We start from the raw sequence: 72,089 nt of genomic DNA, 5'->3' as shown, positions 1-72,089 counted from the left end.
TAGACATTGTTAAAGTTGTAAATGACTATTGTAGCTGGAAACTGCAGAATGTTGATGGAATATCTACATAGGTGTACAGAGGCCCATTATCAGCAACCATCACTCCTGTGTTCCAATGGCACATTGTGTTAGCTAATCCAAATCTATCATTTGAAAAGGCTAATTGATCATTAGAAAACCCTTTTGCAATTATGTTAGCACAGCTGAAAACTGTTGTTATGATTAAAGAAGCAATAAAAATGGCATTCTTTAGACTAGTTGAGTGTCTGGAACATCATCAAAATGGTCAGAAACATAGACCTTTATTCTGAAATTATATTCTTGTTCTGAGAAACGAAGGCTATTCCATGCGAGAAATTGCCAAGAAACTGAAGATCTCGTACAACGCTGTGTACTACTCCCTTCACAGAACAGCGCAAACTGGCTCTAACCAGAATAGAAAGAGTGGGAGGCCCCGGTGCACAACTGAGCAAGAGGACAAGTACATTAGAGTGTCTAGTTTGAGAAACAGACGCCTCACAAGTCTTCAACTGGCAGCTTCATTAAATAGTACCCGCAAAACACCAGTCTCAACGTCAACAGTGAAGAGGCGACTCCGGGATGCTGGCCTTCTAGGCAGAGTTGCAAAGAAAAAGCCATATCTAAGACAATAAAAGATTAAGATGGGCAAAGAACACAGATACTGGACAGAGAAGCCCCACGGTGGAGGTGTCATAATACCCATTAAACTTAGAGGTCAAACAGGGAAATGGTTCCAAACGTTTTTCCACCATTCATTTTTCCCATTGGGGATTTAAGAAACACTTAAAATAAGGGCTGTGTATTGTGTAAACTTCCCCTGGTGTGACGTTTTGATAACCATGTCAATCTCTCTCGGACAAGGTGACATTTATCAATATATTCTTCTCTATTTGCTCTCAGATTCTAAAATGCTATTTAGCATCAAACTAGACATCAAATCAAACTTTATTTGTCACATGCACCGAATACAACAAGTGTAGACTTTACCGTGAAATGCTTTACTTACAAGCTCTTAACCAACAGTGCAGTTCAAGAAAAGTTAAGAAAATATTTACCAAGTAGGCTAAAATAAAAAGCAATAAAACCAAGTAACACAATAAGAATAACAATAACGAGGCTGTATACAGGGGGCACCGGTACCGAGTCACAGAGGCACCGGTACCGGAGTGTGCGGGGGTACAGGTTAGTTGAGGTAATTTGTAGATGTACTGTAGGTGGGGGTGAAGTGACTATGCATAGATAATAAACAGCGAGTAGCAGCAGTGTACAAAAAGGAAGGGGGAGGGGTCAATGTAAATTGTCCGGTGGTGGCGGGTGATTTTATTAATTGTTCAGCAGTCTTATGGCTTGGGGGTGGAAGCTGTTGAGGAGCCTTTTTCTTATTTACATTTTTATTTCACCTTGATTTAACCAGGTTGACTAGTTGAGAACAAGTTCTCATTTGCAACTGCAACCTGGCCAAGATAAAGAAAAGCAGTTCAACACATACAACAACACAGTTACAGATAGAATAATAAACATACAGTCTTAATTAATGGTGGGGAAATTATTGGAACCATTTCCTTGATTGACCGCTAGTTTTTATGGGTATTATGACTCATACTGGGGTATTTTATCTCCACCCTGCAAATTCTATTAAATTCTGTTATATTCTATTTTGTTCTGTTCTATTCTGTTTTGTTCTATTCTGTTATGTTCTATTCTGTTCTATTAATTTCTATTCTGTTCTGTTCTGTTCTATTCTATTGTAAAGCAGTGAGTGCCATTGAGCCAGCAGATGGAGCCAGTGAACACCATATTGAACGACATTCCACGTCTTCATTTATTTTTCACAGAAAAACTCCATATTTTCATCCAACAAAGTTTGTGTGACTGAGTAACAGATTGTAAAGAACAGGGGAGGGAAGAAACATCTTGAGGGACCTGAATGGTTACTGTTATTAACATGATTGTCCTTTATGTACGCTGAACAGTTCATGACTCCAGGTCAAATAAAATACATTTCAAAATAACTTTTGAAGTTTTGTGATTGTATGTTCATAAATGGTAGAATATGGCTCTTTTTTCATTTCCTGAAAAGTTTCAGTTTTAGAGATATTATGTTTTTTCTTTCCGCTGGGACGCTATAAACCTTTATACTCATGATTTGACTGCAGCAAGTCTCCATCACTAGTATTCTACTGCTATCCAATGGTCTCTAGTGGATAATTTGCATACTACCACAGCAGGAACTTAAAGGGCACATCGAGTGATTGAGTCCCAAATGGCACCCTATTCCCTACTGTACACTTCTTTCGACCAGAACCCCATGAGCCCTAGTCAAAAGTGATCTACTGTTGTCTACAGGCTTCAGTATGTGTCATCCAGCTGCCATCTATACCTCAATCTTGGCCACACTGTAGTCTCCTGCCCAGACCAGACCATATTAGTAGGGTCAGACCAGACCATATTAGTGGGGTCAGACCAGACTATATTAGTGGGGTCAGACCAGGCCAGTCCATATGAGTGGGGTCAAGGGTCATCGATGATTTCCTTTTAATCACTTCCTGGGTATTCATGGAGGCAACAACGGCGCTAAAAAGACGTTTTGGAGACTGTGTCTCGACCAACCGTAATCTCTCGCCAACCCAGAAACAAATTCTTGCGTCTGTCCACGAGATTATAACCAGTCAGCCAGCTAGTCAGTCAGTAAGATTCTCTGCTATATTACTGTTAGCTACCACTTTGCTCATATATAAAACAAAGTACATACAGATGTAGGATCTTAATTTGAGTCAGTTTGTTACAACTGGAAAATAATCCTGCAGCAACAGAAAAAGTGAATTATAATTAATGGACATTTTTGTAGGGGTTGATACCTTTTTCTGTAGGGTAAATCAAGTCTGAAATTTCAATGTGGAAATGACACACTTTAGAAGTCTTTTTAAAACTCAAAAACACTACAAGTTTGCATTTCCAGCTGTGTAGGACAATGCTCAGCAACAGAAGAGTGATCAAATTAAGATCCTACATCTTTATGCAACTCCTTCATTCACCAAAAAACGAAGAAATCAAGGCAGTTTTCACGACTCCCGCCGAAATTGGCTCCCCCGCCTGTTCGGGTGGTGCTCGGCGGTCGTCGTCACCGGGCTACTCGCCGCCACCGATCCCTTGTCTTTTCGGTTAGTTGTCTCATTCGTTACACCTGTTCCTATTGTATGTGTGCATGATTGTCTTCCCTATTTAGCGTATGGAACCCGCCCCTTTGTTGTGGGGGATTATTTTGATGTTGACGTTGTATTCGTTGGTGTTGTTAGTGCTCTGGACCTTGTTACCCGTTGGTTTGGGTTGGTCAGTGTTTGCTCCCTGCGTGTTGGGCATTTCATTTTGGTGCCGTATTAAAGTGCACTTTCCCCTGGACGTCGCTGCTCTCTGCGCCTGATTCCTCGCTACACACCTGGCCAGCCGTGACACAGTTGAAACGGATAAATTATTTCTGTTTATTTTAAGTGATGTGGGAAGTGGACAACATACTCTAAACCCCACAACAGTTCATAAGTAAAACACATGAATCCTGAGCATTGATTAAATAAACATGCATCTTCTTACAAACTCAGTTTATTGGTACAAAAACATTACAAAGCTACGTTTTTTCAAAGTTGCTTTCTATATAAAGCATGTTGGACAATCCCATATAGACATAACTAAAGTATTAGCAGATCCAGTTCATGTGTAACTCCATTTATGATACATTGCAGATGTCTTTGTTCTCTTTCAAAGCTGCAGGAGTTTTTACAATATTATATTTGACCTACAAATACCCCAAAATCCTTCTCTTAGTGCACGCTGATAATAAACCAAATGAAATTAGTTGTGGTCATGAAACAATAGTCAGTCCTTTCCTACCTTGGAGGCCATACCTGGGCTCACAACAACATTTAACATAAATTATTCATGATAAAAACATATAGGATAGAACACTATGTTATCTATGTTCCTTTATACAGCAGTACTGACCAAGGGAGGTTGCATTAGCCTACCCAATCCCCCTCATTGCCAGAGGGGAAAAACAGATGACAGCCAGGTACTCCTGCTGGGTTTGTGGAGTGTTTGCGGGAGGCAGGTTGGAGGGCGGGAGGCAGGTTGGAGGGAGGCAGGTTGGAAGGAGGCAGGTTGGAAGGAGGCAGGTTGGAGGGAGGCATGTTGGAGGGAGGCATGTTGGCGGGAGGCAGGTTGGAGGGAGGCAGGTTGGAGGGAGGCAGGTTAGAGGGAGGCAGGTTAGAGGGAGGCAGGTGGGCGGGAGGCAGGTGGGAGGGAGGCAGGTTGGAGGGAGGCAGGTTAGAGGGAGGCAGGTTAGAGGGAGGCAGGTGGGCGGGGATCTAAGTTGTGGCCTTCCGGTCCTGATGATCACCAGAGTTCAGAAGGCCCCGATCTCGGTCCCCCAGGGCCTGTAAGGCTGTTTTCTCAGGGCTGTGGAGGAGCCTGATGAATTGAGGGCTGCCGGAGACACTAGGGGAAAAGTAGTGAAGGAGAAGGCAGACAGGGAGGAGAGGGGTGGTGGTTGGGAGAGCTTGGAGGCTGAGACTGACAGGGCCAGCCCCAGGGGTAGATTGTCATTGGGGGGCACCCTAAGTGCCTCTGAGGGGGCCATCACACTGAGTCTGGAGGTCACTGAGGTATCAGTTGAACAGGGGGATGACATGGAGGAGGAGGAGATGGAGCAGGAGGAGGGTTGGCTGCTGGTACTGTGGGGGGCTAGTGTCCGTCCCTGGGGGAGTGGTAAGAGGGGGTGTGGCAGGTGGGCGGAGGGTGTCCTCAAAGCAGAGCCCCAGGCTGGTTGTCCAGTGTGTCCAGTCAATCCAGTGTGGATGTCTCTCTGAGAGGCGTAGTTGTTGAGGTGAGAGACCAGGCGTACGCGGAGTGGGTCAACACTGTTCCAGCCCTCCATGATGCTTAGGTAGCGGGCCGTCTCTGACAGACACTCCCTGAAGCCCAGGCTGCGGTAGTCCTTGGCCAGGGCGTGGGCTTCAAAATACCCTACCAGGAGAGGGAGGCAGAGGGTCAGGAACAGGAACTACAACACACAGGAGTATACAGAGCGCCACACAACTAGGGGAACAAAAGGACATGGAGACACTTGGTTCTAATTCTGTGGTGGAGCTTGGAGGATATGCTTAGTTCCCGACAAAATATGCAGAAGTTTTTCTATCACAACATATTTTTTACAGGCTGTCATCATAAATCAAATCTTTGTATTGTTTTGTTATTGACTCACCTTGTCCGCTGGCAGCATGTATCATCTTCAAATGATCTACAGTAATCTGCAAAATTTCAGCTTTTTCCAATTTTGACGATCCCTGTGACAAAAGGCAAACATTTCGATTAGATTGTGTTACTTGTAAAATAACATTCCTACCCAAAGATGTAGAAAAGGCAGAAAGGTGACTACTGAGATTAATATACTCTGAATCTAATAGGTCTGTATGGTATATATATATATATATATACACAATTGTACTGTAGCCTACCTGCTTCTCAAACGCACTTGGCACAAGTCTTCTGAGATCTGTCAGGCTGTTGTTGATTCGGTCACGTCGCCGTTTCTCAATAATCTGTGGGTGAGAGCGAGGTAGGATTTTTGAGTCTCCGACAGCATATCAAGGTGATGGTGAACCTTAATAATGGCAATATACGGTGTATAATTATGCAAGAGTAATGTAATACTCACTCCTCTGCGTCGTTTTCTGGCTTGAGTTGGAGTGGTTTTCGGGGGTGACATCAAGTCATGCGAAGAGTCAAGGTTTCTGAAATAATCAAAGTAATTTTCATTCAGTTTCAATAACATATTGGTGACGATAGGTTTCTGTCACGCATAGCCTGTTTTTCAAGAGAGACACACTGTGTAGAGATGCGTGATTTAGATTCGCCTACCACAAAAAATACACATTTGGCTTATATCAGAATGACAAATAAATTGATTTTCTCATTTCAAAAAAGATTTCCTATTCTTCATAAATGAATTTTCAACATACACATTTTCGTCACCACTGTCCTTCTCCACTTCTATATTGTCATCAAGTTCGCTATCAGATGAACAGCTGTAATTGTGATTTCGTCTCATTTTGCTCCAGAACCCAAAGTAGCAATATTCAGTATAGATTGTTCCTTAATGTGAACTCCGCAAATCCTGTGAAAGCGACGTGTTCGCGCAACTGTTTAAAGTCACGCCTTGTTCTCGGGGTATTATTTTCAGACCATGCAGTTTAAAATGAAAGGGGCGGGGAATAGGCGGGCTCTAAAAGTACTAAGCCTATTAAAATCAAGCTGACGTTTGAGTGACATGTTTTGTTGTTTTCGTTCAATGATGGCGGGGCCTCTGAATGCCAGTATGGGAGCTTCAAATATAATCCGTAGACTCCAACTGTAGGTCTACCATTAATTAAAGATGCACTAGGCAGAAATCGCTCAGCGATTTCCTGGTAAAATTCTAATAGTTTGCCTAATTTCATTTCACGCAAAAAAAACAAATGTTGTATTCTAATAGTTTGCCTAATTTCTGTTTACGCAAACAACAAAACTTTTTATTTCATTTCATACATTTTTTGTACCCTTATTTTACAATGTAAATTTACTGAGAACAGGCTGGCATTTACAACAATGACCTGGAGAATAGTTACAGGGAGATGAGGGAGAGATGAGTGAGCCAATTGGAAACTTAAGAACGGGAGGCATAGCAATAGCGCACATAGAACTGATCTAACACTTCTTAGACTTGCTTTCAACAAAAATGACACATCTATAACTCCATTTTCTATGTGAATTTGGTCGAGTAACCCAAAAAGATACATAATTGCAGTTTTAAGATAACCCACAGAATATGTTTTCAATCACCATTTAATAAATAGTTTTAACCTCCTCAAGGATGTGTCCAAAATAGCACGCTGTTCTCCATAAAATGCACTACTTTTGACCAGATCCCTATAGGGTTGCCACTTGAGGCTCAAACCAAGACTCCCAGGCAGCCAGCTTGTCAGTCGGTCCTCAGCCCCCCTGTTGAGCTCCCAGTCAGGGGCCACAGGGACCATTAGCCCAAGAGCTCTCGCCCTCTTCACTGGTGTGTAACAGGACTCTTGGGCCATTTGGCAGAGTGTGTTGTTCATTGTATGCTGTCAGCTGTGTGGGTCAACAGCAGCATTGATCGGACTGGAGGCCCCAGTGGCTCTGGTTGCTTCAGTGGCCAAGCACTTCTAGGAAGTTCCCTGTTCTGAAGAGCAACCAGGTGAATTGACTGGCTCAAGGAGCCTGAATGGCACCCCTCACCTAGGAAACATTCAGCCAGTAATTGGAGAAAGAAAAGCATGACACTGACAGATCTTTTCCATGGGAAAAAATAGATGTTTCTCCAGAGTTGAGTCAACAGTTGTCTGTCTCTGTTATGTTCCCAGCAGCACCTTAGAGCAGGTCTCTGCCCTGTCTGTCTCTGTTCTGTTCCCAGCAGCACCTTAGAGCAGGTCTCTGCCCTGTCTGTCTCTGTTCTGTTCCCAGCAGTACCTTAGAGCATGTCTCTGCCCTGTCTGTCTCTGTTCTGTTCCCAGCAGCACCTTGGAGCAGGTCTCTGCCCTGTCTGTCTCTGTTCTGTTCCCAGCAGCACCTTAGAGCAGGTCTCTGCCCTGTCTGTCTCTGTTCTGTTCCCAGCAGCACCTTAGAGCAGGTCTCTGCCCTGTCTGTCTCTGTTCTGTTCCCAGCAGCACCTTAGAGCAGGTCTCTGCCCTGTCTGTCTCTGTTCTGTTCCCAGCAGCACCTTAGAGCAGGTCTCTGCCCTGTCTGTCTCTGTTCTGTTCCCAGCAGCACCTTAGAGCAGGTCTCTGCCCTGTCTGTCTCTGTTCTGTTCCCAGCAGCACCTTAGAGCAGGTCTCTGCCCTGTCTGTCTCTGTTCTGTTCCCAGCAGCACCTTAGAGCAGGTCTCTGCCCTGTCTGTCTCTGTCTGTCTCTGTTCTGTTCCCAGCAGCACCTTAGAGCAGGTCTCTCCCCTGCCTGTCTCTGTTCTGTACCCAGCAGCACCTTGGAGAAGAGCACCTGTGTCCCTGGCCTGTCCATCAGCTCAGTTGTTAACTTGTTGGCACTTGGAGTTGATTCCAAGGAGCAGCTGCACACACACACACACACGCACACGCACACGCAACACGCACACACACACACACACACACACACACACACACACACACACACACACACACACACACACACACACACACACACACACACACACACACACACACACACACACACACACACACACACACACACACACACTGCTGGACAGTCTCCCTGTTGGACAGTCCCCCTGCTGTACAGTCTCCCTGCTGTACAGTCTCCCTGCTGTACAGTCTCCCTGTTGGACAGTCTCCCTGCTGGACAGTCTCCCTGCTGGACAGTCTCCCTGCTGTACAGTCTCCCTGCTGTACAGTCTCCCTGCTGTACAGTCCCCCTGTTGGACAGTCCCCCTGCTGTACAGTCTCCCTGCTGTACAGTCTCCCTGCTGTACAGTCCCCCTGTTGGACAGTCCCCCTGCTGTACAGTCTCCCTGTTGGACAGTCTCCCTGCTGGACAGTCTCCCTGCTGTACAGCCTCCCTGCTGTACAGTCTCCCTGTTGGACAGTCCCCCTGCTGTACAGTCTCCCTGCTGTACAGTCTCCCTGTTGGACAGTCTCCCTGCTGGACAGTCTCCCAGCTGTACAGTCTCCCTGCTGTACAGTCTCCCTGTTGGACAGTCTCCCTGCTGTACAGTCTCCCTGCTGTACAGTCCCCCTGCTGGACAGTCTCCCTGCTGTACAGTCTCCCTGCTGGACAGTCTCCCTGCTGGACAGTCTCCCTGCTGGACAGTCTCCCTGCTGTACAGTCTCCCTGCTGGACAGTCCCCCTGCTGTACAGTCCCCCTGTTGGACAGTCTCCCTGCTGTACAGTCTCCCTGCTGTACAGCCTCCCTGCTGGACTGTCTCCCTGCTGGACTGTCTCCCATTCTCGAGGTGGAGAATCTCCCTGCTAGACAGTCTCCCTGGACAGCCTCCCTGGACAGCCTCCCTGGACAGCCTACCTGGACAGCCTCCCTGGACAGCCTCCCTGGACAGCCTCCCCTGGACAGCCTCCCTGGACAGCCTCCCCTGGACAGCCTCCCTGGACAGCCTCCCTGGACAGCCTCCCTGGACAGCCTCCCTGGACAGCCTCCCTGGACAGCCTCCCCTGGACAGCCTCCCTGGACAGCCTCCCTGGACAGCCTCCCTGGACAGCCTCCCTGGACAGCCTCCCTGGACAGCCTCCCTGGACAGCCTCCCCTGGACAGCCTCCCTGGACAGCCTCCCCTGGACAGCCTCCCTGGACAGCCTCCCCTGGACAGCCTCCCTGGACAGCCTCCCTGGACAGCCTCCCCTGGACAGCCTACCTGGACAGCCTCCCTGGACAGTATCCATGGACAGCCTCCCCTGGACAGCCTCCCTGGACAGCCTCCCTGGACAGCCTCCCCTGGACAGCCTCCCTGGACAGCCTCCCCTGGACAGCCTCCCTGGACAGCCTCCCCTGGACAGCCTCCCTGGACAGCCTCCCTGGACAGTATCCATGGACAGCCTCCCCTGGACAGCCTCCCTGGACAGCCTCCCTGGACAGCCTCCCCTGGACAGCCTCCCTGGACAGCCTCCCTGGACAGCCTCCCTGGACAGCCTCCCTGGACAGCCTCCCTGGACAGCCTCCCCTGGACAGCCTCCCTGGACAGCCTCCCTGGACAGCCTCCCTGGACAGCCTCCTGGACAGCCTCCCTGGACAGCCTCCCCTGGACAGCCTACCTGGACAGCCTCCCTGGACAGTATCCATGGACAGCCTCCCCTGGACAGCCTCCCTGGACAGCCTCCCCTGGACAGCCTCCCCTGGACAGCCTCCCTGGACAGCCTCCCTGGACAGCCTCCCCTGGACAGCCTCCCTGGACAGCCTCCCCTGGACAGCCACCCTGTGTTATTCTCTCTGTATTCCAGAATGCTTAGGGAGTTATGACAGGCCTTTGGCAGGACAGTCCACTGACCTAACAACTCAGCCAGATCAACGACAACCACTTGCTTTACCTTGACCCCAGACAGAAGCCGAACATGGCCCCTTTGTGACCTTCCCCTGAGCTTCAGTGGATTTAGGAGGCGTCGCTCCCACTCTGTTTATGGAGCGGCTAGCCCTAATCAGGCTCTACGGTGGTGCTGCTACATCTACACCAGGTAAGTGTAACAAATGGCACCCTATTCCATATATAGTGCACTACTTTTGCACTACCCTGGTCAAAAGTAGTGCACTATATACACTTTAGGGTGCCATTTGGGATACTCTAGCCAAGACTGGTGATCAGATGGTTTCCATTAGCCAGACACAAACCGTTCTCCTCACACTGACTACTGTCAAGGCCTTCTGTATTAGTACTGAATTATTTGTGTTCATTACACACAATTATGTTACTTTCCCCAGCAAACCAATTATGTTACTTTCCCCAGCAAACCAATTATGTTACTTTCCCCAGCAAACCACATTTTTTGCTTTCCCCAGCAAACCAATTATGTTACTTTCACCAGCAAACCAATTATGTTTACTTTCCCCAGCAAACCAATAATGTTTACTTTCCCCAGCAAACCAATTATGTTACTTTCCCCAGCAAACCAATTATGTTACTTTCCCCAGCAAACCAATTATGTTACTTTCCCCAGCAAACCAATTATGTTACTTTCCCCAGCAAACCAATTATGTTTACTTTCCCCAGCAAACCAATTATGTTACTTTCCCCAGCAAACCAATTTTGTTACTTTCCCCAGCAAACCAATTATGTTTACTTTCCCCAGCAAACCAATAATGTTTACTTTCCCCAGCAAACCAATTATGTTACTTTCCCCAGCAAACCAATTATGTTACTTTCCCCAGCAAACCAATTATGTTACTTTCCCCAGCAAACCAATTATGTTTACTTTCCCCAGCAAACCAATTATGTTACTTTCCCCAGCAAACCAATTATGTTACTTTCCCCAGCAAACCAATTATGTTACTTTCCCCAGCAAACCAAATTTGTTGCTTTCCCCAGCAAACCAATTTCAACCCTCATATCTCTTCTGGATGTTTGGATGTTTGCCCTCATGGCAATGGAACAATTATGTGTTCTGATTTGCAATAATTTGCCCTTAGTTCGTTTGCTTCGTCTTTATTTTACATGATTGTAATATTATGACCTTACTGTAAAGAAATATAAATATGGCACCAGAACTATTAATAATGAACTAATCCAAGAATCCCATGGACCATGAGCCTCATACTGGTTCTCAAGGCAGAGTCAGGAAGTTAAAATCTATCAGAAAGCATTTGTTGGGTTTCTGTACAGCACTTTGAGATATCAGCTGATGTACGAAGGGCTATATAAATACATTTGATTTGATTTGATTTGTTAGAGACCTGGCGTGTGCCCAGCTGCCTTCTTCAGTCTTCCCTCAGGTTTCCCTTAGTGACTGTTTGTGTGTGTGTGTGTGTTTGTGTGTGTGTGTGTGTGTGTGTTCAGGAGGTGCTGCTTCCCACAGCCCTGAGCTAATTCTGTGGTAATTCAATCTCCGTGTGAGCGGGTCCCGGCGTTATCCCACCCGTCTACAGACCCTCTCTAGCTGGCTGAATGTGACACACACACACGCACGCACACACACACACACACACACACACACACACACACACACACACACACACACACACACACACACACACACACACACACACACACACACAGCAGGTAAGTCTCACAGGAACCTCCCAGGGTTGATTTACTGTGTTGACTGTGAGGTCTGTCGGCAGCAACGGCACTCACAGGCCTCCTGCGTCCTGTGTGCACACCACCAAGACATCTTATATCTGTCATGCAACAACTGCAAGAGAATAAGGGAGGGTGTGTGTGTGTGCGTGTGTGTATGTGTGTGTGTGTGTTTGTGTGTGTGTGTGTGTGTGTGTGTGTGTGTGTGTGTGTGTGTGTGTGTGTGTGTGTGTGTGTGTGTGTGTGTGTGTGTGTGTGTGCGTGCTTGTGTGTGTGAGTGTTGACTGACTGCATGGTAAGGATTAATTTCTTGATCATCATTCTTAACCTACTACTGTGAGAGAACACATTAGTAAATCAATAATTCAAAGTTCTCATTTAATGTAATAATTAGAATCCTAAAAAGACAAAGGCATTTAAAAAGAGAGAGTAAATAAATGCCACACAATATACCACATAGTGACTTCAGAGACTTATTGTGCGTCCCAAATAACACCATATTTCCTATGTAGTGCACTACTTTTGATGGGGTCTCTGGACAAAGTAGTGCACTATATAGGGAATAGAGTGTTATTTGGGAAAGAACTTTAGACATGCATCTCAGCGCTACCCATGGTGCTCCTAACCTGCTTGTGTCCCCCCAGACACCCTCAGTACAACAATGTTATCGTATGGGCCACAGCTTCCTGTCTCCCTCCCACTGGTTCCAGTCTACACCCAGTCAGTCAGTCAGTCAGTCTGTACCCAGTCAGGCAATCAGTCAGTCAGTCAGTCAGTCAGTCAGTCAGTCAGTCTACACCCAGGCAGTCAGTCAGTCATTCAGTCAGTCAGTCAGTACCCAGCCAGTCAAGCAGTCAGTGTCAGGCAGGTACCCTGATCCACCAGGGATCTATAATATCGTGTGTATCAGTCGGTCGACAGGCGGCCGGTCAACCAGTCAGTCAGTTTCTATACCGGGACCAGACCAGACCCTTTCCCACCAGCCATCAGACCAAAATACACCTTCCTTCTCGCTGTTCACCTTCCTACCTTTGTTGTCATCCATTCATTTTAGTGTGCGGTGGTTTCTGGACAGGGGAAACCTTGTAAAGTCATCCATTCATTTTAGTGTGCGGTGGTATTTTGACAGGTAAAGCCTTGTAAAGTCATCCATTCAGTTTAGTGTGCGGTGGTTTCTGGACAGGTGAAACCTTGTAAAGTCATCCATTCATTTTAGTGTGCGGTGGTTTCTGGACAGGTGAAACCTTGTAAAGTCATCCATTCATTTTAGTGTGCGGTGGTTTCTGGACAGGTGAAACCTTGTAAAGTCATCCATTCATTTTAGTGACCGGTGGTTTCTGGACAGGTGAAACCTTGTAAAGTCATCCATTCATTTTAGTGTGCGGTGGTTTCTGGACAGGGGAAACCTTGTAAAGTCATCCATTCATTTTAGTGTGCGGTGGTTTCTGGACAGGTGAAACCTTGTAAAGTCATCCATTCATTTTAGTGACCGGTGGTTTCTGGACAGGTGAAAACCTTGTAAAGTCATCCATTCATTTTAGTGACCGGTGGTTTCTGGACAGGTGAAACCTTGTAAAGTCATCCATTCATTTTAGTGACCGGTGGTTTCTGGACAGGTAAAACCTTGTAAAGTCATCCATTCATTTTAGTGACCGGTGGTTTCTGGACAGGTGAAACCTTGTAAAGTCATCCATTCATTTTAGTGTGCGGTGGTTTCTGGACAGGTGAAACCTTGTAAAGTCATTCATTCATTTTAGTGACCGGTGGTTTCTGGACAAGTGAAACCTTGTAAAGTCATCCATTCATTTTAGTGTGCGGTGGTTTCTGGACAGGTGAAACCTTGTAAAGTCATCCATTCATTTTAGTGTGCGGTGGTTTCTGGACAGGTGAAACCTTGTAAAGTCATTCATTCATTTTAGTGTGCGGTGGTTTCTGGACAGGTGAAACCTTGTAAAGTCATCCATTCATTTTAGTGACCGGTGGTTTCTGGACAGGTGAAACCTTGTAAAGTCATCCATTCATTTTAGTGTGCGGTGGTTTCTGGACAGGTGAAACCTTGTAAAGTCATCCATTCATTTTAGTGTGCGGTGGTTTCTGGACAGGTGAAACCTTGTAAAGTCATCCATTCATTTTAGTGTGCGGTGGTTTCTGGACAGGTGAAACCTTGTAAAGTCATCCATTCATTTTAGTGTGCGGTGGTTTCTGGACAGGTGAACCTTGTAAAGTCATCCATTCATTTTAGTGTTCGGTGGTTTCTGGACAGGTGAAACCTTGTAAAGTCATTCATTCATTTTAGTGACCGGTGGTTTCTGGACAGGTGAAACCTTGTAAAGTCATCCATTCATTTTAGTGTGCGGTGGTTTCTGGACAGGTGAAACCTTGTAAAGTCATTCATTCATTTTAGTGACCGGTGGTTTCTGGACAGGTGAAACCTTGTAAAGTCATCCATTCATTTTAGTGTGCGGTGGTTTCTGGACAGGTGAAACCTTGTAAAGTCATCCATTCATTTTAGTGACCGGTGGTTTCTGGACAGGTGAAACCTTGTAAAGTCATCCATTCATTTTAGTGACCGGTGGTTTCTGGACAGGTGAAACCTTGTAAAGTCATCCATTCATTTTAGTGTGCGGTGGTTTCTGGACAGGTGAAACCTTGTAAAGTCATCCATTCATTTTAGTGTTCGGTGGTTTCTGGACAGGTGAAACCTTGTAAAGTCATCCATTCATTTTAGTGTGCGGTGGTTTCTGGACAGGTGAAACCTTGTAAAGTCATCCATTCATTTTAGTGTGCGGTGGTTTCTGGACAGGTGAAACCTTGTAAAGTCATCCATTCATTTTAGTGTGCGGTGGTTTCTGGACAGGTGAAACCTTGTAAAGTCATTCATTCATTTTAGTGGTTTCTGGACAGGTGAAACCTTGTAAAGGAGGATGTGTTCACTTCCGTGTTTCTCTGTTTAGTCAAAGGTTTGTTTTGAATTGAAGACAGCTCCTCAGGTTACACACCAGTGACATCACATGGACGCGTCCTAAATGGCGTCCTAGTCCCTAAACCCTACATATAGTGCACTACGTTGGACCAGGGCTCACAGGGCATGTAGTGAATAGGGTGCTTTTAACTTAAACACTAACCTTCTCTTGAACTCTAGAATCTTCAAAGATAGTTTTCATAAACTATTCTAACCATTAACCCAAAATAAAATATATATATTTTAAACACTAAGTATTGGCAAACACTCCAATCCCCATCACAATATGTATGTTTGGTAGACTTGGTGCATTCTTCAAAACCTACTGCCATATCTCCCCTGTAACAGAGTTCATATCACACATAAGCAGGCACACTGTAATCTAATACACCTACTACCAGCATCCAGCCTTAAGCAATGACACAATGGTTGGAAGGCAGGCAAGGCAGCCCTAAAGACTGGTTCCCAAACCAGCACAACAGGAGACAGCACGCGAAGTCCTCGCCAGGGAAGTGAGGACCAAAGAGAAAACAGCTTTTGAGACCACACATTGTCCCCCGACCTACATTCCGGAAAAACAATGTTTGCATATCAATGGGAAAGTGGCAAAAACAAAAACTGGAGTGAAACGTAACTCTGGTTGGCTAAGATCATGAAGTAAGAGGCTGGACCTGCTGCTATATAGAGAGAGACTGGACCTGCTGCTATATAGAGAGAGACTGGACCTGCTGCTATATAGAGAGAGACTGGACCTGCTGCTATATAGAGAGAGACTGGACCTGCTGCTGTAGAGAGAGAGACTGGACCTGCTGCTATATAGAGAGAGACTGGACCAGCTGCTATATAGAGAGAGACTGGACCAGCTAATATACGTATATAGAGAGAGACTGGACCTGCTGCTATATAGAGAGAGAGACTGGACCTGCTGCTCTAGAGAGAGAGACTGGACCTGCTGCTATATATATAGAGAGACTGGACCTGCTGCTGTAGAGAGAGAGACTGGACCTGCTGCTATATAGAGAGAGAGACTGGACCTGCTGCTATATAGAGAGAGACTGGACCTGCTGCTGTAGAGTTGTCCAAATTGGACCTGCTAATATACGTATATAGAGAGAGGCTGGACCTAATGCTATATAGAGAGAGAGACTGGACCTGCTGCTATATATAGAGAGAGACTGGACCTGCTGCTATATAGAGAGAGAGACTGGACCTGCTAATATACATATATAGAGAGAGGCTGGAACTAATGCTATATAGAGAGAGAGACTGGACCTGCTGCTATATATAGAGAGAGACTGGACCTGCTGCTATATATAGAGAGAGACTGGACCTGCTGCTGTAGAGAGAGAGACTGGACCTGCTGCTATATATAGAGAGAGGCTGGACCTGCTGCTATATAGAGAGAGAGATTGGACCTGCTGCTATATAGAGAGAGAGAGACTGGACCTGCTGCTATATATATATAGAGAGACTGGACCTGCTAATATACATATATAGAGAGAGACTGGACCTGCTGCTATATAGAGAGAGAGACTGGACCTGCTGCTGTAGAGAGAGAGACTGGACCTGCTGCTATATAGAGAGAGAGACTGAACCTGCTGCTGTAGAGAGAGAGACTGGACCTGCTAATAGACGTATATAGAGAGAGACTGGACCTGCTGCTATATAGAGAGAGAGACTGGACCTGCTGCTATATATAGAGAGAGACTGGACCTGCTGCTATATGGAGAGAGAGAGACTGGACCTGCTGCTATATAGAGAGAGAGACTGGACCTGCTGCTATATAGAGAGAGAGACTGGACCTGCTGCTATATAGAGACAGAGAGACTGGATCTGCTGCTATATATAGAGAGAGACTGGACCTGCTGCTGTAGAGAGAGAGACTGGACCTGCTGCTATATATAGAGAGAGACTGGACCTGCTAATATACGTATATAGAGAGAGGCTGGACCTGCTGCTATATATAGAGAGAGAGACTGGACCTGCTGCTGTAGAGAGAGAGACTGGACCTGCTGCTATATAGAGAGAGAGACTGGACCTGCTGCTATATATATAGAGAGACTGGACCTGCTGCTATATAGAGAGAGAGACTGGACCTGCTGCTATATAGAGAGAGACTGGACCTGCTGCTGTAGAGTTGTCCAAATTGGACCTGCTAATATACGTATATAGAGAGAGGCTGGACCTAATGCTATATAGAGAGAGAGACTGGACCTGCTGATATATATAGAGAGAGACTGGACCTGCTGCTATATAGAGAGAGAGACTGGACCTGCTAATATACATATATAGAGAGAGGCTGGACCTAATGCTATATAGAGAGAGAGACTGGACCTGCTGCTATATATAGAGAGAGACTGGACCTGCTGCTATATATAGAGAGAGACTGGACCTGCTGCTGTAGAGAGAGACTGGACCTGCTGCTATATATAGAGAGAGGCTGGACCTGCTGCTATATAGAGAGAGAGATTGGACCTGCTGCTATAGAGAGAGAGAGAGACTGGACCTGCTGCTATATATATAGAGAGAGACTGGACCTGCTAATATACGTATATAGAGAGAGACTGGACCTGCTGCTATATAGAGAGAGACTGGACCTGCTGCTGTAGAGAGAGAGACTGGACCTGCTGCTATATAGAGAGAGAGACTGAACCTGCTGCTGTAGAGAGAGAGACTGGACCTGCTAATATACGTATATAGAGAGAGACTGGACCTGCTGCTATATAGAGAGAGAGACTGGACCTGCTGCTATATATAGAGAGAGACTGGACCTGCTGCTATATGGAGAGAGAGAGACTGGACCTGCTGCTATATAGAGAGAGAGACTGGACCTGCTGCTATATAGAGAGAGAGACTGGACCTGCTGCTATATAGAGACAGAGAGACTGGATCTGCTGCTATATATAGAGAGAGACTGGACCTGCTGCTGTAGAGAGAGACTGGACCTGCTGCTATATATAGAGAGAGACTGGACCTGCTAATATACGTATATAGAGAGAGGCTGGACCTGCTGCTATATATAGAGAGAGAGACTGGACCTGCTGCTGTAGAGAGAGAGACTGGACCTGCTGCTATATAGAAAGAGAGACTGGACCTGCTGCTATATATAGAGAGAGACTGGACCTGCTGCTATATAGAGAGAGAGACTGGACCTGCTGCTATATAGAGAGAGACTGGACCTGCTGCTGTAGAGTTGTCCAAATTGGACCTGCTAATATACGTATATAGAGAGAGGCTGGACCTAATGCTATATAGAGAGAGAGACTGGACCTGCTGCTATATATAGAGAGAGACTGGACCTGCTGCTATATAGAGAGAGAGACTGGACCTGCTAATATACATATATAGAGAGAGGCTGGACCTAATGCTATATAGAGAGAGAGACTGGACCTGCTGCTATATATAGAGAGAGACTGGACCTGCTGCTATATATAGAGAGAGACTGGACCTGCTGCTGTAGAGAGAGAGACTGGACCTGCTGCTATATATAGAGAGAGGCTGGACCTGCTGCTATATAGAGAGAGAGATTGGACCTGCTGCTATATAGAGAGAGAGAGACTGGACCTGCTGCTATATATATATAGAGAGACTGGACCTGCTAATATACATATATAGAGAGAGACTGGACCTGCTGCTATATAGAGAGAGAGACTGGACCTGCTGCTGTAGAGAGAGACTGGACCTGCTGCTATATAGAGAGAGAGACTGAACCTGCTGCTGTAGAGAGAGAGACTGGACCTGCTAATAGACGTATATAGAGAGAGACTGGACCTGCTGCTATATAGAGAGAGAGACTGGACCTGCTGCTATATATAGAGAGAGACTGGACCTGCTGCTATATGGAGAGAGAGAGACTGGACCTGCTGCTATATAGAGAGAGAGACTGGACCTGCTGCTATATAGAGAGAGAGACTGGACCTGCTGCTATATAGAGACAGAGAGACTGGATCTGCTGCTATATATAGAGAGAGACTGGACCTGCTGCTGTAGAGAGAGAGACTGGACCTGCTGCTATATATAGAGAGAGACTGGACCTGCTAATATACGTATATAGAGAGAGGCTGGACCTGCTGCTATATATAGAGAGAGAGACTGGACCTGCTGCTATATATATAGAGAGAGACTGGACCTGCTAATATACGTATATATAGAGAGACTGGACCTGCTGCTATATAGAGAGAGAGACTGGACCTGCTGCTATATATAGAGAGAGACTGGACCTGCTGCTATATGGAGAGAGAGAGACTGGACCTGCTGCTATATAGAGAGAGAGACTGGACCTGCTGCTATATAGAGAGAGAGACTGGACCTGCTGCTATATAGAGAGAGAGACTGGACCTGCTGCTATATAGAGACAGAGAGACTGGACCTGCTGCTATATATAGAGAGAGACTGGACCTGCTGCTGTAGAGAGAGAGACTGGACCTGCTGCTATATATAGAGAGAGACTGGACCTGCTACTATATATAGCGAGAGACTGGATCTGCTACTATATATAGAGAGAGACTGGACCTGCTACTATATATATAGAGACTGGACCTGCTACTATATAGAAAGAGAGACTGGACCTGCTACTATATATAGAGAGAGACTGGCCCTGCTGCTGTAGAGAGAGATTGGACCTGCTGCTATATATAGAGAGAGGCTGGACCTGCTGCTATATATAGAGAGAGATTGGACCTGCTGCTATATAGAGAGAGAGAGACTGGACCTGCTGCTATATATATAGAGAGAGACTGGACCTGCTAATATACGTATATAGAGAGAGACTGGACCTGCTGCTATATAGAGAGAGAGACTGGACCTGCTGCTGTAGAGAGAGAGACTGGACCTGCTGCTATATAGAGAGAGAGACTGAACCTGCTGCTGTAGAGAGAGAGACTGGACCTGCTAATATACGTATATAGAGAGAGACTGGACCTGCTGCTATATAGAGAGAGACTGGACCTGCTGCTATATATAGAGAGAGACTGGACCTGCTGCTATATGGAGAGAGAGACTGGACCTGCTGCTATATAGAGAGAGAGACTGGACCTGCTGCTATATAGAGAGAGAGACTGGACCTGCTGCTATATAGAGACAGAGAGACTGGACCTGCTGCTATATAGAGAGAGAGACTGGACCTGCTGCTGTAGAGAGAGAGACTGGACCTGCTGCTATATATAGAGAGAGACTGGACCTGCTAATATACGTATATAGAGAGAGGCTGGACCTGCTGCTATATATAGAGAGAGAGACTGGACCTGCTGCTATATATATAGAGAGAGACTGGACCTGCTAATATACGTATATATAGAGAGACTGGACCTGCTGCTATATAGAGAGAGAGACTGGACCTGCTGCTATATATAGAGAGAGACTGAACCTGCTGCTATATGGAGAGAGAGAGACTGGACCTGCTGCTATATAGAGAGAGAGACTGGACCTGCTGCTATATAGAGAGAGAGACTGGACCTGCTGCTATATAGAGACAGAGAGACTGGACCTGCTGCTATATATAGAGAGAGACTGGACCTGCTGCTGTAGAGAGAGAGACTGGACCTGCTGCTATATATAGAGAGAGACTGGACCTGCTACTATATATAGCGAGAGACTGGATCTGCTACTATATATAGAGAGAGACTGGACCTGCTACTATATATATAGAGACTGGACCTGCTACTATATAGAAAGAGAGACTGGACCTGCTACTATATATAGAGAGAGACTGGCCCTGCTGCTGTAGAGAGAGAGACTGGACCTGCTGCTATATGGAGAGAGAGAGACTGGACCTGCTGCTATATAGAGAGACTGGACCTGCTGCTATATAGAGAGAGAGACTGGACCTGCTGCTATATAGAGAGAGAGACTGGACCTGCTGCTATATATAGAGAGAGAGACTGGACCTGCTGCTATATATATAGAGAGAGACTGGACCTGCTAATATACGTATATAGAGAGAGACTGGACCTGCTGCTGTAGAGAGAGAGACTGGACCTGCTGCTATATAGAGAGAGAGACTGGACCTGCTACTTTATAGAGAGAGACTGGACCTGCTACTATATATAGAGAGACTGGAACTGCTACTATATATAGAGAGACTGGACCTGCTACTATATATAGAGAGACTGGACCTGCTACTATATATAGAGAGAGACTGGACCTGCTACTATATATATAGAGACTGGACCTGCTACTATATAGAAAGAGAGACTGTAAATACTACTATATATAGAGAGACTGGACCTGCTACTATATATAGAGAGACTGGACCTGCTACTATATATAGAGAGACTGGAACTACTACTATATATAGAGAGACTAGACCTGCTACTATATATAGAGAGACTGGACCTGCTACTATATATAGAGAGACTGGACCTGCTACTATATATATAGAGACTGGACCTGCTACTATATAGAAAGAGAGACTGGAACTACTACTATATATAGAGACACTGGACCTGCTACTATATAGAGAGAAACTCGGCCTGCTACTATATATAGAGAGTCTGGACCTGCTACTATATATATATAGAGACTGGACCTCTACTATATAGAGAGAGACTGCACCTGCTACCATATAGAGAGAGAGACTGGATCTGCTACTATATAGACAGAGAGACTGGACCTGCTACTATATATAGAGAGACTGGATCTGCTACTGTATAGAGAGACTGGACCTGTTACTATATAGAGAGACTGGACCTGCTACTATATATAGAGAGACTGGACCTGCTACTATATATAGAGAGAGACTGGACCTGCTACTATATAGAAAGAGAGACTGTAAATACTACTATATATAGAGAGACTGGACCTGCTACTATATATAGAGAGACTGGACCTGCTACTATATATAGAGAGACTGGAACTACTACTATATATAGAGAGACTAGACCTGCTACTATATATAGAGAGACTGGACCTGCTTCTATATATAGAGAGACTGGACCTGCTACTATATATATAGAGACTGGACCTGCTACTATATAGAAAGAGAGACTGGAACTACTACTATATATAGAGAGACTGGACCTGCTACTATATAGAGAGAAACTCGGCCTGCTACTATATATAGAGAGTCTGGACCTGCTACTATATATATAGAGACTGGACCTCTACTATATAGAGAGAGACTGCACCTGCTACCATATAGAGAGAGAGACTGGATCTGCTACTATATAGACAGAGAGACTGGACCTGCTACTATATATAGAGAGACTGGATCTGCTACTGTATAGAGAGACTGGACCTGTTACTATATAGAGAGACTGGACCTGCTACTATATATAGAGAGACTGGATCTGCTACTATATAGAGAGACTGGACCTGTTACTATAGAGAGAGAAAGAGAGAGAGAGAGAGAGAGAGAGAGAGAGAGAGAGAGAGAGAGAGAGAGAGAGAGAGAGAGAGACTGGACCTGTTACTATAGAGAGAGAGAGAGAGAGAGAGAGAGAGAGAGAGAGAGAGAGAGAGACTGGACCTGTTACTATAGAGAGAGAGAGAGAGAGAGAGAGAGAGAGAGAGAGAGACTGGACATGTTACTATATAGAGAGACTGGACCTGTTACTATAGAGAAAGAGAGAGAGAGAGAGAGAGAGAGAGAGAGAGAGAGAGAGAGAGAGAGAGAGAGAGAGACTGGACCTGCTACTATATATAGAGAGACTGGATCTGCTACTATATAGAGAGACTGGACCTGTTACTATATAGAGAGACTGTTACTATAGAGAGAGAGAGAGAGAGAGAGAGAGAGAGAGAGAGACTGAACCTGTTACTAGAGAGAGAGAGAGAGAGAGAGACTGGACCTGTTACTATAGAGAGAGAGAGAGAGAGAGAGAGAGAGAGAGAGAGAGAGAGAGAGAGAGAGAGAGACTGGACCTGTTACTATAGAGAGAGAGAGAGAGAGAGAGAGAGAGAGAGAGAGAGAGAGAGAGAGAGAGAGACTGGACCTGTTACTATAGAGAGAGAGAGAGAGAGAGAGAGAGAGAGACTGGACCTGTTACTATATAGAGAGACTGGACCTGTTACTATAGAGAAAGAGAGAGAGAGAGAGAGAGAGAGAGAGAGAGAGAGAGAGAGAGAGAGACTGGACCTGTTACTATAGAGAGAGAGAGAGAGAGAGAGAGACTGGACCTGTTACTATATAGAGAGACTGGACCTGTTACTATAGAGAAAAGAGAGAGAGAGAGAGAGAGAGAGAGAGAGAGAGAGAGAGAGAGAGAGAGAGAGAGACTGGACCTGCTACTATATATAGAGAGACTGGATCTGCTACTATATAGAGAGACTGGACCTGTTACTATATAGAGAGACTGTTACTATAGAGAGAGAGAGAGAGAGAGAGAGAGAGAGAGAGAGAGAGAGAGAGAGAGAGAGAGAGAGAGAGAGAGAGACTGAACCTGTTACTATAGAGAGAGAGAGAGAGAGAGACTGGACCTGTTACTATAGAGAGAGAGAGAGAGAGAGAGAGAGAGATCCAGAAAAGAGCAGTTAAATTCTATAACCACCTAAAAGGAAGCGATTCCCAAACCTTCCACAACAAAGCCATCACCTACAGAGAGATGAACCTGGAGAAGAGTCCCCTAAGCAAGCTGGTCCTGGGGCTCTGTTCACAAACACACCCTACAGAGCCCCATGACAGCAGCACAATTAGACCCAACCAAATCATGAGAAAACAAAAAGATAATTACTTGACACATTGGAAAGAATTAACAAAAAAACAGAGCAAACTAGAATGCTATTTGGCCCTACACAGAGAGTACACAGCGGCAGAATACCTGACCACTGTGACTGACCCAAAATTAAGGAAAGCTTTGACTATGTACAGACTCAGCGAGCATAGCCTTGCTATTGAGAAAGGCCGCCGTAGGCAGACATGGCTCTCAAGAGAAGACAGGCTATGTGCTCACTGCCCACAAAATGAGGTGGAAACTGAGCTGCACTTCCTAACCTCCTGCCCAATGTATGACCATATTAGAGAGACATATTTCCCTCAGATTACACAGATCCACAAAGAATTTGAAAACAAATCCAATTTTGAAACACTCCCATATCTACTGGGTGAAATTCCACAGTGTGCCATCAGAGCAGCAAGATTTGTGACCTGTTGCCACGAGAAAAGGGCAACCAGTGAAGAACACGCACCATTGTAAATACAACACATATCTATGCTTATTTATTTTATCTTGTGTCCTTTACCATTTGCACATTGTAAAAACACTGTATATATATATATATATATAATATGACATTTGTAATGTCTTTATTGTTTTGAAACTTCTGTATGTGTGATGTCTACTGTTAATTTTTATTGTTTATTTCACTTTATATATTATATACCTTACGTGCTTTGGCAATGTTAACACGTTTCCCATGCCAATAAAGCCCATTGAATTGAATTGAGAGACTGGACCTGTTACTATATATATATAGAGAGAGAGAGAGAGAGAGAGAGAGAGAGAGAGAGAGAGAGAGAGAGAGAGAGAGAGAGAGAGAGAGAGAGAGAGAGAGAGAGAGAGAGAGAGAGAGAGAGAGAGAGAGAGAGAGAGAGAGAGAGAGAGAGAGAGAGAGAGAGAGAGAGAGAGAGAGAGAGAGACTGGACCTGTTACATGTCAACTGTCTTTGCTGCAGTAAAGTCTCCCTTCCCCAGTGGAAGCACAGTACCAGCTGGCAGCCTCAGACCTGTGGGAAATTCTGTTGTGGTTAATAATTGATTCCGCCCTGCCAGCCCCATTACTTTCTACTGCATTCAAACTTTCAGCGGCCTGCAGAAAGTCTTTTAGTGTTAGTACAGCCCCCTTTCTCTCTCTCTCTCTCTCTCTCTCTCTGGCCCCAGGACCAGCTTGCTTAGGGGACTCTTCTCCATGTTCATTTTTCTGTAGGTGATGGCTTTGTTATGGAAGGCTTGGGAATCACTTCCTTTTAAGTGGTTGTAGAATTTAACGTCTCTTTTCTGGATTTTGCTAATTAGCGGGTATCAGCCTATTTATGTTCTGCATGCATTATTGGTTTTACGTTGTACACTGAGGATATTTTTGCAGAATTTTGCATGCGGAGTCTCAATTTGGTGTTTGTCCCATTTTGTGAATTCTTGGTTGGTAAGCGGACCCCAGACCTCACAAACATAAAGGTCAATGGGTTCCGCCTTTGTGCAAGGAGGAGCAGGAGGAGCACTGCCAGAGCCCTGCAAAATGACCTCCAGCATACCACAAATGTGCATGTGTCTGCTCAAACGGTCAGAAACAGACTCCATGAGGGTGGTATGAAGGCCCGACGTCCACAGGTGGGGGTTGTGCTTACAGCCCAACACCGTGCAGGAAGTTTGGCATTTGCCAGAGAACACCAAGATTGGCAAATTCGCCACTGGCGCCCTGTGTTCTTCACAGATGAAAGCAGGTTCACACTGAGCACATGTGACAGAGTCTGGAGACGACGTGGAGAACGTTCCGCTGCCTGCAACATCCTCCAGCATGACCGGTTTGGCGGTGGGTCAGTCATGGTGTGGGTTGGCATTTCTTTGGGGGGCCGCACAGCCCTCCATGTGCTCGCCAGAGGTAGCCTGACTGCCATTAGGTACCGAGATGAGATCCTCAGACCCCTTGTGAGACCATATGCTGGTGCGGTTGGCCCTGGGTTCCTCCTAATGCAAGACAATGATAGACCTCATGTGGCTGGAGTGTGTCAGCAGTTCCTGCAAGAGGAAGGCATTGATGCTATGGACTGGCCCGCCCGTTCCCCAGACCCGAATCCAATTGAGCACATCTGGGACATCATGTCTCGCTCCATCCACCAACGTCACGTTGTGCAGGAGGTGGCGGATGCTTTAGTCCAGGTCTGGGAAGAGATCCCTCAGGAGACCATCCGCCACCTCATCAGGAGCATGCCCAGGCTTTGTAGGGAGGTCATACAGGCACGTGGAGGCCACACACACTACTGAGCCTCATTTTGACCTGTTGGATCAGCCTGTAGTGTGGTTTTCCACTTTAATTTTGAGTGTGACTCCAAATCCAGACCTCCATGGGTTGATAAATTTGATTTCCATTGATAATTTTTGTGTGATTTTGTTGTCAGCACATCCAACTATGCAAAGAAAAAAGTATTTAATAACAATATTTCATTCATTCAGATCTATTATGTGTTATTTTAGTTTTTAGTGTGTTATTTTTTTTAGCAGTGTATTTTGAAGAGGGTAGGGCTTGAGCTGCATCCCTGTCTCCCCCCCCAGCCCTGTGGAAAGAAATATGTGTTTTTTGCCAATTTAACCACACACCTGTTGTTTGTGTACATGGATTTTATAATGTTGTATGTTTTTCCCCCAAACCCCTTTCCATCAATTATCAAGTATATCAGACCCTCTTTCCAAATCAAGTCAAAGGCTTTTTTGAAATCAACAAAGCATGAGTAGACTTTGCCTTTGTTTTTTGTTTGTTTGTCAATTAGAGTGTACAGGGTGAATACGTGGTCTGTCGTACGGTAATTTGGTAAAAAGCCAATTTGACATTTGCTCAGTGCATTGTTTTCACTGAGGAAATGTACGAGTCTGCTGTTAATGACAATGCAGAGGATTTTCCCAAGGTTGCTGTTGATGTATACCCCACCGTAGTTATTGGGGTCAAATTTGTCTCCACTTTTGTGTATTGGGGTGATCAGTCCTTGGTTCCGAATAGTGGGGAAGATGCCAGAGCTAAGGATGATGTTTAAAAGTTTAAGTATCGCCAATTGGAATTTGTTGTCTGTATATTTGATAATTTCATTGAGGAGACCATCAACACCACAGACCTTTTTGGATTGGAGGGTTTGTATTTTGACCTATGTGTAGTTCATTCAATGTAATTGGAGAATCCATTGGGTTCTGGTCGTCTTTAATAGTTGATTCTAAGATTTGTATTTGATCATGTTTATGTTTTTGCTGTTTGTTCCATACATCTCAATTTTGGATAGATAATTCTTTGTGTTGTTGTTTCTTTAGTGTTTTCCAAATTTCCCAGAAGTGGTGTGAGTCTCTGGATTATTCAATTACATTGAGCGGATTTCTGACATGCTGTTCCTTCTTCTTCCGTTGTGTATTTCTGTATTGTTTTAGTGATTCACCATAGTGAAGGCGTAGAGGTTTTCTCCAGAGAGAGATAGAGAGAGAGAAGGAGGGAGAGAGAGAGAGAGAGAGAGAGATGTAGTAGTTAATGTAGTTACATACAGTACATCAGACAGCCAATGCAACAGGCAAGACACACACACCCACGCACACACACACACACACACACACACACACACACACATGCACTTCCCCTCTATGAAAGCGTGGCATCACAACATGTTGTACCAATTAATAATAAATTAATACTAAACACCTTACTACTATGTCTAGTGCCAATCTTTCCAATCCAACACTGCCATTCAATGTAGAGGAGATTGGCTCTGAAATGCAGGGTTAAGGTGAGGTGGCTTGTTGTCATGGCAATTCACCAATCTGTCGTTGTTACCTCCAATGGGATAATCATCACACTGTTATTAGAACACAGACACCCCCCATATCATCACACTGTTATTAGAACACAGACACCCCCCATATCATCACACTGTTATTAGAACACAGACACCCCCCATATCATCACACTGTTATTAGAACACAGACACCCCCATATCATCACACTGTTATTAGAACACAGACACCCCCATATCATCACACTGTTATTAGAACACAGACACCCCCCATATCATCACACTGTTATTAGAACACAGACACAACCCATATCATCACACTGTTATTAGAACACAGACACCCCCCATATCATCACACTATGTTATTAGAACACAGACACCCCCCATATCATCACACTGTTATTAGAACACAGACACCCCCCATATCATCACACTGTTATTAGAACACAGACACAACCCATATCATCACACTGTTATTAGAACAGAGACACCCCCCATATCATCACACTGTTATTAGAACACAGACACCCCCCATATCATCACACTGTTATTAGAACAGAGACACCCCCCATATCATCACACTGTTATTAGAACACAGACACCCCCCATATCATCACACTGTTATTAGAACAGAGACACCCCCCATATCATCACACTGTGTTATTAGAACACAGACACCCCCATATCATCACACTGTGTTATTAGAACACAGACACCCCCATATGATCACACTATGTTATTAGAACACAGACACCCCCATATCATCACACTGTTATTAGAACACAGACACCCCCACATCATCACACTGTTATTAGAACAGAGACACCCCCATATCATCACACTGTTATTAGAACACAGACACCCCCATATCATCACACTGTTATTAGAACACAGACACCCCCATATCATCACACTGTTATTAGAACACAGACACCCCCATATCATCACACTATGTTATTAGAACACAGACACCCCCATATCATCACACTGTGTTATTAGAACACAGACACCCCCATATCATCACACTGTTATTAGAACAGAGACACCCCCACATCATCACACTGTTATTAGAACACAGACACACCCCATATCATCACACTGTTATTAAAACAGAGACACCCCCCACATCATCACACTGTTATTAGAACACAGACACCCCCCATATCATCACACTGTTATTAAAACAGAGACACCCCCCACATCATCACACTGTTATTAGAACACAGACACCCCCCATATCATCACACTGTTATTAGAACAGAGACACCCCCCACATCATCACACTGTTATTAGAACACAGACACCCCCCATATCATCACACTGTTATTAGAACAGAGACACCCCCCATATCATCACACTGTTATTAGAACACAGACACCCCCCACATCATCACACTGTTATTAGAACACAGACACCCCCCATATCATCACACTGTTATTAGAACAGAGACACCCCCCACATCATCACACTGTTATTAGAACACAGACACCCCCCACATCATCACACTATGTTATTAGAACACAGACACCCCCCACATCATCACACTGTTATTAGAACACAGACACCCCCCATATCATCACACTGTTATTAGAACACAGACACCCCCCACATCATCACACTGTTATTAGAACAGAGACACCCCCCATATCATCACACTGTTATTAGAACACAGACACCCCCCATATCATCACACTGTTATTAGAACAGAGACACCCCCCACATCATCACACTGTTATTAGAACACAGACACTGTAACGGCTTTCGTCTGGTGGAAGAGAGTCGGACCAAAATGCAGCGTGGTATTTTTGAGACATGTTTAATGATGATTGAAAACAAACAATACAAAAACAACAAAACGGAACGTGAAAACCTATACAGCCTATCTGGTGACAATAAACACAGAGACAGGAACAATCACCCACGAAATACTCAAAGAATATGGCTGCCTAAATATGGTTCCCAATCAGAGACAACGATAAACACCTGCCTCTGATTGAGAACCGCCTCAGGCAGCCATAGACTAATGCTAGACACCCCCAAGACAAAACACACCACAATAAACTCATGTCACACCCTGGCCTGACCAAATAAATGAAGACAAACACAATATAATACGACCAGGGCGTGACAGACACCCCCCATATCATCACACTATTATTAGAACAGAGACAGCCCCCATATCATCACACTATGTTATTAGAACACAGACACCCCCCATATCATCACACTGTTATTAGAACACAGACACCCCCCACATCATCACACTGTTATTAGAACACAGACATTCCCCCTGGGTCCCTCCTCCTCCCTCCCTCCCCCCTCCCTCCTCCTCCTCCCTCCTCCTCCCTCCCGCCGACCCAAATGTGTTGGTCATGCATTATTAAGTGCAGTCATGTGTTGAGATGGTGTTGTTGGTTGGTTGTTGGTTGTCAGGGTCTAACACAAGCCATATGTCTAATGAAAGGTAAGTGTTCTACCCATCCAATTAGTCCACAATTAGGGTCACCACTCTGTGCTTTCGCATCTGTGCTCCTCACTCAGCCCATGGCTGACTGCTGACTACCCAGCAGGGAGTGAAAGCGGAGGATGAGGGTGATTGGGGGAAGGGGTAGGGGGGGGGTTGGAGACTGTCACATTAAATTAGTTGGCTGTCACATTATGTCTTGTGTTGCAATATCCTGATTTTCGTGAACACATTTTGTTTTGGAGTGGATTTCCACTGTTTTGTGTGTGTAATGTGTGTGTAATGTGTGTAATGTGTGTGTAATGTGTGTGTAATGTGTGTGTAATGTGTGTGTAATGTGTGTGTAATTGTTTGAGGATCATAGTAATGACACCCTGTACATAGAAAAGTGCCATTTAGGACACAGCTTGTGATTGCAGTGTCCCATGTGCAGATTGTGATTGCAGTGTCCCATGTGCAGCTTGTGATTGCAGTGTCCCATGTGCAGCTTGTGATTGCAGTGTCCCATGTGCAGCTTGTGTTTGCAGTGTCCCCTGTGCAGATTGTGATTGCAGTGTCCCCTGTGCAGATTGTGATTGCAGTGTCCCCTGTGCAGCTTGTGATTGCAGTGTCCCATGTGCAGCTTGTGATTGCAGTGTCCCATGTGCCAACAAGGGGTAGGGGGGGTTGGAGACTGTCACATTAAATTAGTTGGCTGTCGCATTATGTCTTGTGTTGCAATATCCTGATTTTCGAGAACACATTTTGTTTTGGAGTGGATTTCCACTGTTTTGTGTGTGTAATGTGTGTTTAATGTGTGTGTAACGTGTGTGTAATGTGTGTGTAATGTGTGTGTAATTGTTTGAGGATCATAGTAATGACACCCTGTACATAGAAAAGTGCCATTTCGGACACAGCTTGTGATTGCAGTGTCCCATGTGCAGCTTGTGATTGCAGTGTCCCCTGTGCAGCTTGTGATTGCAGTGTCCCCTGTGCAGATTGTGATTGCAGTGTCCCATGTGCAGCTTGTGATTGTAGTGTCCCATGTGCAGCTTGTGATTGCAGGACCATAACACAAGCCCCCTGCTGGAGCTCAGAGCTGGCAACAACATCTCAAGGACATTCTCCATGCCTGTGAGAGAAAGTGGGCTTGTCCGACTTCACTGCTGACATGATGCGTTATGGGTAACTTGTGACTGACTGTGATCTTCATATAATAATGAGTAGTTATTTAGGATGCAAAGTGATCAGTAGATCAGACCAAGGCCATGTGATAATTCCACAATTGGCAGCACTCCATGCCCAAATATGGGCACCATGGCTCTTCCTATAAATAGTATAAAATAGTTGTGGTTAAATCACACTGCAGTCTGTGCTTTCATACAGACTCAAATAAATCACAACGTTCCCATTTATTTAAAAAATGTTCTCAGAGTTCTCAGAGTTCTCAGAGTTATCTATTTAGACAAGTGGCTTTCCCTGGACAAAGATTTTTTCCATCACGTTGTGGGTTGAGAAGGGAACATTGTTGACACAGGCCTGTCATAACTAAATAAAAGGCAGTACTAAAGCATCTAGAGTAATCCTGTAGGATTAGGTGGAAGGTCCTGGTCTACAGGGGAAGGATCACTCCTCTATACACAGAGCAGGGACAGGTGGATTACTCCTCTATACACAGAGCAGAGACAGGTATATTACTACTCTATACACAGAGCAGGGACAGGTGGATTTCTCCTCTATACACAGAGTAGGGACAGGTGGATTACTCCTCTATACACAGAGCAGGGACAGGTGGATTACTCCTCTATACACAGAGCAGGGACAGGTGGATTACTCCTCTATACACAGAGCAGGGACAGGTGGATTACTCCTCTATACACAGAGCAGGGACAGGTGGATTACTCCTCTATACACAGAGCAGGGACAGGTGGATTACTCCTCTATACACAGAGCAGGGACAGGTGGATTACTCCTCTATACACAGAGCAGGGACAGGTGGATTACTCCTCTATACACAGAGCAGGGACAGGTGGATTACTCCTCTATACACAGAGCAGAGACAGGTATATTACTCCTCTATACACAGAGCATGGACAGTTGGATTACTCCTCTATACACAGAGCAGGGACAGGTGAAGGGCATAGGCGAAGAGGAGAATAACATTCACAGAAGTGAATGGGAAAAGGACAAACCCTCAGTCCACACAGATCAGGAAGTGGTTGCTGTGTTCCCGCTCAGCCCAGTCAAAATTGTTCGCTGCGCTGGCCCCCCAATGGTGGAACAAACTCCCTCACGACGCCAGGACAGCGGAGTCAATCACCACCTTCCGGAGACACCTGAAACCCCACCTCTTCAAGGAATACCTAGGATAGGATAAAGTAATCCTTCTCACCCCCCCTTAAATGATTTAGATGCACTATTGTAAAGTGGCTGTTCCACTGATGTCAGAAGGTGAATTCACCAATTTGTAAGTCGCTCTGGATAAGAGCGTCTGCTAAATGACTTAAATGTAAATGTAAATGTAAGTGAAAGGCTATATAAACTTGCCCGAGGTCTCAGAAAGGAAAAATAGCTTTCTCAACTGTCAAATCTTCGGGATGTCTTAGCTCTTTGAATATACAAGGACCTGCACACCTGATTCTTACTGAGTCAACATAATACATCAACATCCAGATGTATAGTATGTTACACACACACACACACACACACACACACGCACATGCATAAATACAGTGCCTTGCGAAAGTATTCGGCCCCCTTGAACTTTGAAACCTTTTGCCACATTTCAGGCTTCAAACATAAAGATATAAAATTGTATTTTTTTGTGAAGAATCAACAACAAGTGGGACACAATCATGAAGTGGAACGACATTTATTGGATATTTCAAACTGTATTAACAAATCAAAAACTGAAAAATTGGGCGTGCAAAATTATTCAGCCCCCTTAAGTTAATACTTTGTAGCGCCACCTTTTGCTGCGATTACAGCTGTAAGTCGCTTGGGGTATGTCTCTATCAGTTTTGCACATCGAGAGACTGAAATTTCTTCCCATTCCTCCTTGCAAAACAGCTCGAGCTCAGTAAGGTTGGATGGAGAGCATTTGTGAACAGCAGTTTTCAGTTCTTTCCACAGATTCTCGATTGGATTCAGGTCTGGACTTTGACTTGGCCATTCTAACACCTGGATATGTTTATTTTTGAACCATTCCATTGTAGATTTTGCTTTATGTTTTGGATCATTGTCTTGTTGGAAGACAACTCTCCGTCCCAGTCTCAGGTCTTTTGCAGACTCCATCAGGTTTTCTTCCAGAATGGTCCTGTATTTGGCTCCATCCATCTTCCCATCAATTTTAACCATCTTCCCTGTCCCTGCTGAAGAAAAGCAGGCCCAAACCATGATGCTACCACCACCATGTTTGACAGTGGGTATGGTGTGTTCAGGATGATGAGCTGTGTTGCTTTTACGCCAAACATAACGTTTTGCATTGTTGCCAAAAAGTTCAATTTTGGTTTCATCTGACCAGAGCACCTTCTTCCACATGTTTGGTGTGTCTCCCAGGTGGCTTGTGGCAAACTTTAAACAACACTTTTTATGGATATCTTTAAGAAATGGCTTTCTTCTTGCCACTCTTCCATAAAGGCCAGATTTGTGCAATATACGACTGATTGTTGTCCTATGGACAGAGTCTCCCACCTCAGCTGTAGATCTCTGCAGTTCATCCAGAGTGATCATGCGCCTCTTGGCTGCATCTCTGATCAGTCTTCTCCTTGTATGAGCTGAAAGTTTAGAGGGACGGCCAGGTCTTGGTAGATTTGCAGTGGTCTGATACTCCTTCCATTTCAATATTATCGCTTGCACAGTGCTCCTTGGGACGTTTAAAGCTTGGGAAATCTTTTTGTATCCAAATCCGGCTTTAAACTTCTTCACAACAGTATCTCGGACCTGCCTGGTGTGTTCCTTGTTCTTCATGATGCTCTCTGCACTTTTAACGGACCTCTGAGACTATCACAGTGCAGGTGCATTTATACGGAGACTTGATTACACACAGGTGGATTGTATTTATCATCATTAGTCATGTAGGTCAACATTGGATCATTCAGAGATCCTCACTGAACTTCTGGAGAGAGTTTGCTGCACTGAAAGTAAAGGGGCTGAATAATTTTGCACGCCCAATTTTTCAGTTTTTGATTTGTTAAAAAAGTTTGAAATATCCAATAAATGTCGTTCCACTTCATGATTGTGTCCCACTTGTTGTTGATTCTTCACAAAAAAATACAGTTTTATATCTTTATGTTTGAAGCCTGAAATGTGGCAAAACGTTGCAAAGTTCAAGGGGGCCGAATACTTTGCAAGGCACAGTACATTGCCCACACACAGAGCACTCCAGCTATCTGACTCCAGGTTACAGCAGACACACTGGTAGTGAATGGGACCCCACCATTACTCATTGGCTTAACAGGTTAAAACAAGCAGCTTCAGATTTGAAATAACCCCACTTCGTCAAATGTTGTGTCCCAAATGGCACCCTATTCACTATGGGCCCTGGTCAAAAGTAGTGCACTAAATAGTGAATAGTGTGCCAAACTTCCTCTCAACCTCCCTCTGCACCCGAGGATCCTGTCTCCATTATTCATGAGCCCTCAGGTTGGGCCCTGGGAACAAACCTGGCGAGGCCCTGAGTCAATAAAAGGCACTGGCCGCCACAATGGCCTCAGCCTCCAACTACACAACTACACTGTTGACAGACACCGTCACAAAGGAGCAGACAGGGGCTCCCCCTACGTTCTCACACAAAGAAGAATGAGTCAGTGTGCTGCGGCTCCTAGCTGCTGTTTGTACAGTATATAAAGCCAGTGTTGGCCCCATCAATAGGGGACTGGAGTGTTGATGAAACGCTGGGAGAAAGGCCTCCTCTGTGACTGCCAGGGAGAGTTCATGTTCATTACAGGGTATCTCGGGGTTCTACAGCCTGCTAGATGGCACCTGGCTCCACCCTGGGTGAGAAGACAACACGTATCCTCTTATTAGGGTGGTAAACAGCATGCTATAGAATACTGGGATGTTAGACTTTAGAATACTGGGATGTTAGACTTTAGAATACTGGGATGTTAGACTTTAGAATACTGGGATGTTAGACTTTAGAATACTGGGATGTTAGACTTTAGAATGCTGGGATGTTAGACTTTAGAATACTGGGATGTTAGACTTTAGAATGCTGGGATGTTAGACTTTAGAATACTGGGATGTTAGACTTCAGAATACTGGGATGTTAGACTTTAGAATACTGGGATGTTAGACTTTAGAATACTGGGATGTTAGACTTTAGAATGCTGGGATGTTATAGACTTTAGAATGCTGGGATGTTAGACTTTAGAATGCTGGGATGTTAGACTTTAGAATACTGGGATGTTAGACTTTAGAATACTGGGATGTTAGACTTTAGAATGCTGGGATGTTAGACTTTAGAATACTGGGATGTTAGACTTTAGAATACTGGGATGTTAGACTTTAGAATGCTGGGATGTTAGACTTTAGAATGCTGGGATGTTAGACTTTAGAATGCTGGGATGTTAGACTTTAGAATGCTGGGATGTTAGACTTTAGAATGCTGGGATGTTAGACTTTAGAATGCTGGGATGTTAGACTTTAGAATACTGGGATGTTAGACTTTAGAATGCTGGGATGTTAGACTTTAGAATGCTGGGATGTTAGACTTTAGAATACTGGGATGTTAGACTTTAGAATGCTGGGATGTTAGACTTTAGAATGCTGGGATGTTAGACTTTAGAATGCTGGGATGTTAGACTTGGAATTACAAGTGCTGCACCAGATCAAGATGCTCACATACAAGACTTAAGACTTCAATAAAGGCACTGTAGGGAATCTAAAAAGCCCCTTTCATTCAATGCAATACAGCATTAAGTTCAGTATTAGTAGTCAAACAGCTTTACTGCCCCCTGCTGGAAACAGCAGCACTCTGTGTTAGGAATGGGTTCATCTTGGAAAACTCAGAACAAAAATTGTGTCAGATACTCGATTTATGTAACATAGTCTGTCCACAAAAGATCAGGAATGGGCAAATGGGACTTTGAGTTGATTAGATTTAGCAACCGTTCTAGAACTGGAAACCTTGACGGAACAAACAGCAAATGTTCCTGGGACCTGACTTGTTGTGTTATAAAAGGCTCAGGAGAGTAAACATTATAGCTATCAGTTTGTCCGCATGTCTGTCTGTCTGTCCGTCTGTCCATCCTCCTGTCCGTCTGTCCGTCTGTCCACCCATCCACCCGTCTGTCCACCCATCCACCCGTCTGTCTGTCCATCTGTCCATCTGTCCACCCATCCACCCGTCTGTCCACCCATGGTTAGGGAGACAGGGTTGTTTGTGTCAGCTGACCCAGTTATTGTCTATCTGCCTTTCCATCTAGCAGACTCTGGGGAAGTGGATGTCTATTGTTGAGAGTTCAGGCCGTCCTTCCTGGTAGCTAATACTGAATACATTGTTACACAGTGCCTGGATAAAGGTCTCTGTGCCGGTCAATGTTGTAGACTTCTATGTCTTCAGTATTCCGGATCAGAGGACTCTGATGCTTCAGGATCAACTTGACTCTGCATGACAATAACACATGGACCTCAGTGACCCCCAGTCCCTGTTACTGAAGTTCTGCGTTACTGCGTGCGTGCACTGCATGATGGAACAAAAACATCCCTGCCGGCCAAACCCTCCCTTAACCCGGATTACGCTGGGCTAACTGTTCGCCACCGGCTACGACAGAGCCTGGACTCGAACCAGGATATCTAGTGACACAGCAAGCACTGTGGTGCAGTGCCTTAGATCACTGCACCCCTCGGGAGGCGCCTGGTTTCATACCCTCTGGTTAACAAAACCCACTGGGTGTTGGTCTACAGACTGACCTTATAATATAGCCACATATCCAGCAAATAGACTTGTAACAGTCCCCATTATTGTCTCTTTTACAGTCATGATGTTATGTTGACCCCTGAGTTTAGGTTGTTTTTACAGTCAGTATGTTACGTTGACCCCTGAGTTCAGGTTGTTTTTATAGTCAATATGTTATGTTGATCCCTGAGTTCAGGTTGTTTTTACAGTCAGTATGTTACGTTGATCCCTGAGTTCAGGTTGTTTTTACAGTCAGTATGTTGTGTTGACACTTCAGTTCAAGTTTTGTTTGAGAATAGGTTAATTTCAGAAACTCAGAACTAAAATGTTACTTATTTGCTCCAGATACTCATTTTAAATGATGTAGTCTGTCCACTCGAGATTAGGAGTCTTTTTCGATTAAGCAATAGTGGTGGAACTGTGAACCCAGACAGCAGAGCAGGACAGTGGGAGGAGCTATAGGAGGACGGCCTCATTGTACTGGCTGATCTGTTGTACCATGAAAGGCAGAGGAGAGCAAACATTAGATCATGTAAAGACTGGAACTATCCTTAGCATTACTGAAACATCAACAGGCAGAGTGAGACAGATATGATGCTGGCTGTGTGTGTCACTGTTGTCCTGGGCCTTCTCTCAGTGAGTGGCTCCCAGGCGGCCCCTTTAACCTGTGAGGATCTCCTGAGACCACTGGAGCTGAGCAGTGTCACTCAGGTACTATCTACTGAACTGTACTGTCTGTCTGTCTGTCCATCTACCTGTCTGTCTGTCCGTCTACCTGTCTGTCCGTCTGTCTGTCCATCTACTTTTATGTCTGTCCGTCTACCTGTCCGTCTGTCTGTCTGTCCGTCTGTCTGTCTGTCTGTCTGTCTGTCTGTCTGTCTGTCTGTCTGTCTGTCTGTCTGTCTGTCTGTCTGTCTGTCTGTCTGTCTGTCATCTGTCTGTCTGTCTGTCTGTCATCTGTCTGTCTGTCTGTCTGTCTGTCTGTCTGTCTGTCCGTATGTCTGTCTGTCCATCGTCTGTCTGTCCAACAATGATTAGAGAGACAGGGTTGTTTGTGTCAGCTAACCCAGTTATTGTCTATCTGCCTTTCCATCTTGCAGACTCTGGGGAAGTGGATGTATATTGCTGAGAGTTCAGACCGTCCTTTCTGGGAACAAATACTGTATACCTTATTACACAGTGCCTGGATAGAGATCTCTGTGCCGGTCGGTACCCAGAACAACATTCTTGACATCGCCCAGTTCATTGGCTTCGGTATTCCACATCAAAATACTTTTGGATTCGGATGCTCCAGGATCAACTCTAACTTTACTCTGCATGACAATAACACATGGACCTCAGTGACCCCCATCCCTGTTACTGAGGTTCTCCTGCCAACGTGCTCAGACTGCCTCCTGACCCTGGAGAGATGGGATGAGGATGGGAAGACCTTCACCTCTCTAACACTCTACAGTAGGAGACGGGAGCTCACTGCTACTGAACTGGACTTCTATAAGAAACAGGTGGATTGTCTCAGTCTGCCACCAGCGACATTCATGGATCCACAGAAAGATCTCTGTCGCGACACAACTCCACTCTTAGAAGATCAAATTGCGAAGGAAGTTGAGAATGCAGTTGAACTTATTTCAGAGATTCCAAGAATGCTCAGAAATGCATTTGAAGAATTAAAGAATTCTGTTTATCAGCCATTTTCTGACATTTTCGGTTAATGAGTAGTTGCCTCCTCATCCCTGATTGGTTTGCTAATCAATATGTGGGCAACAGTAACCCAGGGTTACAGTACCTAACCCAGCAAGCCTGTAAACAGTCCCTGATGCCTTGATGTGGGACCAAACTCCACTCTGCTAATGTTGCTCTACATTCAACACAATAAATCCAGATTAAGACAAATGTGATTTACATTGTTTTGTTTGTCCCAATAACCAGCTACAATCAGGAGCATTTAAAACGAAAAGGAAATAAAACAATGTGTGATAGTCTACTTAAGGGTTTCTCAAACTGGGTCCCGGGGCCCCCAAGGGAACGTTCAGTCCCCAGGACCGAGTTAGGGACCCCTGTTCTACTGACATCACTTACAGTCATTGTAGTGTGCTGAATGTGGAGCATCCATTCTCTATGTATGGAACTACCAGAGAGAGGACGCTGATGATATGACACCTCACTTGAAACACACACACACACACACACACACACACACACACACACACACACACACACACACACACACATAGACTTAGAGTGAACATGTCTGTCAAGATAAAGGAAAGGGGGCTTTAGAACATTCTACTGGCCAGGATGTCATGTATTGTGGCTCTATGATGTCATCATAACATTCAAGTCTCCAGATTCAGTGGACATATCAGACTAGAGTAAGCTAAAGTTAATCACCTGGCCTGCATCCCAAATGGAACACTATACCCTTTTTTTCTGCACTAGTCTGGTCAACAGCAGTGCACTTTATAGGGAACAGGCTGCCATATATAGTCAGGGGTCAGTCTGGAGGAAGTGATAAACAGCTGCTCCCTCTGGAGACACATTGTTAAAGAGGACCAATCACCTCCTCTTGTTCCAGCTACCTCAAGATCATTTGAGGACATGTGGACATTTTAAGCCGAGAGTTTGGCAGATTTTTAATGTGAGTTCACAGCATGTGTGTAATTGTGTGTGTGTGTGTGTGTGTTTATGTATGTGTGTGTGTGTGTGGGGCCGACTCTTTTCTCTGTATATATCAATGATGTTGCTCTTGCTGCGGGCGATTCCCTGATCCACCTCTACGCAGACGACACCATTCTATATACTTTCGGCCCGTCATTGGACATTGTGCTATCTAACCTCCAAACGAGCTTCAATGCCATACAACACTCCTTCCGTGGCCTCCAACTGCTCTTAAACGCTAGTAAAACCAAATGCATGCTTTTCAACCGATCGCTGCCTGCACCCGCTTGCCCGACTAGCATCACCACACTGGACGGTTCCGACCTTGAATATGTGGACACCTATAAGTACCTAGGTGTCTGGCTAGACTGCAAACTCTCCTTCCAGACCCATATCAAACATCTCCAATCGAAAATCAAATCAAGAGTCGGCTTTCTATTCCGTAACAAAGCCTCCTTCACTCACGCTGCCAAGCTTACCCTAGTAAAACTGACTATCCTACCGATCCTCGACTTCGGCGATGTCATCTACAAAATTGCTTCCAACACTCTTCTCAGCAAACTGGATGCAGTTTATCACAGTGCCATCCGTTTTGTCACTAAAGCACCTTATACTACCCACCACTGCGACTTGTATGCTCTAGTCGACTGGCCCTCGCTACATATTCGTCACAAGACCCACTGGCTCCAGGTCGTCTACAAGGCCATGCTAGGTAAAGCTCCGCCTTATCTCAGTTCACTGGTCACGATGGCAACACCCATCCGTAGCACGTGCTCCAGCAGGTGTATCTCACTGATCATCCCTAAAGCCAACACCTCATTCGGCCGCCTTTCGTTCCAGTACTCTGCTGCCTGTGACTGGAACGAATTGCAAAAATCGCTGAAGTTGGAGACCTTTATCTCCCTCACCAACTTCAAACATCAGCTATCTGAGCAGCTAACCGATCGCTGCAGCTGTACATAATCTATTGGTAAATAGCCCACCCATTTTCACCTACCTCATCCCCACAGTTTTTATTTATTTACTTTTCTGCTCTTTTGCACACCAATATCTCTACCTGTACATGATCATTTATCAATCCAGTGTTCATCTGCAATATTGTAATTATTCGCCTACCTCCTCATGCCTTTTGCACACAATGTATATAGACTCCCCTTTTTTTTCTACTGTGTTATTGACTTGTTAATTGTTTACTCTACGTGTAACTCTGTGTTGTCTGTTCACACTGCTATGCTTTATCTTGGCCAGGTCGCAGTTGTAAATGAGAACTTGTTCTCAACTAGCCTACCTGGTTAAATAAAGGTGAAAAAAATAAAAAAATAAAAATAAAAAAAGTGTGTGTGTGTGTGTGTGTGTGTGTGTGTGTGTGTGTGTGTGTGTGTGTGTGTGTGTGTGTGTGTGTGTGTGTGTGTGTGTGTGTGTGTGTGTGTGTGTGTGTGTGTGTGTGTGTGTGCGTGTGCGTGTGTGCGTGCGTGCGTGCGTGCGTGTGTGTGTGTGTGTGTGTGTGTGTGTGTGTGTGTGTGTGTGTGTGTGTGTGTGTGTGTGTGTGTGTGTGTGTGTGTGTGTGTGTGTGTGTGTGTGTGTGTGTGTGTGTGTGTGTGTGTGTGTGTGTGTGTGTGTGTGTGTGTGTGTGTGAGGTGATAAAATGGGATGCGCTGTCAGGAGTCTGAGTTCACGACCTGTTAACATTCTTCACAAAGACACAGAAACTGACATCATTAGAAAACAATGCAAACGTCAGCTAACAACCAACTCACAACACCAAAAAAGACTTTCACAAAAAAATTATTGTAGATTCAAATTTCAAGAACCAATAAATAATTAGATAACAAAAGAAACATTTGAAATTGTACAACACAGTGCATTTGATACACTTGTTTGCGCTCAATCAGCCTAGCCTACCCATCAAGATAGATACAAAAATGAAGTATTTACAAAATAATACCCATGTTTTCATGTTGTTGATTTTTTTCCCCTTCGGAAAAAATAAATCATTAATTATCTAATGGAAAATACTGTTAATACTGATTGTGTGTGTGTGTGTGTGTGTGTGTGTGTGTGTGTGTGTGTGTGTGTGTGTGTGTGTGTGTGTGTGTGTGTGTGTGTGTGTGTGTGTGTGTGTGTGTGTGTGTGTGTGTGTGTGTGTGTGTGTGTGTGTATGGATGGGTCAGGGTGGGTGGTGTAGTGTGTTGGTAGTGAAGTCCTCCACCCTCCAGGACTCCAGGGCTTGGTGTCTGCTGTGGAGTTTCCAGGGGTGAGGCTGGGTGGAGGGACGTGATTGGTGGATGTTGGGGAGAGGTGGGGCTCACGCTGTCAGCTCTTCCCTCAGCTCTTTGTTCTTGCGCACCATGGCTGCGTGTCTCTCCTGAAACACAGGACACAGACACCACAGATAGAGAGGAGGAAGTTAACATCCACACTGGACAGGAAGTCAGAGCTATAGCCTACACAGGCAGGATGTACCCCTAGTGGTCTCTTAGAATGAAGTCTATTTTAATTCCAGTTCTATCATTCTAACTCTAGATCACACCTTCTCCTGCAGGCGTTCCATCATTTTTAATGTTTTTTTTATTTTTAATTTTTTTCACCTTTATTTAACCAGGTAGTCAAGTTGAGAACAAGTTCTCATTTACAATTGCGACCTGGCCAAGATAAAGCAAAGCAGTTCGACACATACAACGACACAGAGTTACACATGGAGTAAAGCAAACATACAGCCAATAATACAGTATAAACAAGTCTATATACGATGTGAGCAAATGAGGTGAGATAAGGGAGGTAAAGGCAAAAAAAGGCCATGGTGGCAAAGTAAATACAATATAGCAAGTAAAACAGTGGAATGGTAGATTTGCAGTGGAAGAATGTGCAAAGTAGAGATAGAAACAATGGGGTGCAAAGGAGCAAAATAAATAAATACAGTAGGGGAAGAGGTAGCTGTTTGGGCTAAATTATAGATGGTCTATGTACAGGTGCAGTAATCTGTGAGCTGCTCTGATAGCTGGTGCTTAAAGCTTGTGAGGGAGATAAGTGTTTCCAGTTTCAGAGACTTTTGGCAGCAGAGAACTGGAAGGAGAGGCCGCCAAAGGTAGAATTGGTTTTGGGGGTGACCAGAGAGATATACCTGCTGAGTGAGTGCTACAGGTCAGTGCCGCTATGGTGACCAGCGATCTGAGATAAGGAGGGACTTTATCTAGCAGGGTGTTGTAGATGACCTGGAGCCAGTGGGTTTGGCGACGAGTATGGAGCGAGGGCCAGGCAACGAGAGCGTACAGGTCGCAGTGGTGGGTAGTATATGGGGCTTTGGTGACAAAACGGAGGGCACTGTGATAGACTGTATCCAATTTATTGAGTAGGGTATTGAGATCGCCGAAGTTGAGGATCGGTAGGATGGTCAATTGGGCCTGGCAGTTCTCCTTGATCTTCATGGTGTCTCAGTCTGCCACCAGCATGGATCCACAGAAGGATCCCGACACAACGTCCTGTTTCTCTTAACAGAAGTCATGTTTACCACTATGGTCTCTGGGTGTTTTTTTATTTTATTTTTTTAAACTTTATTTAACCAGTCAGTTAAGAACAATTTCTTATTTTCAATGACGTCCTAGGAACTTATCAGTTAAGTTCAGAGGCAGAACGACAGATTTGTACCTTGTCAGCTCAGGGGTTTGAACTTGCAACCTTCCGGTTACTAGTCCAACACTCTAACCACTAGTCTACCCTGCCGCTCCTGTATTCAGACTGATAATCTAGCCACATACCCAGCAAGTACACTTGTTACAGGCCCTATTATTGTCTCTTTTACAGTCAGTATATTATGTTGACCCCTGAGTTCAGGTTGTTTTAATGGTCAGTATGTTACATGGACCTTGGAGTTCAGGTTGTTTTTACAGTCAGTATGTTACGTTGACCCCTGAGTTCAGGTTGTTTTTACAGTCAGTATGTTACGTTGACCCCTGAGTTCAGGTTGTTTTTATGGTCAGTATGTTACATGGATCTTGGAGTTCAGGTTGTTTTACAGTCAGTATGTTACGTTGACCCCTGAGTTCAGGTTGTTTTTATGGTCAGTATGTTACATGGACCTTGGAGTTCAGGTTGTTTTTACAGTCAGTATGTTACATGGACCCCTGAGTTCAGGTTGTTTTTATGGTCAGTATGTTACATGGACCTTGGAGTTCAGGTTGTTTTTACAGTCAGTATGTTACGTTGACCCCTGAGTTCAGGTTGTTTTTATGGTCAGTATGTTACATGGACCTTGGAGTTCAGGTTGTTTTTACAGTCAGTATGTTACGTTGACCCCTGAGTTCAGGTTGTTTTTATGGTCAGTATGTTACATGGACCTTGGAGTTCAGGTTGTTTTTACAGTCAGTATGTTATGCTGACCCCTGAGTTCAGGTTTTGTTTAGGAATGGGTTCGTTCGGGGCAGTGGTAGAGCAGGTTGAGAGCTTCAAGTTCCTTGGTGTCCATCTCACCAACAAACTATCATGGTCCAAACACACAGCCGTGAAGAGGGAACGACAAAGTCTATTTCCTCTCAGGAGGCTGAAAAGACTTGGCATGAGACCTCAGATACTCAAAACGTTTTACAGCTGCACCATCGAGAGCATCCTGACTGGTTGCATCACTGCCTGGTATGGCAACTGCTCGGCCTCCGACCGTAAGCCACTACAGAGGGTAGTGCGTATGGCCCAGTACATCACTGGGGCCAAGCTTCCTGCCATCCAGGACCTCTATACCAGGCGGTGTCAGAGGAATGCCCTAAAAATTGTCATAGACTCCAGACACCCTAGTCATAGACTGTTCTCTCTGCTACCGCACGGCAAGCGGTACTGGAGCGCCAAGTCTAGGTCCAAGAGGCTTCTAAACAGCTTCTACCCACAAGCCACAAGACTCCTGAACAGCTAATCCAGGGCTGCCCAACCCTCTTCTTGGAGATCTACTGTCCTGTAGGTTTTCAGTCCAACCCTTATGTAGCATATCTGATTTAGCTTGTTAAGGTCTTCTTGAGTAGCTAATTAGTAGAGTATGGTGTGTTAAATTAGGGTTGGATGTAAAACCCACAGGATGGTAGATCTCCGGGAAGAGGTTTGGGCAGCCCTGAGCTAATCAAATGACTACCCAGACTACTTGCATTGCCCCCCCTTCTTTAACTCTCTGTTTATTATCTATGCATAGTCACTTTAATTGACTCTGTACCGGTACCCCCTGTATATAGCCTCGCTATTGTTATTTTATTGCTGCTCTTTAATTACTTGTTACTTTTATTTTTTAGTAATCTATATTTTACTTAACACTTATTTTTCTTAAAGCTGCATTGCTGATTAAGGGCTTGTAAGTAAGCATTTTCATATAAGGTCAGGGTAGCCTAGTGTTTAGAGCGTTGGACTAGTAACCGAAAGGTTTCAAGTTCGAATCCCTGAGCTGACAAGGTACAAATCTGTCGTTCTGCCCCTGAACAGGCAGTTAACCCACTGTTCCTAGGCCGTCATTGAAACTAAGAATTTGTTCTTAACTGACTTGACAAGTGAAATAAAGGTTAAAAAAATCACCTGTTGTATTCTGCGCATGTGATGAAATTTCAGAACTAAAATATTGCATCAGATACTCATTTTATGTTATGTAGTCTGTCCACACGAGATTAGGAGTGGGACTTTGTCTTGTTTAGATTTAGCAACAGTGGTGGAACTGTGAACCCAGACAGCAGAGCAGGGAGGAGCTATAGGAGGACGGCCTCATTGTATTGGCTGGAATGTAGTAAAATGGAACGGAGTCAAACACAGTTTCCATATGCTTGATGTGTTTGATACCGTTCCAATTATCCCATTCCAGCCATTACAATGAGCCCGTCCTCCTATAGATCCTCATACCAGCCTCCTCTGCCAGACAGAACAAACAGTAAATGTCCCTGACATCTGATCTGTACTACCATGAAAGGCAGAGGAGAGAAAACAGATTATATAAAGATGGGAAGTATCCTGAGCATCACTGAAACATCAACAGGCAGAGTGAGACAGACTTACTGTACAGAGACACAGGGAGAGTCATTATAGTGAGTGAGACAGACTTACTGTACAGAGACACAGGGAGAGTCATTATAGTGAGTGAGACAGACTTACTGTACAGAGACACAGGGAGAGTCATTATAGTGAGTGAGACAGACTTACTGTACAGAGACACAGGGAGAGTCATTAGAGTGAGTGAGACAGACTTACTGTACAGAGACACAGGGAGAGTCATTATAGTGAGTGAGACAGACTTACTGTACAGAGACACAGGGAGAGTCATTATAGTGAGTGAGACAGACTTACTGTACAGAGACACAGGGAGAGTCATTATAGTGAGTGAGACAGACTTACTGTACAGAGACACAGGGAGAGTCATTATAGTGAGTGAGACAGACTTACTGTACAGAGACACAGGGAGAGTCATTAGAGTGAGTGAGACAGACTTACTGTACAGAGACACAGGGAGAGTCATTATAGTGAGTGAGACAGACTTACTGTACAGAGACACAGGGAGAGTCATTATAGTGAGTGAGACAGACTTACTGTACAGAGACACAGGGAGAGTCATTATAGTGAGTGAGACAGACTTACTGTACAGAGACACAGGGAGAGTCATTATAGTGAGTGAGACAGACTTACTGTACAGAGACACAGGGAGAGTCATTATAGTGAGTGAGACAGACTTACTGTACAGAGACACAGGGAGAGTCATTATAGTGAGTGAGACAGACTTACTGTACAGAGACACAGGGAGAGTCATTATAGTGAGTGAGACAGACTTACTGTACAGAGACACAGGGAGAGTCATTATAGTGAGTGAGACAGACTTACTGTACAGAGACACAGGGAGAGTCATTAGAGTGAGTGAGACAGACTTACTGTACAGAGACACAGGGAGAGTCATTATAGTGAGTGAGACAGACTTACTGTACAGAGACACAGGGAGAGTCATTATAGTGAGTGAGACAGACTTACTGTACAGAGACACAGGGAGAGTCATTATAGTGAGTGAGACAGACTTACTGTACAGAGACACAGGGAGAGTCATTAGAGTGAGTGAGACAGACTTACTGTACAGAGACACAGGGAGAGTCATTATAGTGAGTGAGACAGACTTACTGTACAGAGACACAGGGAGAGTCATTATAGTGAGTGAGACAGACTTACTGTACAGAGACACAGGGAGAGTCATTATAGTGAGTGAGACAGACTTACTGTACAGAGACACAGGGAGAGTCATTATAGTGAGTGAGACAGACTTACTGTACAGAGACACAGGGAGAGTCATTATAGTGAGTGAGACAGACTTACTGTACAGAGACACAGGGAGAGTCATTATAGTGAGTGAGACAGACTTACTGTACAGAGACACAGGGAGAGTCATTATAGTGAGTGAGACAGACTTACTGTACAGAGACACAGGGAGAGTCATTATAGTGAGTGAGACAGACTTACTGTACAGAGACACAGGGAGAGTCATTAGAGTGAGTGAGACAGACTTACTGTACAGAGACACAGGGAGAGTCATTATAGTGAGTGAGACAGACTTACTGTACAGAGACACAGGGAGAGTCATTATAGTGAGTGAGACAGACTTACTGTACAGAGACACAGGGAGAGTCATTATAGTGAGTGAGACAGACTTACTGTACAGAGACACAGGGAGAGTCATTATAGTGAGTGAGACAGACTTACTGTACAGAGACACAGGGAGAGTCATTATAGTGAGTGAGACAGACTTACTGTACAGAGACACAGGGAGAGTCATTATAGTGAGTGAGACAGACTTACTGTACAGAGACACAGGGAGAGTCATTATAGTGAGTGAGACAGACTTACTGTACAGAGACACAGGGAGAGTCATTATAGTGAGTGAGACAGACTTACTGTACAGAGACACAGGGAGAGTCATTATAGTGAGTGAGACAGACTTACTGTACAGAGACACAGGGAGAGTCATTATAGTGAGTGAGACAGACTTACTGTACAGAGACACAGGGAGAGTCATTATAGTGAGTGAGACAGACTTACTGTACAGAGACACAGGGAGAGTCATTATAGTGAGTGAGACAGACTTACTGTACAGAGACACAGGGAGAGTCATTATAGTGAGTGAGACAGACTTACTGTACAGAGACACAGGGAGAGTCATTATAGTGAGTGAGACAGACTTACTGTACAGAGACACAGGGAGAGTCATTATAGTGAGTGAGACAGACTTACTGTACAGAGACACAGGGAGAGTCATTATAGTGAGTGAGACAGACTTACTGTACAGAGACACAGGGAGAGTCATTAGAGTGAGTGAGACAGACTTACTGTACAGAGACACAGGGAGAGTCATTATAGTGAGTGAGACAGACTTACTGTACAGAGACACAGGGAGAGTCATTATAGTGAGTGAGACAGACTTACTGTACAGAGACACAGGGAGAGTCATTATAGTGAGTGAGACAGACTTACTGTACAGAGACACAGGGAGAGTCATTATAGTGAATGAGACATATTGAGATATGATGCTGGCTGTGTGTGTCACTGTTGTCCTGGGCCTTCTCTCAGTGAGTGGCTCCCAGGCGGCCCCTTTAACCTGTGATGATCTCCTGAGACCACTGGAGCTGAGCAGTGTCAATCAGGTACTATGTACTGAACTGTACTGTCTGTCTGTCCATCCACCTGTCTGTCTGTCTGTCTGTCCGTCATCTGTCTGTCCGTCATCTGTCTGTCCGTGTATCTGTCTGTCCGTGTATCTGTCTGTCCGTCATCTGTCTGTCCGTCATCTGTCTGTCCGTGTATCTGTCTGTCCGTCATCTGTCCATCTGTCTGTCTGTCATCTGTCTGTCCGTACGTCTGTCTGTCCGTCTTCTGTCTGTCCGTCATCTGTCTGTCCGTCATCTGTCTGTCCGTGTATCTGTCTGTCCGTGTATCTGTCTGTCCGTCATCTGTCTGTCCGTACGTCTGTCTGTCTGTCATCTGTCTGTCCGTCATCTGTCTGTCCACCCATGGTTAGGGAGACAGGGTTGTTTGTGTCAGCTGACCCAGATTGTCTATCTGCCTTTCCATCTTGCAGACTCTGGGGAAGTGGATGTATATTGCTGAGAGTTCGGATGGTCCTTTCTGGGAACAAATACTGTATACCTTATTACACAGTGCCTGGATAGAGATCTCTGTGCCGGTCGGTACCCAGAACAACATTCTTGACATCGCCCATTTCTTTGGCATCGGTATTCCACATCTAAATGCTTTTCGATTCAGATGCTACAGGATCAACTCTAACTTTACTCTGCATGACAATAAAACATGGACCTCAGTGACCCCCAGCCCTGTTACTGAGGTTCTCCTGCCAACGTGCTCAGACTGCCTCCTGGCCCTGGAGAGATGGGATGAGGATGGGAAGACCTTCACCTCTCTAACACTCTACAGTAGGAGACGGGAGCTCACTGCTACTGAACTGGACTTCTATAAGAAACAGGTGGATTGTCTCAGTCTGCCACCAGCGACATTCATGGATCCACAGAAAGATCTCTGTCGCGACACAACTCCACTCTTAGAAGATACAATTGAGAAGGAAGTTGAGAATGCAGTTGAACTTATTTCAGAGATTCCAAGAATACTCACATATACATTTACACGTTTAATGTATTATGTTTTTTAGCCATTTTCAATGTTTGAAATGAGTAGTTGATTAGTTGCCTCCTCCTCTCTGATTGGTTTGCTGCCCACCATGTATTCTACAGTAACCCAGGGTTACAGTACCTAACCCAGCAAGCCTGTAAACAGTCCCTGATGCCTTGATGTGGGACCAAACTCCACTCTGCTAATGTTGCTCTACATTCAACACAATAAATCCAGATTAAGACAAATGTGATTTACATTGTTTTGTTTGTCCCAATAACCAGCTACAATCAGGAGCATTTAAAAAGAAAAGGAAATAAAAGAATTGGTGATAGTCTACTTCCGGGTTTCTCAAACTGGGTCCCGGGGCCCCCAAGGGAACGTTCAGTCCCCAGGACCGAGTTAGGGACCCTGTTCTACTGACATCACTTACAGTAGCCTACTCAACGTCTCTTATCGACAGCAGGACAGTCCTTCCTAAAACATCAACCACTCAACATGTTTAGGTCATTGGTTCTTTTATTTGGCAGTTGAAATGTTACACACACACACACACACACACACACACACACACACACATATTTTCAATGACGTCCTACGAACAGTTAACTGCCTGTTCAGAGGCAGAACGACAGATTTGTACAGGGGTTTGACATTGCAACCTTCCGGTTACTAGTCCAACACTCTAACCACTAGGCTACCCTGCCGCTCCTGTATTCAGACTGATAATCTAGCCACATACCCAGCAAGTACACTTGTTACAGGCCCTATTATTGTCTCTTTTACAGTCAGTATATTATGTTGACCCCTGAGTTCAGGTTGTTTTAATGGTCAGTATGTTACATGGACCTTGGAGTTCAGGTTGTTTTTACAGTCAGTATGTTACGTTGACCCCTGAGTTCAGGTTGTTTTTACAGTCAGTATGTTACGTTGACCCCTGAGTTCAGGTTGTTTTTATGGTCAGTATGTTACATGGATCTTGGAGTTCAGGTTGTTTTTACAGTCAGTATGTTACGTTGACCCCTGAGTTCAGGTTGTTTTTACAGTCAGTATGTTACGTTGACCCCTGAGTTCAGGTTGTTTTAATGGTCAGTATGTTACATGGACCTTGGAGTTCAGGTTGTTTTTACAGTCAGTATGTTACGTTGACCCCTGAGTTCAGGTTGTTTTAATGGTCAGTATGTTACATGGACCTTGGAGTTCAGGTTGTTTTTACAGTCAGTATGTTACGTTGACCCCTGAGTTCAGGTTGTTTTTACAGTCAGTATGTACGTTGACCCCTGAGTTCAGGTTGTTTTTATGGTCAGTATGTTACATGGACCTTGGAGTTCAGGTTGTTTTTACAGTCAGTATGTTACGTTGACCCCTGAGTTCAGGTTGTTTTAATGGTCAGTATGTTACATGGACCTTGGAGTTCAGGTTGTTTTTACAGTCAGTATGTTAAGTTGACCCCTGAGTTCAGGTTGTTTTAATGGTCAGTATGTTACATGGACCTTGGAGTTCAGGTTGTTTTTACAGTCAGTATGTTACGTTGACCCCTGAGTTCAGATTGTCTTTACAGTCAGTATGTTACGTTGACCCCTGAGTTCAGGTTGTTTTTACAGTCAGTATGTTACGTTGACCCCTGAGTTCAGGTTGTTTTTATGGTCAGTATGTTACATGGACCTTGGAGTTCAGGTTGTTTTTACAGTCAGTATGTTATGTTGACCCCTGAGTTCAGGTTGTTTTTACAGTCAGTATGTTACATGGACCTTGGAGTTCAGGTTGTTTTTACAGTCAGTATGTTACGTTGACCCCTGAGTTCAGGTTGTTTTTACAGTCAGTATGTTACGTTGACCCCTGAGTTCAGGTTGTTTTTATGGTCAGTATGTTACATGGACCTTGGAGTTCAGGTTGTTTTTACAGTCAGTATGTTTCGTTGACCCCTGAGTTCAGGTTGTTTTTACAGTCAGTATGTTACGTTGACCCCTGAGTTCAGGTTGTTTTTACAGTCAGTATGTTACGTTGACCCCTGAGTTCAGGTTGTTTTTACAGTCAGTATGTTACGTTGACCCCTGAGTTCAGGTTGTTTTTACAGTCAGTATGTTACGTTGACCCCTGAGTTCAGGTTGTTTTTACAGTCAGTATGTTACGTTGACCCCTGAGTTCAGGTTGTTTTTACAGTCAGTATGTTACGTTGACCCCTGAGTTCAGGTTGTTTTTACAGTCAGTATGTTACGTTGACCCCTGAGTTCAGGTTGTTTTTATGGTCAGTATGTTACATGGACCTTGGAGTTCAGGTTGTTTTTACAGTCAGTATGTTATGCTGACCCCTGAGTTCAGGTTTTGTTTAGGAATGGGTTCGTTCGGGGCAGTGGTAGAGCAGGTTGAGAGCTTCAAGTTCCTTGGTGTCCATTTCACCAACAAACTATCATGGTCCAAACACACAGCCGTGAAGAGGGAACGACAAAGTCTATTTCCCCTCAGGAGACTGAAAAGACTTGGCATGAGACCTCAGATACTCAAAACGTTTTACAGCTGCACCATCGAGAGCATCCTGACTGGTTGCATCACTGCCTGGTATGGCAACTGCTCGGCCTCCGACCGTAAGCCACTACAGAGGGTAGTGCGTATGGCCCAGTACATCACTGGGGCCAAGCTTCCTGCCATCCAGGACCTCTATACCAGGCGGTGTCAGAGGAATGCCCTAAAAATTGTCATAGACTCCAGACACCCTAGTCATAGACTGTTCTCTCTGCTACCGCACGGCAAGCGGTACTGGAGCGCCAAGTCTAGGTCCAAGAGGCTTCTAAACAGCTTCTACCCACAAGCCACAAGACTCCTGAACAGCTAATCCAGGGCTGCCCAACCCTCTTCTTGGAGATCTACTGTCCTGTAGGTTTTCAGTCCAACCCTTATGTAGCATATCTGATTTAGCTTGTTAAGGTCTTCTTGAGTAGCTAATTAGTAGAGTATGGTGTGTTAAATTAGGGTTGGATGTAAAACCCACAGGATGGTAGATCTCCGGGAAGAGGGTTGGGCAGCCCTGAGCTAATCAAATGACTACCCAGACTACTTGCATTGCCCCCCCTTCTTTAACTCTCTGTTTATTATCTATGCATAGTCACTTTAATTGACTCTGTACCGGTACCCCCTGTATATAGCCTCGCTATTGTTATTTTATTGCTGCTCTTTAATTACTTGTTGCTTTTATTTTTTATTAATCTATATTTTACTTAACACTTATTTTTCTTAAAGCTGCATTGCTGATTAAGGGCTTGTAAGTAAGCATTTTCATATAAGGTCAGGGTAGCCTAGTGTTTAGAGCGTTGGACTAGTAACCGAAAGGTTTCAAGTTCGAATCCCTGAGCTGACAAGGTACAAATCTGTCGTTCTGCCCCTGAACAGGCAGTTAACCCACTGTTCCTAGGCAGTCATTGAAACTAAGAATTTGTTCTTAACTGACTTGACAAGTGAAATAAAGGTTAAAAAACATCACCTGTTGTATTCTGCGCATGTGATGAAATTTCAGAACTAAAATATTGCATCAGATACTCATTTTATGTTATGTAGTCTGTCCACACGAGATTAGGAGTGGGACTTTGTCTTGTTTAGATTTAGCAACAGTGGTGGAACTGTGAACCCAGACAGCAGAGCAGGGAGGAGCTATGGGAGGACGGCCTCATTGTATTGGCTGGAATGTAGTAAAATGGAACGGAGTCAAACACAGTTTCCATATGCTTGATGTGTTTGATACCGTTCCAATTATCCCATTCCAGCCATTACAATGAGCCCGTCCTCCTATAGATCCTCATACCAGCCTCCTCTGCCAGACAGAACAAACAGTAAATGTCCCTGACATCTGATCTGTACTACCATGAAAGGCAGAGGAGAGAAAACAGATTATATAAAGATGGGAAGTATCCTGAGCATCACTGAAACATCAACAGGCAGAGAGAGACAGACTTACTGTACAGAGACACAGGGAGAGTCATTATAGTGAGTGAGACAGACTTACTGTACAGAGACACAGGGAGAGTCATTATAGTGAGTGAGACAGACTTACTGTACAGAGACACAGGGAGAGTCATTATAGTGAGTGAGACAGACTTACTGTACAGAGACACAGGGAGAGTCATTATAGTGAGTGAGACAGACTTACTGTACAGAGACACAGGGAGAGTCATTATAGTGAGTGAGACAGACTTACTGTACAGAGACACAGGGAGAGTCATTATAGTGAGTGAGACAGACTTACTGTACAGAGACACAGGGAGAGTCATTATAGTGAGTGAGACAGACTTACTGTACAGAGACACAGGGAGAGTCATTATAGTGAGTGAGACAGACTTACTGTACAGAGACACAGGGAGAGTCATTATAGTGAGTGAGACAGACTTACTGTACAGAGACACAGGGAGAGTCATTATAGTGAGTGAGACAGACTTACTGTACAGAGACACAGGGAGAGTCATTATAGTGAGTGAGACAGACTTACTGTACAGAGACACAGGGAGAGTCATTATAGTGAGTGAGACAGACTTACTGTACAGAGACACAGGGAGAGTCATTATAGTGAGTGAGACAGACTTACTGTACAGAGACACAGGGAGAGTCATTATAGTGAGTGAGACAGACTTACTGTACAGAGACACAGGGAGAGTCATTATAGTGAGTGAGACAGACTTACTGTACAGAGACACAGGGAGAGTCATTATAGTGAGTGAGACAGACTTACTGTACAGAGACACAGGGAGAGTCATTATAGTGAGTGAGACAGACTTACTGTACAGAGACACAGGGAGAGTCATTATAGTGAGTGAGACAGACTTACTGTACAGAGACACAGGGAGAGTCATTATAGTGAGTGAGACAGACTTACTGTACAGAGACACAGGGAGAGTCATTATAGTGAGTGAGACAGACTTACTGTACAGAGACACAGGGAGAGTCATTATAGTGAGTGAGACAGACTTACTGTACAGAGACACAGGGAGAGTCATTATAGTGAGTGAGACAGACTTACTGTACAGAGACACAGGGAGAGTCATTATAGTGAGTGAGACAGACTTACTGTACAGAGACACAGGGAGAGTCATTATAGTGAGTGAGACAGACTTACTGTACAGAGACACAGGGAGAGTCATTATAGTGAGTGAGACAGACTTACTGTACAGAGACACAGGGAGAGTCATTATAGTGAGTGAGACAGACTTACTGTACAGAGACACAGGGAGAGTCATTATAGTGAGTGAGACAGACTTACTGTACAGAGACACAGGGAGAGTCATTATAGTGAGTGAGACAGACTTACTGTACAGAGACACAGGGAGAGTCATTAGAGTGAGTGAGACAGACTTACTGTACAGAGACACAGGGAGAGTCATTATAGTGAGTGAGACATATTGAGATATGATGCTGGCTGTGTGTGTCACTGTTGTCCTGGGCCTTCTCTCAGTGAGTGGCTCCCAGGCGGCCCCTTTAACCTGTGATGATCTCCTGAGACCACTGGAGCTGAGCAGTGTCAATCAGGTACTATGTACTGAACTGTACTGTCTGTCTGTCCATGCACCTGTCATCTGTCTGTCCGTCATCTGTCTGTCCGTGTATCTGTCTGTCCGTGTATCTGTCTGTCCGTCATCTGTCTGTCCGTCATCTGTCTGTCCGTCATCTGTCTGTCCGTGTATCTGTCTGTCCGTGTATCTGTCTGTCCGTCATCTGTCCGTCCGTCTGTCTGTCATCTGTCTGTCCGTCATCTGTCTGTCCGTGTATCTGTCTGTCCGTCATCTGTCTGTCCGTACGTCTGTCTGTCTGTCATCTGTCTGTCCGTCATCTGTCTGTCCGTGTATCTGTCTGTCCGTCATCTGCCTGTCTGTGTATCTGTCATCTGTCTGTCCGTCTATCTGTCTGTCTGTCATCTGTCCGTCCGTCTGTCTGTCATCTGTCTGTCCGTACGTCTGTCTGTCTGTCATCTGTCTGTCCGTCATCTGTCTGTCCGTGTATCTGTCTGTCCGTCATCTGCCTGTCTGTGTATCTGTCATCTGTCTGTCCGTGTATCTGTCTGTCTGTCATCTGTCCGTCCGTCTGTCTGTCATCTGTCTGTCCATACGTCCGTCTGTCTGTCCGTCTTCTGTCTGTCCACCCATGGTTAGGGAGACAGGGTTGTTTGTGTCAGCTGACCCAGATTGTCTATCTGCCTTTCCATCTTGCAGACTCTGGGGAAGTGGATGTATATTGCTGAGAGTTCGGATGGTCCTTTCTGGGAACAAATACTGTATACCTTATTACACAGTGCCTGGATAGAGATCTCTGTGCCGGTCGGTACCCAGAACAACATTCTTGACATCTCCCATTTCTTTGGCATCGGTATTCCACATCTAAATGCTTTTCGATTCAAATGCTACAGGATCAACTCTAACTTTACTCTGCATGACAATAAAACATGGACCTCAGTGACCCCCAGCCCTGTTACTGAGGTTCTCCTGCCAACGTGCTCAGACTGCCTCCTGGCCCTGGAGAGATGGGATGAGGATGGGAAGACCTTCACCTCTCTAACACTCTACAGTAGGAGACGGGAGCTCACTGCTACTGAACTGGACTTCTATAAGAAACAGGTGGATTGTCTCAGTCTGCCACCAGCGACATTCATGGATCCACAGAAAGATCTCTGTCGCGACACAACTCCACTCTTAGAAGATACAATTGAGAAGGAAGTTGAGAATGCAGTTGAACTTATTTCAGAGATTCCAAGAATACTCACATATACATTTACACGTTTAATGTATTATGTTTTTTAGCCATTTTCAATGTTTGAAATGAGTAGTTGAGTAGTTGCCTCCTCCTCTCTGATTGGTTTGCTGCCCACCATGTATTCTACAGTAACCCAGGGTTACAGTACCTAACCCAGCAAGCCTGTAAACAGTCCCTGATGCCTTGATGTGGGACCAAACTCCACTCTGCTAATGTTGCTCTACATTCAACACAATAAATCCAGATTAAGACAAATGTGATTTACATTGTTTTGTTTGTCCCAATAACCAGCTACAATCGGGAGCATTTAAAAAGAAAAGGAAATAAAAGATTGGGTGATAGTCTACTTCAGGGTTTCTCAAACTGGGTCCCGAGGCCCCCAAGGGAACGTTCAGTCCCCAGGACCAAGTTAGGGACCCTGTTCTACTGACATCACTTACAGTAGCCTACTCAACGTCTCTTATCGACAGCAGGACAGTCAGTCGTAAAACATCAACCACTCAACGTGTTTAGGTCATTGGTTCTTTTATTTGGCAGTTTAAATGTTCCCTTGTCTTTAGCACAGAAAATAGTGAGATGGTACATGTCATGTTGACAGAACCCCAAAGCTTTCTTCAGCGAAGCTTGAGACACATGGAGGGAGAACACTTGTACTGCAGTAGTCAGCATGTGGAGGATGCAGGCAGATCGTTGTGACATATTTAAACAGGGTCATTGTAGTGTGCTGAATGTGGAGCATCCATTCTCTATGTATGGAACTACCAGAGAGAGGACGCTGATGATATGACACCTCACTTGAAACACACACACACACACACACACACACACACACACACACACACACACACACACACACACACACACACACACACATAGACTTAGAGTGAACATGTCTGTCAAGATAAAGGAAAGGGGGCTTTAGAACATTCTACTGGCCAGGATGTCATGTATGGTGGCTCTATGATGTCATCATAACATTCAAGTCTCCAGATTCAGTGGACATATCAGACTAGAGTAAGCTAAAGTTAATCACCTGGCCTGCATCCCAAATGGAACACTATACCCTTTTTTTCTGCACTAGTCTGGTCAACAGCAGTGCACTTTATAGGGAACAGGCTGCCATATATAGTCAGGGGTCAGTCTGGAGGAAGTGATAAACAGCTGCTCCCTCTGGAGACACATTGTTAAAGAGGACCAATCACCTCTCTTGTTCCAGCTTCCTCAAGATCATTTGAGGACATGTGGACATTTTAAGCCGAGAGATTGGCAGATTTTTTTATGTGAGTTCACAGCGTGTGTGTGTAATTGTGTTTGTGTGTGTGTGTGTGTGCGTGCGCGCGCGTGCGTGCGTGTGTGTGTGTGTGTGTGTGCGTGCGTGCGTGCGTGCGTGTGCGTGTGTGTGTGTGTGTGTGTGTGTGTGTGTGTGTGTGTGTGTGTGTGTGTGTGTGTGTGTGTGTGTGTGTGTGTGTGTGTGTGTGTGTGTGTGTGTGAGGTGATAAAATGGGATGCGCTGTCAGGATTCTGAGTTCACGACCTGTTAACATTCTTCACAAAGACACAGAAACTGACATCATTAGAAAACAATGCAAACGTCAGCTAACAACCAACTCACAACACCAAAAAAGACTTTCACAAAAAAATTATTGTAGATTCAAATTTCAAGAACCAATAAATAATTAGATAACAAAAGAAGCATTTGAAATTGTACAACACAGTGCATTTGATACACTTGTTTGCGCTCAATCAGCCTAGCCTACCCATCAAGATAGATACAAAAATGAAGTATTTACAAAATAATACCCATGTTTTCATGTTGTTGATTTTTTTCCCCTTCGGAAAAAATAAATCATTAATTATCTAATGGAAAATACTGTTAATACTGATTGTGTGTGTGTGTGTGTGTGTGTGTGTGTGTGTGTGTGTGTGTGTGTGTGTGTGTGTGTGTGTGTGTGTGTGTGTGTGTGTGTGTGTGTGTGTGTGTGTGTGTGTGTGTGTGTGTGTATGGATGGGTCAGGGTGGGTGGTGTAGTATGTTGGTAGTGAAGTCCTCCACCCTCCAGGACTCCAGGGCTTGGTGTCTGCTGTGGAGTTTCCAGGGGTGAGGCTGGGTGGAGGGACGTGATTGGTGGACGTTGGGGAGAGGTGGGGCTCACGCTGTCAGCTCTTCCCTCAGCTCTTTGTTCCTGCGCACCATGGCTGCGTGTCTCTCCTGAAACACAGGACACAGACACCACAGATAGAGAGGAGGAAGTTAACATCCACACTGGACAGGAAGTCAGAGCTATAGCCTACACAGGCAGGATGTACCCCTAGTGGTCTCTTAGAATGAAGTCTATTTTAATTCCAGTTCTATCATTCTAACTCTAGATCACACCTTCTCCTGCAGGCGTTCCATCATTTTTAATGTTTTTTTTATTTTTTATTTTTTCACCTTTATTTAACCAGGTAGTCAAGTTGAGAACAAGTTCTCATTTACAATTGCGACCTGGCCAAGATAAAGCAAAGCAGTTCGACACATACAACGACACAGAGTTACACATGGAGTAAAGCAAACATACAGTCAATAATACAGTATAAACAAGTCTATATACGATGTGAGCAAATGAGGTGAGATAAGGGAGGTAAAGGCAAAAAAAGGCCATGGTGGCAAAGTAAATACAATATAGCAAGTAAAACACTGGAATGGTAGATTTGCAGTGGAAGAATGTGCAAAGTAGAGATAGAAACAATGGGGTGCAAAGGAGCAAAATAAATAAATACAGTAGGGGAAGAGGTAGCTGTTTGGGCTAAATTATAGATGGGCTATGTACAGGTGCAGTAATCTGTGAGCTGCTCTGATAGCTGGTGCTTAAAGCTTGTGAGGGAGATAAGTGTTTCCAGTTTCAGAGACTTTTGGCAGCAGAGAACTGGAAGGAGAGGCCGCCAAAGATAGAATTGGTTTTGGGGGTGACCAGAGAGATATACCTGCTGAGTGAGTGCTACAGGTCAGTGCTGCTATGGTGACCAGCGAGCTGAGATAAGGAGGGACTTTATCTAGCAGGGTCTTGTAGATGACCTGGAGCCAGTGGGTTTGGCGACGAGTATGGAGCGAGGGCCAGCCAACGAGAGCGTACAGGTCGCAGTGGTGGGTAGTATATGGGGCTTTGGTGACAAAACGGAGGGCACTGTATCCAATTTATTGAGTAGGGTATTGGAGGCTATTTTGTTATTGACATCGCCTGAAGTCGAGGATCTGTATGATGGTCAATTGGGCCTGGCGGTTCTCCTTGATCTGCTCCATCTTACATTAATCTGCTCCATCTTACATTACTATTACATAACTACCCTGCTACACCATTACTACTACCACAGAAATACTACTACTACTGCAGTACTATTACTGCAGGACTACTGGCCTGGCCAGTCTTCTCTCACCTTTCCTGCAGTCATTCCATCATGGCTGCCAGGTGGGCCTCCCAGTTCTCCTTGATCTTCATGGTGTCTCAGTCTGCCACCAGCGACATTCATGGATCCATCTTAACAGAAGTAAGTAGTGTTTACCACTATGGTCTCATGCCCTCTGGGTGTTTTTTTATTTTATGTTTTTACCTTTATATAACCAGGCAAGTCAGCTAAGAACAATTTCTTATTTTCAATGACGTCCTAGGAACAGTTAACTGCCTGTTCAGAGGCAGAACGACAGATTTGTACCTTGTCAGGTCAGGGGTTTGAACTTGCAACCTTCTGGTTACTAGTCCAACACTCTAACCACTAGTCTACCCTGCCGCCCCTGTGTTCAGACTGATAATCTAGCCACATACCCAGCAAGTACACTTGTTACAGGCCCTATTATTGTCTCTTTTACAGTCAGTATATTATGTTGACCCCTGAGTTCAGGTTGTTTTAATGGTCAGTATGTTACATGGACCTTGGAGTTCAGGTTGTTTTTACAGTCAGTATGTTACATGGACCTTGGAGTTCAGGTTGTTTTTACAGTCAGTATGTTACGTTGACCCCTGAGTTCAGGTTGTTTTTATGGTCAGTATGTTACATGGACCTTGGAGTTCAGGTTGTTTTTACAGTCAGTATGTTACGTTGACCCCTGAGTTCAGGTTGTTTTTACAGTCAGTATGTTACGTTGACCCCTGAGTTCAGGTTGTTTTTATGGTCAGTATGTTACATGGATCTTGGAGTTCAGGTTGTTTTACAGTCAGTATGTTACGTTGACCCCTGAGTTCAGGTTGTTTTTATGGTCAGTATGTTACATGGACCTTGGAGTTCAGGTTGTTTTTACAGTCAGTATGTTACGTTGACCCCTGAGTTCAGGTTGTTTTTATGGTCAGTATGTTACATGGACCTTGGAGTTCAGGTTGTTTTTACAGTCAGTATGTTACGTTGACCCCTGAGTTCAGGTTGTTTTTATGGTCAGTATGTTACATGGACCTTGGAGTTCAGGTTGTTTTTACAGTCAGTATGTTACGTTGACCCCTGAGTTCAGGTTGTTTTTACAGTCAGTATGTTACGTTGACCCCTGAGTTCAGGTTGTTTTTATGGTCAGTATGTTACATGGACCTTGGAGTTCAGGTTGTTTTTACAGTCAGTATGTTATGCTGACCCCTGAGTTCAGGTTTTGTTTAGGAATGGGTTCGTTCGGGGCAGTGGTAGAGCAGGTTGAGAGCTTCAAGTTCCTTGGTGTCCATCTCACCAACAAACTATCATGGTCCAAACACACAGCCGTGAAGAGGGAACGACAAAGTCTATTTCCCCTCAGGAGGCTGAAAAGACTTGGCATGAGACCTCAGATACTCAAAACGTTTTACAGCTGCACCATCGAGAGCATCCTGACTGGTTGCATCACTGCCTGGTATGGCAACTGCTCGGCCTCCGACCGTAAGCCACTACAGAGGGTAGTGCGTATGGCCCAGTACATCACTGGGGCCAAGCTTCCTGCCATCCAGGACCTCTATACCAGGCGGTGTCAGAGGAATGCCCTAAAAATTGTCATAGACTCCAGACACCCTAGTCATAGACTGTTCTCTCTGCTACTGCACGGCAAGCGGTACTGGAGCGCCAAGTCTAGGTCCAAGAGGCTTCTAAACAGCTTCTACCCACAAGCCACAAGACTCCTGAACAGCTAATCCAGGGCTGCCCAACCCTCTTCTTGGAGATCTACTGTCCTGTAGGTTTTCAGTCCAACCCTTATGTAGCATATCTGATTTAGCTTGTTAAGGTCTTCTTGAGTAGCTAATTAGTAGAGTATGGTGTGTTAAATTAGGGTTGGATGTAAAACCCACAGGATGGTAGATCTCCGGGAAGAGGGTTGGGCAGCCCTGAGCTAATCAAATGACTACCCAGACTACTTGCATTGCCCCCCCTTCTTTAACTCTCTGTTTATTATCTATGCATAGTCACTTTAATTGACTCTGACCGGTACCCCCTGTATATAGCCTCGCTATTGTTATTTTATTGCTGCTCTTTAATTACTTGTTACTTTTATTTTTTATTAATCTATATTTTACTTAACACTTATTTTTCTTAAAGCTGCATTGCTGATTAAGGGCTTGTAAGTAAGCATTTTCATATAAGGTCAGGGTAGCCTAGTGTTTAGAGCGTTGGACTAGTAACCGAAAGGTTTCAAGTTCGAATCCCTGAGCTGACAAGGTACAAATCTGTCGTTCTGCCCTGAACAGGCAGTTAACCCACTGTTCCTAGGCCGTCATTGAAACTAAGAATTTGTTCTTAACTGACTTGACAAGTGAAATAAAGGTTAAAAAAACACCTGTTGTATTCTGCGCATGTGATGAAATTTCAGAACCAAAATATTGCATCAGATACTCATTTTATGTTATGTAGTCTGTCCACACGAGATTAGGAGTGGGACTTTGTCTTGTTTAGATTTAGCAACAGTGGTGGAACTGTGAACCCAGACAGCAGAGCAGGGAGGAGCTATAGGAGGACGGCCTCATTGTATTGGCTGGAATGTAGTAAAATGGAACGGAGTCAAACACAGTTTCCATATGCTTGATGTGTTTGATACCGTTCCAATTATCCCATTCCAGCCATTACAATGAGCCCGTCCTCCTATAGATCCTCATACCAGCCTCCTCTGCCAGACAGAACAAACAGTAAATGTCCCTGACATCTGATCTGTACTACCATGAAAGGCAGAGGAGAGAAAACAGATTATATAAAGATGGGAAGTATCCTGAGCATCACTGAAACATCAACAGGCAGAGTGAGACAGACTTACTGTACAGAGACACAGGGAGAGTCATTATAGTGAGTGAGACAGACTTACTGTACAGAGACACAGGGAGAGTCATTATAGTGAGTGAGACAGACTTACTGTACAGAGACACAGGGAGAGTCATTATAGTGAGTGAGACAGACTTACTGTACAGAGACACAGGGAGAGTCATTATAGTGAGTGAGACAGACTTACTGTACAGAGACACAGGGAGAGTCATTATAGTGAGTGAGACAGACTTACTGTACAGAGACACAGGGAGAGTCATTATAGTGAGTGAGACAGACTTACTGTACAGAGACACAGGGAGAGTCATTATAGTGAGTGAGACAGACTTACTGTACAGAGACACAGGGAGAGTCATTATAGTGAGTGAGACAGACTTACTGTACAGAGACACAGGGAGAGTCATTATAGTGAGTGAGACAGACTTACTGTACAGAGACACAGGGAGAGTCATTATAGTGAGTGAGACAGACTTACTGTACAGAGACACAGGGAGAGTCATTATAGTGAGTGAGACAGACTTACTGTACAGAGACACAGGGAGAGTCATTATAGTGAGTGAGACAGACTTACTGTACAGAGACACAGGGAGAGTCATTATAGTGAGTGAGACAGACTTACTGTACAGAGACACAGGGAGAGTCATTATAGTGAGTGAGACAGACTTACTGTACAGAGACACAGGGAGAGTCATTATAGTGAGTGAGACAGACTTACTGTACAGAGACACAGGGAGAGTCATTATAGTGAGTGAGACAGACTTACTGTACAGAGACACAGGGAGAGTCATTATAGTGAATGAGACATATTGAGATATGATGCTGGCTGTGTGTGTCACTGTTGTCCTGGGCCTTCTCTCAGTGAGTGGCTCCCAGGCGGCCCCTTTAATCTGTGATGATCTCCTGAGACCACTGGAGCTGAGCAGTGTCAATCAGGTACTATCTACTGAACTGTACTGTCTGTCTGTCCATGCACCTGTCTGTCTGTCTGTCCGTCATCTGTCTGTCCGTCATCTGTCTGTCCGTGTATCTGTCTGTCCGTGTATCTGTCTGTCCGTCATCTGTCTGTCCGTCATCTGTCTGTCCGTGTATCTGTCTGTCCGTGTATCTGTCTGTCCGTCATCTGTCCGTCCGTCTGTCTGTCATCTGTCTGTCCGTCATCTGTCTGTCCGTGTATCTGTCTGTCCGTCATCTGTCTGTCCGTCATCTGTCTGTCCGTGTATCTGTCTGTCCGTGTATCTGTCTGTCCGTCATCTGTCTGTCCGTACGTCTGTCTGTCTGTCATCTGTCTGTCCGTCATCTGTCTGTCCACCCATGGTTAGGGAGACAGGGTTGTTTGTGTCAGCTGACCCAGATTGTCTATCTGCCTTTCCATCTTGCAGACTCTGGGGAAGTGGATGTATATTGCTGAGAGTTCGGATGGTCCTTTCTGGGAACAAATACTGTATACCTTATTACACAGTGCCTGGATAGAGATCTCTGTGCCGGTCGGTACCCAGAACAACATTCTTGACATCGCCCATTTCTTTGGCATCGGTATTCCACATCTAAATGCTTTTCGATTCAGATGCTACAGGATCAACTCTAACTTTACTCTGCATGACAATAAAACATGGACCTCAGTGACCCCCAGCCCTGTTACTGAGGTTCTCCTGCCAACGTGCTCAGACTGCCTCCTGGCCCTGGAGAGATGGGATGAGGATGGGAAGACCTTCACCTCTCTAACACTCTACAGTAGGAGACGGGAGCTCACTGCTACTGAACTGGACTTCTATAAGAAACAGGTGGATTGTCTCAGTCTGCCACCAGCGACATTCATGGATCCACAGAAAGATCTCTGTCGCGACACAACTCCACTCTTAGAAGATACAATTGAGAAGGAAGTTGAGAATGCAGTTGAACTTATTTCAGAGATTCCAAGAATACTCAGATATACATTTACACGTTTAATGGATTTAGTTTTTTTAGCCATTTCAAATGTTTTTGTGTTTGATGAGTAGTTGCCTCCTCCTCTCTGATTGGTTTGCTGCCCACCATGTATTCTACAGTAACCCAGGGTTACAGTACCTAACCCAGCAAGCCTGTAAACAGTCCCTGATGCCTTGATGTGGGACCAAACTCCACTCTGCTAATGTTGCTCTACATTCAACACAATAAATACAGATTAAGACAAATGTGATTTACATTGTTTTGTTTGTCCCAATAACCAGCTACAATCGGGAGCGTTTAAAAAGAAAAGGAAATAAAAGAATGGGTGATAGTCTACTTCCGGGTTTCTCAAACTGGGTCCCGAGGCCCCCAAGGGAACGTTCAGTCCCCAGGACCGAGTTAGGGACCCTGTTCTACTGACATCACTTACAGTAGCCTACTCAACGTCTCTTATCGACAGCAGGACAGTCAGTCGTAAAACATCAACCACTCAACATGTTTAGGTCATTGGTTCTTTTATTTGGCAGTTTAAATGTTCCCTTGTCTTTAGCACAGAAAATAATGAGATGGTACATGTCATGTTGACAGAACCCCAAAGCTTTATTCAGCGAAGCTTGAGACACATGGAGGGAGAACACTTGTACTGCAGTAGTCAGCATGTGGAGGATGCAGGCAGATCGTTGTGACATATTTAAACAGGGTCATTGTAGTGTGCTGAATGTGGAGCATCCATTCTCTATGTATGGAACTACCAGAGAGAGGACGCTGATGATATGACACCTCACTTGAAACACACACACACACACACACACACACACACACATAGACTTAGAGTGAACATGTCTGTCAAGATAAAGGAAAGGGGGCTTTAGAACATTCTACTGGCCAGGATGTCATGTATGGTGGCACTATGATGTCATCATAACATTCAAGTCTCCAGATTCAGTGGACATATCAGACTAGAGTAAGCTAAAGTTAATCACCTGGCCTGCATCCCAAATGGAACACTATACCCTTTTTCTGCACTACTCTGGTCAACAGCAGTGCACTTTATAGGGAACAGGCTGCCATATATAGTCAGGGGTCAGTCTGGAGGAAGTGATAAACAGCTGCTCCCCCTGGAGACACATTGTTAAAGAGGACCAATCACCTCTCTTGTTCCAGCTTCCTCAAGATCATTTGAGGACATGTGGACATTTTAAGCCGAGTGATTGGCAGATTTTTAATGTGAGTTCACAGCGTGTGTGTGTAATGTGTGTGTGTGTGTGTGTGTGTGTGTGTGTGTGTGTGTGTGTGTGTGTGTGTGTGTGTGTGTGTGTGTGCGTGTGTGTGTGTGTGAGGTGATAAAATAGGATGCGCTGTCAGGAGTCTGAGTTCACGACCTGTTAACATTCTTCACAAAGACACAGAAACTGACATCATTAGAAAACAATGCAAACGTCAGCTAACAACCAACTCACAACACCAAAAAAGACTTTCACAAAAAAATTATTGTAGATTCAAATTTCAAGAACCAATAAATAATTAGATAACAAAAGAAACATTTGAAATTGTACAACACAGTGCATTTGATACACTTGTTTGCGCTCAATCAGCCTAGCCTACCCATCAAGATAGATACAAAAATGAAGTATTTACAAAATAATACCCATGTTTTCATGTTGTTGATTTTTTTCCCCTTCGGAAAAAATAAATCATTAATTATCTAATGGAAAATACTGTTAATACTGATTGTGTGTGTGTGTGTGTGTGTGTGTGTGTGTGTGTGTGTGTGTGTGTGTGTGTGTGTGTGTGTGTGTGTGTGTGTGTGTGTGTGTGTGTGTGTGTGTGTGTGTGTGTGGTATGGATGGGTCAGGGTGGGTGGTGTAGTATGTTGGTAGTGAAGTCCTCCACCCTCCAGGACTCCAGGGCTTGGTGTCTGCTGTGGAGTTTCCAGGGGTGAGGCTGGGTGGAGGGACGTGATTGGTGGATGTTGGGGAGAGGTGGGGCTCACGCTGTCAGCTCTTCCCTCAGCTCTTTGTTCCTGCGCACCATGGCTGCGTGTCTCTCCTGAAACACAGGACACAGACACCACAGATAGAGAGGAGGAAGTTAACATCCACACTGGACAGGAAGTCAGAGCTATAGCTTACACAGGCAGGATGCACCCCTAGTGGTCTCTTAGAATGAAGTCTCTATTTTAATTCTAGTTCTTTCATTCTAATTCTAGATCACACCATCTCCTGCAGGCGTTCCATCATGGCTGCCTGGTTGGCCTGGTGGTTCTCCTTGATCTGCTCCATCTTACATTACTATTACATTACTACCCTGCTACACCATTACTACAATAACATTACTACTACCACAGAACTAGTACTGCTACTGCAGTACTACGACTACTACTACTACAGTACTACTTCTACTATTTCAATACTACTACTACTACTACTACTACAGTACTACTTCTACTATTTCAATACTACTACTACTACTACTAATACTGCTACTACTACTACAACTACAGTACTACTACTACGTCGACTACTACTACTACAGTAGTACTACTATAATATTACTATTACGACTACTACTACTACTACAACTTCTACAGTACTCCTACTACTACTACTATTACAGTACTACTACTATTACTACAGTAGTACTACAGCATTACTATTACTACTACTACTACTACATCCACTACAGTACTGCTACTACTACTAGATTTACAGTTCTACTACTACAGTATTACTACTACGACAGTAGTACTAATACAGTACTAGTATTACTACAGTACTCATACTAGTTTTACCACTGGTAGCTAATACTGAATACCGTATTACACAGTGCCTGGATAAAGGTCTTTGACTTCTTTGGCTTCAGTATTCCAGATCAGAGGACTCTGATGCTCCAGGATCAACTCTAACTTTACTCTGCATGACAATAACACATGGACCTCAGTGAGCCCCATCCCTGTTTCTGAGGTTCTCCTGACAACGTGCTCAGACTGCCTCCTGACCCTGGAGAGATGGGATGAGGATGAGAAGACCTTCACCTCTCTAACACTCTACAGTAGGAGAAGGGAGCTCACTGCTACTGAACTGGATTGTCTCTACTGCTACTACTACTACTACTACTACCGCTACTACTCAATTAATACTACCACAGTACTACTACTACCACTACTACTACTCCATTAATACTACTACACTACTACTACTACTACTACTACTACCGCTACTACTCCATTAATACTACTACACTACTACTACCACTACTACTCCCTTAATACTACTACACTACTACTACTACTACTACTACTACTACTACTACCGCTACTACTCCATTAATACTACTACACTACTACTACCACTACTACTCCCTTAATACTACTACACTACTACTACTACTACTACTACTACTACTACTACTACCGCTACTACTCCATTAATACTACCACAGTACAACTACTACTACTACCGCTACTACTCCATTAATACTACTACACTACTACTACCACTACTACTCCATTAATACTACTACACTACTACTGCTACTACTACTACTGCTACTACCGCTACTACTCCATTAATACTACTACACTACTACTTCCACTGCTCCCCCATTAATACTACTACACTACTACTACTACTACCGCTACTACTCCATTAATACTACCACAGTACTACTACTACTACCACTACTACTCCATTAATACTACTACACTACTACTGCTACTACTCCATTAATACTACCACAGTACTACTACTACTACCGCTACTACTCCATTAATACTACCACAGTACTACTACTACTACCACTACTACTCCATTAATACTACTACACTACTACTACTACTACTACTACTACCACTACTACTCCATTAATACTACTACTACTACTACTACTACTACTACTCCATTAATACTACCACAGTACTACTACTACTACTACTCCATTAATACTACTACACTACTACTGCTACTACTACTACTACTACTACTACCGCTACTACTCCATTAATACTACCACAGTACTACTACTACTCCATTAATACTACTACTACTACTCCATTAATACTACTACTACTACTCCATTAATACTACTACACTACTACTACCGCTACTACTCCATTAATACTACCACACTACTACTACTACTACTACTACTACTACTACTACTACTACTACTACTACTACTACTACTACTACTACTACCGCTACTACTCCATTAATACTACCACACTACTACCGCTACTACTCCATTAATACTACCACAGTACTACTACTACTACCACTACTACTCCATTAATACTGCTACACTACTACTACTACTACTACTACTACTACTACTACTACTACCACTACTACTCCATTAATACTACTACTACTACTACTACTACTACTACTACTACTACTACTACTACCGCTACTACTCCATTAATACTACTACACTACTACTACTACTAATACTACTACTACTACTACTACTACCGCTACTACTCCATTAATACTACCACAGTACTACTACTACTACCACTATTACTCCATTAATACTACTACTACTACTACTACTACTACTACTACTACTACTACTACTACTACTACTCCATTAATACTACTACCCTACCTCTACTACTACTACTACTACTACTAATACTACCGCTACTACTCCATTAATACTACCACAGTACTACTACTACTACCACTACTACTCCATTAATACTACTACACTACTACTGCTACTACTACTACTACTACTACCGCTACTACTCCATTAATACTACCACAGTACTACTACTACTACCGCTACTACTCCATTAATACTACCACAGTACTACTACTACTACTACCACTACTACTCCATTAATACTACTACTACTACTACTACTACTACTACCACTACTACTCCATTAATACTACTACACTACTACTACTACTACCACCACTCCATTAATACTACCACAGTACTACTACTACTACCACTGCTACTACTGCTACTACCCCATTAATACTACCACAGTACTACTACTACTACCACTGCTACTCCATTAATACTACTACACTACTACTACTACTACTACTACTACTACTACCACTACTACTCCATTAATACTACCACAGTACTATTACTACTACCACTACTACTCCATTAATACTACTACACTACTACTACTACTACTACTACTACTACTACTACTACTACTACTACTACTACTACTACTACTACTACTACTACTACTACTACTACTACCACCACTACTACTCCATTAATACTACTACACTACTACTACTACTACCGCTACTACTCCATTAATACTACCACAGTACTACTACTACTACCACTGCTACTCCATTAATACTACTACACTACTACTACTACTACTACTACTCCATTAATACTACTACTACTACTACTACTACTCTATTACTACTGCTACACTACTACTACTACTATACTACTACTACATTACTACTACTACTACTACTACTATACTACTACTACATTACTACTACTACTACTACTACTCCATTAATACTACTACACTACTACTACTACTACTACTCCATTAATACTACATTACTACTACTACTACTACTGCTACTACTCTATTACTACTGCTACACTGCTACTAATACTACTACTACTACTACTACTACTACATTACTACTACTACTAGTACTACTACTACTCCATTACTACTTCTACTAGCACTACTACTAGTACTACTCCATTACTGCTTCTACTACTACGACTCCATTACTACTACACTCCTACTACCACTACTAATACTACTACTTCTACATTACTACTACCACTACAACTACTACCACTACTACATTACTACTACCACTACTACTACTACTACTACTACTTCATTACTACTACTACTACTATAGTACTAATACTATTTCAACTACTACAACTGCTGCTCCATGACTACTACTACAGTACTACTTCTACAGTACTACTACTACTACTACTACTGCTACTACAGTATTACAACTACTGCTACTACTATACTACCACTACTTCTACTGCTACTACTCAATTACTACACTACTACAGTACTCAATTGCTACTACTACTACACTACTACTACTTCTACTGCTACTACTCCATTACTACTACTACTACTACTACTACTACTACTCCATTGCTACTACTACTAATACTACTACTACTACTACTACTACTCTATTACTGCTACTACACTACTACTACTGCTATTACTACTTATACCACTACTACTACTCCATTACTACTACTACAGTACGAGTACTACTATTATTACTACTACCACTACTACTATTCCATTACTGCAACAACTACTACTACTACCATATTACTACTATTACTACTACTCCATTACTACTACTACTAGTAGTACTCCATTATTATTACTACTACTACTGCTCCATTATTACTACTACAGTATTACTGCCACTATTACGATACTAATATTACTACTACTACTGCTACTCCATTAAAACTACTGCTAGTAGTAGTATTAGTAGTAGTAGTAGTAGCAGTAGTACAGTAGTAGTAATCGTGGTATTAGTATAAGTAGTAGCAGTAGTACTGTAGTAGTAGTAGTAGTGGTAGTCATGGAGTAGTAATAGTAGTAGCATTAGTAGTAGTAGTCGTAGTAATACTACTACGACTACTACTCCATTAATACTACTGCTGGTAGTTGTATTAGTATTAGTAGTAGCATTAGTACTGTGGTAGTAGTAGTAGTAGTAGTATTAGTAATAGTAGTAGCAGTAGGACTGTATTCGTAGTAGTAGTAGTAATAAGTACAGTAGTAGTAGTAGTAGTAGTAGTAGTAGTAGTAGTAATACTGTAGTAGTATTATTATTACTACTACTACTACTTCTGCTACTACTAATGCTACTACTACTACTACTCCATTACTACTGCTACTACTACTGCTACTACGGCTACTACTAGTACAGTCCTACTGCTACTACTATTACTAATAGTAATACTACTACTACTAATACTAATACGGGCATTAGTATTAATGGAGTAGTAGTGTAGTCATAGTTATATTACTACGACTACTACTACTGCTACTAATACTACTACCACTACTACTACTTCATTACTACTACTACTACTACTACTGCTACTATTACCACTACACTACTAGCACTTCTACTGCTACTACTCCATTACTACGACTACTTCTACTACTCCATTGCTACTACTACTAATACTTCTAATACTACTACTACTACTACTACTACTACACTACTACTACTACTGCTACTACTACTTATACTACTACTACTACACTACTACTACTACTACTACTACTATTATTCCATTACTACTACTACTACTACTGCTGCTACTACTACTACTCCATGACTACTGCTACTACTACAGTACTACTACTACTACTACAGTACTACTACTACTACTACTACAGTACTACTACTACTACTGCTACTACTACAACTACTTCTACAATAGTACTACTACTACTACTACTCCATTACTAATACTACAGTACTACTACTACTATTCCATTACTGCTACTACTACTACTACTTCTACATTATTACTACTACTACTCCATTACTACTACTACTACTAGTACTCCATTATTACTTCTGCTACTACTACCCCACTACATCTACTACTACTACTATTACAGTATTACTACCACTATTACTATACTACTACTACTACTACTACTACTCCATTAATACAACTGCTAGTAGTAGTATTAGTATTAGTAGTAGCAGTAGTACAGTAGTAGTAGTAGCAGTAATCATTGTATTAGTATTAGTAGTAGCAGTAGTACTGTAGTAGTAGTAGTAATAGTAATGGAGTAATAGTAGTAGTAGCAGTAGTAGTAGTAGTAGTAGTAGTAGTAATAGTAATGGAGTAGTAATAGCAGTAGTAGCAGTAGTCGTAGTAATACTACTACGGCTCGTACTCCATTAATACTACTGCCAGTAGTAGTATTAGTATTAGTAGAAGCAGTAGTACTGTTGTTGTAGTAGTAGTAGTAGTAGTAGTAATAGTAGCAGTAGGACTGTAGTAGTAGTAGTAGCAGTAGTATTAGTAGTAGTAATACTGTAGTAGGAGTATTACCGCTACTACTAATAATACTAATACTACTACTACTCCATTACTACTACTACTACTACTGTCATTCTGCTACTACTACTACTACTACTACTACAGTACTACTGCTACTACTAATACTAATACTACTACTGGCAGTAGTATTAATGGAGTACGTTTGCCGTAGTAGTATTACTACTCCATTACTACTACTACTACTACTACTACTACTACTACTACTACTGCTACTACTACTAATACTACTACTACTACTCCATTACCTAATTTACGACTACTACTACTACTACTACTGTACTACTGCTACTACTAATACTAATACT

The 72,089-nt window shown here is 44.0% G+C and overlaps 2 protein-coding genes and 3 long non-coding RNA genes across 5 annotated transcripts in view; 3 read left to right on the top strand and 2 right to left on the bottom strand.

Annotated features, from left to right (window-relative positions):
* Positions 1–3,600: 3,600 nt before the first annotated feature.
* Positions 3,601–6,215, bottom strand: LOC135521350 (hairy/enhancer-of-split related with YRPW motif protein 1-like). Its single transcript, XM_064947263.1, has 5 exons — positions 6,033–6,215; positions 5,729–5,804; positions 5,529–5,612; positions 5,276–5,357; positions 3,601–5,037 (listed from the first exon to the last, which is right to left on the bottom strand). Exons 1-5 carry the CDS (start codon positions 6,119–6,121, stop codon positions 4,418–4,420), a joined length of 951 nt encoding a protein of 316 aa, XP_064803335.1. The 5' UTR covers positions 6,122–6,215; the 3' UTR covers positions 3,601–4,417.
* Positions 6,216–36,845: 30,630 nt separating this feature from the next.
* On the top strand, positions 36,846–38,422 carry LOC135520860 (uncharacterized). Its single transcript, XR_010452453.1, has 2 exons — positions 36,846–37,243; positions 37,633–38,422. It is a non-coding gene; the product is annotated as an uncharacterized LOC135520860 (long non-coding RNA).
* An 8,926-nt stretch (positions 38,423–47,348) lies between these two features.
* Positions 47,349–49,047, top strand: LOC135520859 (uncharacterized). The gene is made up of 2 exons (XR_010452452.1): positions 47,349–47,820; positions 48,255–49,047. It is a non-coding gene; the product is annotated as an uncharacterized LOC135520859 (long non-coding RNA).
* Positions 49,048–53,983: 4,936 nt separating this feature from the next.
* On the top strand, positions 53,984–55,783 carry LOC135520858 (uncharacterized). The gene is made up of 2 exons (XR_010452451.1): positions 53,984–54,310; positions 54,991–55,783. It is a non-coding gene; the product is annotated as an uncharacterized LOC135520858 (long non-coding RNA).
* Positions 55,784–65,533: 9,750 nt separating this feature from the next.
* The window catches only part of LOC135520857 (stathmin-2-like), an 8,038-nt gene continuing 1,482 nt past the window's right edge, over positions 65,534–72,089 (bottom strand). The window contains exon 3 of the mRNA XM_064946672.1: positions 65,534–65,736. Coding sequence (XP_064802744.1) covers positions 65,677–65,736 — 60 coding nt within the window. The 3' untranslated portion in view covers positions 65,534–65,676. The remainder of the gene's footprint in view (positions 65,737–72,089) is intronic.

This window comes from Oncorhynchus masou, chromosome 29, assembly GCF_036934945.1.
Source record: "Oncorhynchus masou masou isolate Uvic2021 chromosome 29, UVic_Omas_1.1, whole genome shotgun sequence".
Lineage (NCBI taxonomy): Eukaryota > Metazoa > Chordata > Actinopteri > Salmoniformes > Salmonidae > Oncorhynchus > Oncorhynchus masou.
The sequence above is the reverse complement of the archived record's forward strand: the minus strand, read 5'-3'. Positions and strand labels throughout refer to the sequence as shown.

What these genes read in the sequence shown, in the direction of transcription:
- LOC135521350 (XM_064947263.1), bottom strand. Translation starts at nt 6,121, where the DNA reads ATGAGACGAAATCACAATTACAGCTGTTCATCTGATAGCGAACTTGAT. An exon ending in CCAGAAAACGACGCAGAGGA is followed by an intron (nt 5,613 to 5,728) that starts GTGAGTATTACA and finishes TCTCACCCACAG; the next exon opens with ATTATTGAGAAACGGCGACG. An exon ending in CAAGTGCGTTTGAGAAGCAG is followed by an intron (nt 5,358 to 5,528) that starts GTAGGCTACAGT and finishes CTTTTGTCACAG; the next exon opens with GGATCGTCAAAATTGGAAAA.